The sequence below is a fragment of the Dama dama genome, chromosome 12 (genome assembly GCF_033118175.1).
Source record: "Dama dama isolate Ldn47 chromosome 12, ASM3311817v1, whole genome shotgun sequence".
NCBI lineage: Eukaryota > Metazoa > Chordata > Mammalia > Artiodactyla > Cervidae > Dama > Dama dama.
The window spans coordinates 10,643,075-10,715,163 of NC_083692.1; the positions used below are offsets into that span (position 1 = coordinate 10,643,075).

The 72,089-nt window shown below is 40.1% G+C and overlaps 1 pseudogene; it reads right to left on the reverse strand.

Moving 5' to 3' along the window:
- Window positions 1-11,165: 11,165 nt before the first annotated feature.
- On the reverse strand, window positions 11,166-36,421 carry LOC133065898 (zinc finger protein 639-like; annotated as a pseudogene).
- Window positions 36,422-72,089: the final 35,668 nt, after the last annotated feature.

Sequence of the window (72,089 nt, forward strand, 5' to 3'; positions counted from 1 at the left end):
AGCCTCATAGACACATGGCACTACAGGCTTGACAATCATGGCACATGATGAACTTTAAACACCTAGTCTTCACTGACGTATTTCTCAAAGGCGAAATACCTAAACAGTGACCACCAGTGAGAAAGTGGATGGATATACATGCTTCCTTTTCTGAATGGCATATTTAAAGGACTCATTCATGGTGACAATGTTTCTTACTCACTGAGAATTTTATTCTCTCACCAACCTGCTTTAAATATAGGAACATGGCTCTTTTAGTCCAACTTAAAATAAAAATATGCTGGGAACTTGTATTCATGGTTGGCCTCCATCTGTAGTTATCTGCATGATCACAGTCAAGTTATAACATTCCAGTTTTGTCTACCATAAAATTAAAGTTCCCAACAAGCTAATCTCTGGGTTGCTTCCATTTGCAAAATTAAATGTAAAAGAAATCCACAATTCTCCCAGCACCAGGCACCCTTAACAGTGCCTCATAAATAATAATAACAATGTTTCACAGAGTGTATGGTACAAAGTCAGGATTGTTTGCAAAATGCAATTTAAACAGATCTCTCTTTATGGCTTGCCATTTACCGTAGTAGTAAATAGCAAATAGGCAGTTGTGCCTATGTGTATTTGCTGATCTGTCATACACTGGAAATAAGGCCAATGCATTATCCCTTTATAAATCAGGGCACACGCTCATTCTCTGGGAGAGGCATTAAGTTTTTATTGAAAATGAGAAGCCACTGCAGCTGGGGTGAACCCCAGAGAGGGCTTCTTCCATTACCATTTAACATATGCATACCCAAGTTTCAGAGCAAGTGCCAGGGTTTCCTTTGCCTTGATCTGCCATGTGATACAGTCAGCATCCCCATCTATTTCAATGGTCTTAAAGACTACCATTTGCTCATCAACTTTTATCTACCCATGTCGGGCTCAGCTTCATTCACCAGCTCTAATTATGTGACTTCCTTCCTCCTGACTCTTTACCTCAATGTCTCCAACATGATTTGGTTCTACAGTGTTCTCAACATTCTTTTCAGGCCCCGGTGGCTATTTCTGCACAGCTGAAATCTGCTAATGCTCTTAAGATAATGTCCTTCACCCTTGGAAACAGAAAGAGAATAGCAATAATCACTGATTCTCAGTATGAGACCTCTAAACACTGTATGCCTTCCTTCTTTTAAATGTCTTTTTTTTTTTAATGAAGTAAAAAGAACCTGGGCCTCATAGCATTAGCTCTCTCATATATGCATAAAATAATCAACGTGTATGTGATTTATGTAGTTAAATATTTATAGTTTGGGAATGCATCTACTGTAGCCTCATCTCTTTTATTCCTATAAAGAATTAACAATTGGTACACTACACTGTAAGCCAACTGCTGCGTTACACACTGCCTGCATTTGGAAACACTGCTCTGAGCTACATTATAAAAATCAGAGGAAATTTCATTCAGGTCTTATACAGGTCAGAGATAAATAGGATTTACGGAGTAAGTCTGATTTGGTACAGGGTCTTCACAATTTATGGGAAACTAAGCTGATAACTGAATTTTGTATTGAAATTTTAATCTGCACCTTAAAAGCACCATTTAGAGTTAAAAGGATACAACTGGCTAATTCTGCTCAATCAATTTCCACAACAGTGTAGGACTTAATGCAGAATTCAACTGTATTTTCATATATCTTGTAGGATGGAGCATGTGATATTTAGGCCCAGGGAAATTGAGCAAGAATTCTGATTGGTAAATGGTCTGTTTGTGTTTGATTAAAAATTATAATGTACCTTCTCTACATATATGCATATATTTGTATATTAGTATAGGTGCAAAACTCTCCCAAGGTCACCTTGAAGTTTAATCTGCAGTCTAACACATTTAACAAGATTATGTTACATAACTTCAGTTCAGTTCAGTTCAGTCGCTCAGTCGTATCTGACTCTTTGCGACCCCATGAATCGCAGCACACCAGGCCTCCCTATCCATCACCAACTCCCGGAGTTCACTCAAACTCATGTCCATCGAGTTGGTGATGCCATCCAGCCATCTCATCCTCTGTCGTCCCCTTCTCCTCCTGCCCTCAATCCCTCCCAGCATCAGGGTCTTTTCCAATGGGTCAACTCTTCGCATGAGGTGGCCAAAGTACTGGAGTTTCAGCTTCAGCATCAGTCCTTCCAATGAACACCCAGGACTTATCTCCTTAAGCACAAGGTTACACTTCCATTGTGACTTTCCCAAATAATAGGAAATGAGGTATTAATTGGTTGTCTTCATTAATAGCCCCAACATCAATGCTCACATGGATAAAGTCCTATATTTTAATATACAGTGCATTCTTGAGATGGTACTTAATAACTAAATGTTTACAGTCACTAACTTCACAGATTTTAAATTAAGGTTTCAATTAAAAAAAAAAGAATTTTTATAAATTCCTTATTGAAAATATACAAGCATAGGGAGGAGCTGAGATGGCGGAGGAATAGGACAGGGAGACCACTTTCTCCCCCACAAATTCATCAAAAGAACATGTGAATGCTGAGCAAACCACACAAAACAACTTCTGATTGCTAGCAGAGGACATCAGGTGCCCAGAAAAGCAGCCCATTGTCTTCGAAAGGAGGTAGGACAAAATATAAAAGATAAAATATAATAAATAAATATATAAAATATAAAAGAGACAAAAGAGTTAGGGATGGAGACCCGTCCTGGGAAGGGAGTCGTAATAGAGGAAGTTTCCAAACACCAGGAAACCCTCTCACTGGCGGGTCTGGGGGAAGTTTTTGAATCTCGGAGGGCAACCTAACTGGGAGGAAAAATAAATAAAACCCACAGATTACATGCCTAAATGCAACTCCCAGCAGAAAAGTACCCCAGACTCTCGCATCTGCCACCAGCAAGTGGGGGCGGAACAGAGAGGAGCGGGAGGCATTGCTTAGGGAAAGGACTGGACCTGAATGCTCTGAGGGCAATAGGAGGGAGCTAACATGAGACAGCAACTTAAACTGTGGGATAGCAAGAGAGAGAGAAAATTAACCATAGAAACGCACTAACTGAACACACTGCGGGCCATTCACAGAACAAAGGAAGGACTGAGCAATTCCAGAGAAGAGCTAGCTGGCGGCGGACCGGCCCATCCCCCGCCAGAGGCAGGAGGCAGAGGGGAGGGGAAAGGGGCAAACTCGGCCCCAGAGACAGCTTCCCCTACCAAACTGCAAACAGGCTTCCGGCTTCTAACCAAAGACTTCCTGAGATTCTGGATAGTCGACATCCGCCGGGAGGGTCGCAGCCAGAAATCAGCTTCCCAGAAGGGACACAAGGCGCACCCAACCAGCACGCCTGGAAACTGAGGCTGGGACGGCGGAGGGGAGAAGGCGCACCGCACCAGGGAGAGTGCACCCGTCAAGCTCCTGGCTGCCTAAGCTGCTCCGACTGGGGAAGGCACAAAACGCAGGCCCAACTGAGTCTGCGTCTTTGTGGAGGACCCGAAAACTGGAACCACACGCAACTCAGGGCCCGCTCCCTATAGAGCAGCCAGAAGCCTGAGCAGTGTAGACAGGGGAAGCACACACGCCGCGAGTGGGGGCAAACCCAGTGTGGCCGGAACACTGCGGGTCCTCCCCACACAGGCCAGTGACATTTGTCTGCAGCGCCCCTCCCTCCCCCGCAGCGCGACTGAACAAGGGAACCTGAACAAGAGACCACCTCCGCCTGCCTGTGTCAGGGCGGAAATTAGACACTGAAGAGACCGGCAAACAGAAGCCAAATAAACAAAGGGAACCACTTCAGAAGTGACCAGTGCAACAGATTAAAATCCCTGTAGGTAACACCGACTACCCTGGAAGGGGCCTATAAATGTTGAAGAGTGTAAGCTGGAACAAGGAGCTATCTGAAACTGAACTGAACCCACACTGCCCGCAACAGCTCCAGAGAATTTCCTAGATATACTTTTACTATTTTTTTAATTAATTATTTTTCTTTTTTTAAAGTCTTCTATTACTCCTTAATTTTCATTTTTATAACCCACTATAACCTTACAAAAAAAAAAAAAAAAAAGACCCTATTTTTAAAGCAAACTTCACATATATTTTGTAAATTTTTTGTTTTTGTTTTTGTTTTTTTAATATCGTATTTTTAAGAGTCTAACCTCTACTCTAGATTTTTAATCTTTGTTTTTCAGTATTTGATATCAATTTTGGACATTTAAGAATTCAACCTTCAGTACCCATTTTTACTCAAGAGTGTGATTACTGGTTTGATCACTCTCTCCCCCTTTTGACTTTCCTTTTTCTCCCCCAGATCACCTCTATTTCCTCCCTCCCCCTTCTCTTCTTATTCTAATTCTGTGAATCTCTGTGGGTATTCTGGGCTGTGGAGAACAATTAGGGAACAGAGTACGACCTAGATCTGTCTCTCCTCTCTTGAATCCCCCCTTTTCTCCTCCTGCTCACCTCCATCTCCTTCCTCCCTCTCTTCTTCTTCCTCCCTCTCCTCTTCTTCATGTAACTCTGTGAACCTCTCTGGGTGTCCCTCACTGTGCAGAATCCTTTCACCATTAACCTAGAAGTTTTATTATTAGTGCTGTATGGATGGAGAAGTCTTGAGGCTAATGGAAGAAAAATACTGAAATCCAGAGGCAGAAGGCTTAAGCCCAAAACCTGAGAACACCAGAGAACTCCTGACTACAGGGAACATTAATTAATAAGAGATCATCCAAAAGCCTCCATACCTACACTGAAAAAAACCACCACCCAAGAACTAGTAAATTCCAGAGCAAGATATACCATACAAATTCTGTAGCAATGCAGGAACATAGCCCTGAGCATCAATACACAGGCTGCCCAAAGTCACACCAAACCCATAGACCCATCTCAAAACTCACTATCAGACACTCCATTGCACTCCAGAGAGAAGAAATCCAGCTCCACCCACCAGAACACCAACGCAAGCTTCCCTACCAGGAAAACTTGACAAACCAAACATCCAGCCCCACCCACTGGGAGAAACCTCCACAATAAAAAGGAACCACAGAATACAGAATACAGAATAGGCCACCCCAAAGAGAATAAAAAGGATACAGAAAAAATACAGAATAAAATAAAATACAGAATAAAATACAGAATAAAAAGGAGCCACCAGAATACAGAAAGGCCACCCCAAACACAGCAATCTAAATAAGATGAAAAGACAGAGAAATACCCAACAGGTAAAGGAACATGAAAAATGCCAACAAGCCAAACAAAAGAAGAGGAAATAGGGAATCTACCTGAAAAAGAATTTAGAATAATGATAATAAAAATGATCCAAAATCTTGAAAACAAAAGGGAGTTACAGATAAATAGCCTTGAGGCAAGGATTGAGAAGATGCAAGAAATGTTTAACAAGGACCTAGTGAAAGGTTGTTGCTGAACGATAAGACACGGGATTCTCGGCCTCCGGAGGAGACAAATTCAATCCGGGGCCACAGACAAGGCTGGATTGCTCAGAGCTTTTGTGTAATAAAGTTTTATTAAAGTATAAAGGAGATAGAGAAAGCTTCTGACATAGGCATCAGAAAGGGGCAAAAGAGTACCCCCCTCCTAGTCTTTAGCTGTATGTTATATAGTCACTCACAGTCTGTTAATGAAATGAAAGGAATGTCATAAAATTTAGAATGGCACCAGATAATTCATCCCAGGCCATAAAACCATTGACGTGAATCTTGTAGAAGGGCAGAATACCAACAAATAGTTCCGTTTACATAGATTAGGGAAACAATACCTGAGTAAGTTAGGCCATTTGGCGGAACCAACTTGAAGATGGAGTCTAGGGTTCATTAACATAGCTTAAGACAACATTTCCATACGAAAAAGAAATGTATTGGTTAACTCAAGGTTTGAGAGTAGTTAGCTTTAGGTGAGACCAGGTGTCATGGCAACACAGAATGTTAAAAGAAACCTCCTTTTAAATTTGTATAGAGAAGGAAAAACAGATCGCTGGTTTGTTTCTTCCTGCCGCTTAAGAGAGATAAAAATGTCTGGCACTTACAGCCTCTTTCCTCCATTTGGAGACCCCTGGCCTTCCTGCCTGTTACCCTCTCACTAGAAGAAATAAAAGAGTCAATTAAAAATGAATAATGCAATAAATGAGATCAAAAACACTCTGGAGGGAACCAACAGTAGAATAACAGAGGCAGAAGATAGGATAAGTGAGGTAGAAGATAAAATGGTGGAAATAAATGAAGCAGAGAGGAAAAAAGAAAAAAGGATCAAAAGAAATGAGGACAACCTCAGGGACCTCTGGAACAATGTGAAATTCCCCAACATTCGAACCATAGGAATCCCAGAAGAAGAAGACAAAAAGAAAGGACATGAGAAAATACTTGAGGAGATAATAGCTGAAAACTTCCCCCAAATGGGGAAGGAAATAGTCACACAGGTCCAAGAAACCCAGAGAGTCCCAAACAGGATAAACCCAAGGCGAAACACCCCAAGACACATATTAATCAAATTAACAAAGATCAAACACAAAGAACACATATTAAAAGCAGTGAGGGAGAAACAACAAATAACACACAAGGGGATTCCCATAAGGATAACAGCTGATCTATCAATAGAAACCCTCCAGGCCAGAAGGGAATGGCAGGACATATTTCAAGTAATGAAAGAGAATAACCTACAACCCAGATTACTGTACCCAGCAAGGATCTCATTCAGATATGAAGGAGAATTCAAAAGCTTTACAGACAAGCAAAAGCTGAGAGAATTCAGCACCACCAAACCAGCTCTTCAACAAATGCTAAAGGATCTTCTCTAGACAGGAAACACAGAAAGGTTGTATAAACGCAAACCCAAAACAACAAGTAAATGGCAACGGGACCATACCTATCAATAATTACCTTAAATGTAAATGGGTCGAATGCCCCAACCAAAAGACAAAGACTGGCTGAATGGATACAAAAGCAAGACCCCTATATATGCTGTCTACAAGAGACCCACCTCAAAACAAGGGACACATACTGACTGAAAGTGAAGGACTGGAAAAAAATATTTCATGCAAATGGAGACCAAAAGAAAGCAGGAGTCGCAGTAATCATATCAGATAAAATAGACTTTAAAATAAAGGCTGTGAAGAGAGACAAAGAAGGGCACCACATAATGATCAAAGGATCAATCCAAGAAGAAGATATAACAATTATAAATATATATGCACCCAATATAGGAGCACCGCAATATGTATGACAAACGCTAACTAGTATGAAAGAGGAAATTAATAGTAACACAATAATAGTGGGAGACTTTAATACCCCACTCACACCTATGGATAGATCAACTGAACAGAAAATTAACAAGGTAACACAAACTTTAAATGACACAATGGACCAGCTAGACCTAATTGATAAATATAGGACATTTCACCCCAAAACAATCAATTTCACCTTTTTCTCAAGTGCACATGGAACCTTCTCCAGAATAGATCACATCCAGGGCCATAAATCTAGCCTTGGTAAATTAAAAAAAACTGAAATCATTCCAGTCATCTTTTCTGAACACAATGCAGTAAGACTAGATCTCAATTACAGGAAAAAAACTATTAAAAATCCCAACATATGGAGGCTAAACAACACGCTTCTGAATAACCAACAAATCATAGAAGAAATCAAAAAAGAAATAAAAATGTGCATAGAAACGAATGAAAATGAAAACACAACAACCCAAAACCTATGGGACACTGTAAAAGCAGTGCTAAGGAGAAGGTTCATAGCAATACAGGCTTACCTCAAGAAACAAGAAAAAAGTCAAATAAATAACCTAATTCTACACCTAAAGCAACTAGAGAAGGAAGAAATGAAGAACCCCAGGGTTAGTAGAAGGAAAGAAATCTTAAAAACTAGGGCAGAAATACATGCAAAAGAAACAAAAGAGACCGCAGCAAAAATCAACAAAGCTAAAAGCTATTTTTAAAAAAAAAAAATAAATAAATAAAATTGACAAACCGTTAGTCAGACTCATCAAGAAACAAAGGGAGAAGAACCAAATCAACAAAATTAGAAATGAAAATGGAGAGATCACAACAGACAACACTGAAATACAAAGGATCATAAGAGACTACTACCAGCAGCTCTATGCCAATAAAATGGACAACTTGGAAGAAATGGATAAATTCCTAGAAAAGTATAACTTTCTAAAACTGAACCATGAAGAAATAGAAGATCTTAACAAACCCATCACAAGGAAGGAAGGAAATTGAAACTGTATTCAGAAATCTTACAGCAAACAAAAACCCAGGACCAGATGGCTGGTGCACTGGGTGACCCAGAGGGATGGGATGGGGAAGGAGGTGGGAGGGGGTTTCAGTACGGGGAACACACGTAAATCCATGGCTGATTCATGTCAATGTATGGCAAAAACCACTACAATATTGCAAAGTAATTAGCCTCCAACTAATAAAAATAAAGACAGATTATGAGGAAAAAAGAAAATATACAAGCATAAATATATACAATGTAATATTACTCAGCTATAAAAAAGAATGAATGGCAGTCTTCTCTAAACCAAGGATTCTCTGGTGAATTCTCACCCTGTCATTAGCTACATAGAATTACGAGCTTCCCTTTGCATTTAGACCACTAGAATGATGTTCTGAAATCTGTGTGACTTTAATATGTCACCTGAAGTCTCAAAACTTCACTTTCTTAAACTGTGAATAACAAAATTTATAAAGTTGGGAGACAATTTCCCATGTTGTTTTCGTTTTTGTTTAACTGTTAAGTCATGTCCGACTCTTTTGTGACCCTATGGACTGTAGCCCACCAGGCTCCTCTGTAAATGGAATTATCTAGGCAAGAATACTGGAGTGGGATGCCATATCCTACTCCAGGGGATCTTTCCAAGCCAGGGAACTAACCTGCATCTCCAGCATTGGCAGGCAAGTTCTCTACCACTGAGCCACCAGGAAAGCCCAATTTTCCATGGGTCTTCCATGTTTCGGCTTGTCTTGTGAATCAAGATCCTCCTAACGCTTTGTTCTAGACGACCTTTTCAAAAATATCTGCACAGCAAACAATCTTGAAAAGATATATGCCAGGCTAGAAGCACTACCTTTTGCTGTCCAGAATAATAATAATCATAATGGCTCCTTCCTGAGCAAAAATTGGGCCAGTTTGTTTATAGTCCCTTTAAAAGATTGAAGTTTCCTAAATTTGGGCTTCCTTTCCTATGATTCAGCCCAAGAGTCACCTAGCTCTCACTGCATTGCCCTGCAGGAATCTGGATGTGGAGACTGGTAGAAATGCTGATAGTCTGGTTTCTGCAGTTTCTGTAACAAACAGTTCTTCATCTCTGTTCCACTAGTCTGTATCTTCTACCTGCGTCTGTGAATCTATGTCAACTAGCAAGCATGTAGAATAAAATCTCAGCCCCTTCACAGTTCCTGACATACATTTCATATTGTTGTTGTGGAAATCAAATTATACAATGCTTTTACAAACCTTAGTTCTCTGCTAGGGCAAAGAAGCATTCAAAATTTTTAGCTGTAACATTACTAATCATCACTCAATCCAATGTTTAATACCCTCCATAAATTTATCATTAAGCCTCACCTTTCAAGAGCTGTACTTAATTATAGATTTTTAGGATTTTATACCATTTTACTTTTCTATTTTCTTTCATAATTGAATTTCATGAACATTCAAATGAATTCAAAGTTGTACTTTTAATATGCTTAATATTGCCACCATTTTAGCATTTTCAATTTTCTACTCATTTCAAAACACATTATGACATAAAATAGTCTAATAATTGAACAAACACTGTTATACAAAGATATTGGTATTTCCAAAATCAAACAGTTGGCAGACAGAATATTCCAAGTATGAGATAGTGGCACATATTTGCCAACTGGTGAATGAAAGCAGATTCAGCATGCATAAGGAGAAAAGTTGAGGGGTGGGATTAATTATTTTAAGGGTATGTACCACCTGTGGACATTATATAAATTTAAAAACTTAAAATTTCATAAAATTTTACTTATTTTAAAACTATGACTCTATGTCTCTCATTTTATAAGCTTTTCCATTACTATGCCTATCTGTGGTCAAACTACCAAGAAGGAAAGTGAAAGAACTTAGTCAAGCTTTCAATAACAAAAAACAAATAATCAATCAAACAAGTAAATTCCAGGAGTGGTAATGGACAGGGAGGCCTGGTGTGCTGCAGTCCATGGGGTCACAAAGAGTTGGACATGACTGAGTGACTGAACTGAACTGAACTGGCGGCTTGGATGGTAAAGAATTCGCCTGCAAAGCAAGAGCCTTTGGTTCAGTCCCTGGGTTGGGAAGATCCTCTGGAGAAGGGAATGGCTACCCACTCCAGTATTCTTGCCTGAAGAACTCCACAGACAGAGGAGACTGGCAGGCTACAGTCCATGGTGTTGTGAAGGACTGGACTGAGCGACTACATTTTCACTTTTTCTTTTAACTTTCTTTTCTTTCTTTGACCCTCTGTATTCATGGAGTTTGTGTTTCAATGAAAGATATCATTTTGTTAATTACAAAGAAATGTATCATTACACTTAAATGTAATTAATATAGTTATTTTTCAGTATAATATAAAAGTAAAAGCATCATAAAACAAATAAAATGAATTATGAAACCAAAGTCTTATTGGAGATGCTGTTGTTGTTAAGTGGCCCAAGCCAGGCCTCCCTGTCCTTCATTATCTCCCTGAGCTTTCTCAAACTCATGTCCATTGAATTGATGATGCCATGCAACCATCTCATCCTCTGTCGTCCCCTTCTCCTCCTGCCTTCAATCTTTCCCAGCATCAGGGTCTTTCCAATGAGTCAGTTCTTCACATCAGGTGGCCAAAGAATTGGAGCCTCAACTTCAGCATCAGTCCTTCCAATGAATATTTAAGGGTGCTTTCCTTTAGGATTGACTGGTGTGTTCTCCTTGCTGTCCAAGGGACTCTCAAGAGTCTTCTCCAGTACCACAATTTGAAAGCATCAATTCTTTGGCACTAAGCCTTCTTTATGGTCCAACTGTCTCTTCTGTATATCCTGGAAAAACCATAGCTTTGACTATATAGACTTTTGTCAGCAAAGTGATGTCTCTGTTTTTTTTTTTTTTTTTCTTTTTTTTAACATTGCCAAAGTAGTTGAATTTATTATTTCACATAAACTTTATGGAATTTAAAGAGAACAATCAAGGTGTCTCATGGACTGGAAATTGACTTATTAATTCCCTTTCACTTCCAAACTTCATCAAGCATTCACTACAGTTATGAGGTAAATCAGCCAAATGTTTGTGATCTAGATGAATTTTAAAATCTTCAGTCTCTCCTGTTGAATATTCAGCGTATTGACATAAGCAAATCCCTTCAGATAAATGCGATTTAAATCTTTGCAATATTCTAGCATACTTGAGAAGCCTTTCCCACAGTTATGTTTCTCATAAACATGAGAAAAAAATTTAATATGTTCAATAGCAACGTATCTGTTAACATTTGTATGAAGTCTACTCTGAAACCCACATACTGGACTAACAAAGAAGTTTTTACATTTGTCAAGTGTGATTTTGCTTAAGAGGCTCTACTGTCCATGTTCCCCAGTGTTACTTACTTTATTTATTACTTATTTGTTATCCTTTATTAATTAACTGCATGCTCATTTACCACATGGCTATGCAAGCCTTCTGGATCATTCACTTCATGTTCACAGAACAGACACAAGTGCCATTCATCAGAGCTGTGCTCCTGGAAATGTAGGTAGAGCTCCCTGCCCGAGGAGAACTGTATGTCACACTTCTCACATACATAAAGGTGATCATTAAAATGGGGGTCTGCAATGTGCTGGGCTCAAAAATTGCTCTTTTTTTAATTAATTAATTTATTTTAATCAGAGGCTAATTACTTTACAATATTGTAGTGGTTTCTGCCATACATTGACATGAATCTGCCATGGGTGTACATGTGTTCCCCATCCTGAATCCCCCTCCCACCTCCTTCCCCATCCCATCCCTCTGGGTCATCCCAGTGCACCAGCCTGAGCACCCTGTCTCATACATCGAACCTGGACTGGCGATCTGTTTCACATATTATAATATACATGCTTCAGTGCTATTCTCTCAAACTGTCCCACCCTCGCCTTCTCCCACAGAGTCCAAAAGTCTGTTCTTTACATCTGTGTCTCTTTTGCTGTCTTGCATATAGGGTCATCATTACCATCTTTTTAAATTTCATATATATGCATTAATATTCTGTATTGATGTTTTTCTTTCTTACTTCACTCTGTACAATAGTCTCCAGTTTCATCCACCTCATTAGAACTGACTCAAATGCACTCTTTTTAATGCTGAGTAAGAGCCCATTGTGTGTATGTACCACAGCTTTCTGTCTTATAATCACAGTACTTACAAACGTAGGGATCCTCTTCATGCAGTTTGGATGTTTGATAAGAAGCTGGTAGAGAAACTTTCTCTGCATACTCAGCACACATTTGAATCAGTACACTTTAAGCTTCAAGATCATATGCTGCTTTAAATCAGAAAAATATTTTCTGTTGAACTCACAAAGTTCACATTTATAGGGGTCACTGCTATTAGTTCTCAATAAGGCCATTTCTGCTGGGCAGTCACATTCAAAGCTTGGCTCTTGCCAACAACTCTGCAAGGTTGAGCTGGTGACTCTTCATCAGTTTGGTCTCGGAGAATCTCAGAGGATTTGTTTTCTGTCTCGATATCATAATCTTCAGAAATCTGGTGCACTTCTGCGGCAACTGGAACATCTTCAGTAGTGTGAACTTCAGTGGGGCTCTCTTCTTGAGTCTGCTGGTGGGCTGATTCAGGAGAGTCAAACTCTTCATCACAGATATCAATATCAGCAGATTTTTCTGTAGGAAAGGCAGTGTGGTCTAGAATTCTAAGTACAGGACTGGGAATCAGGTTGTATTGATTTCTATTTCTGGCCTTGATTCCATCTGTAAATTCTGGCGAGACATTTGATGTCTCTGTATCTGAATCATCATCTTCGTTGTCAAAATATCTTGTCTGGTTGTCTCATAGAACAAACATGGTAACAATGATCAGAAAAAAACTCCACTGAACCCATCTGCAATTCTGCTTATTCCAGAGGAATCTGAATAAGGAGAAAGATGTAAAGTCTTCCTTTTTCTTTTTGTAGGATATTCATTCACATCTTTTTAATTTGCTGTAATGTTTAATACTATAGTGAGGGGGAAAAAAGTACAGAGAAGTTTTTACAGATAGTAAAATATGCACTCCACATCTGTGCCATAAGCCTTAGGGGCCCACTAAGAGGGTGGAGAGGTGAGGAGGTGAGAATTGGGGCCGAGGAGGGACCACAGGCCTCCAGCCCCGGGGGTGGTCTGGTGGCCCATGACCCCTACAGACACCTCCATACCAACACGGGTTCCTTCAGGGCATGTCTCTGCTTTTTAATACGCTGTCTATGTTAGTTGTCATAGTCTTTCTTTCAAGGAGCGAGCATCTTTTAATATCATGGCTGCAGTCACCATCACAGTGATTTTGGAGCCCAAGAAAATAAAGTCTGTCACTGTTTCCATTTTTCCCCATCTATTTGCCATGAAGTGATGGGACCCAAATCCATGATCTTAATTTTTGGAGTGTTGAGTTTTAAGCCAGCTTTTTCACCCTCCTGTTTCACTTTCATCAAGAGGCTCTTTAGTTTCTCTTGCTTTCTGCCACTAGAGTGGTATCATCTGCACATCTGAGGTTGTTGAAATTTCTTCTGGCAATCTTGATTTCAGCTTGTGATTCATCCAGCCCAGCATTTCACATGATGCAACCTGCATATAAGTTAAATAAGCAGGGTGACAACATACAGCCTTGATGTACTCCTTTCCCAATTTGGAACCAGTCCATTTTTCCATGTCCAGTTCTAATTGTTGACTCTTGACCTGAATGTAGGTTTCTTAGGAGACAGGAAAGGTGGTCTGGTATTCCCATTCATTTAAGATATCCACAGTTTGTTGTGCTCCACACAGTTAAAGGCTTACCAGAAGGAGATGCTTCTTCTGGAATCCCCTTGCTTTTTCTATGATCCAGGATTATTTATCTCTATTGGAGATAAAACTCATTATCAGATTGAAAGTTTGTTTCATATCAACAAAATATTTCCTAATAAATGATACAAACATATTCAATGATTTTAGAATGAAGGAAATAAGGAATTTCACATTCCTAACTTTAATAATCTCCTTGAGGCTACTTTAGCTTTCACAATAAGGGAATGTATAGACTAAGAAGGGGAAGTATAATTAAAATATATAATAAAAGGTAATAATAGTAAAGATAATTTTTAAACTTCAAATAAAGGTTACCAAAATGTTACATTAAATTTTATTTCAAATAATTATGTACATCCTTCTAGGTTAGATTATAATAATGACCCAACAGTACAATTACAATGTATCCACATTTATGTCGTTCTTTTAAAAAAAAAATTACAATTCAAAGGTCAATAGCAGTTTTAAGACCAGAAGGGAAATAAACAGTTGGAAATTTCAGTCTGTTAGGATTAAGGAAGACTGACCAGTTCCATAAGTGTACATGAACTCATGCTTAATGACTCCAATAACAACACTAGTCTTTATATAACGCTTCATCTTTGAGTGTTTTCCCAACCTTCTCTAGTTAATCAGTCAGTCAATTCAGTTGCTCAGTTGTGTCCTACTCCTTGCGACCCCATGGACTGCAGCACGCCAGGCCTCCCTGTCCATCACCAACTCCCAGAGTTTACTCAAACTCAAGTCCATCGAGTCAGTGATGGCATCCAACCATCTCATCCTCTGTTTTCCCCTTCTCTTCCTACTTCAGTCTTTCCCAGCATCAGGGTCTTTTCCAATGAGTCAGTTCTTCACATCAGGTGGCCAAAGTATTGGAATTCCAGCTTCAGCATCAGTCCTTCCAATGAATATTCAGAACTGATTTCCTTTAGAATGGACTGGTTGGATCTCCTTGCAGTCCAAGGGACTCTCAAGAGTCTCCTCCAACACCACAGTTCAAAAGCATCAATTCTTCGGTGCTCAGCTTTTTTATACTCCAACTCTCACATCCATACCTGACTGCTGGAAAAACCATAGTCTTGACTAGACAGACCTTTGTTGGCAAAGTAATGTCTCTGCTTTTTAATATACTGTCTAGTTTGGTCATAACTTTTCTTCCAAGGTCATAACTTTTCTTCTCTAGATAATGAGGATAGAAAATTCCTGCTGAGCCCTTCAAGGATTTCCAATAACCTTTCTGTCATTTGGAGCCTCCTTAAAATCCAAAATGCATTTGCTTCTTTAAGAACTTAGCAACGATTAATTAAACCATGTAAAACTTTAAGGGGCATATCATCTGAACAACTTTCATTCCCACGAAATTCTCTGTATTTAAGACTTATTTCCAAAGACTACCCTTTGTTACTTCTCATAAGTTTTAGTAACCAACTGGTTTTGCCTTGATAGTTTATAGTCTAAGCTTATTTGACCTGTGTAAAAGGAAGGATACACAGTTTATAGCTATAACTCACACACAGATTTCAATAATAAAAAATAAAAAATGTAACCAGATTTTAAAAAATTTTAGTACAAGATATTCAATGGCTATTATATCTCCCAAATAATGATCTGATTCAAACAGTCAAGTAAAGACATTCTTGAGGGAAAAAATAGTTTACTTAGTTTATGTGCATTCTTTTTTTTTTTTTTCCTTCTGGGAGAGTGCTCATGTTTTCCTAGGCTTCTTTATTTGTTTGCTTGTTTTGAATGTTATTCAGTCTCTCTCTAAGCTCTTGTTTTCTCAGTCAACAATCTGATTAGAGCCAGACAATGTCTGTCCCAGAAAGATAAGAAATCTGCCTAACAGAAAATTAAGGAATCTTAGTTCCAAGTGAGGCTGTCTTACTCACTGATGTAGTGAATTAGAGGAAACAAATTGGAAGTGAGAGGACAAATGGAGATTTCTAAATGTGTTTTCCCATCACTATGGCTATTAATAGAATCCTTGCTTTTTCAAAAAAATTATTGGGTAATATTTGTGCTGTGATATATATCCATAATGACCAAAGGCATTGTAGAGGTAGAAAAACAGAAGCTTATAATAATCAGAAAAAATAATAAAAAACATTTATCAAAGAAGTCATTCAAAGATGTCTTTCTTCAAAGTTCTAAACAAAGAAAAACATTTTGCAGATAAAGGAGCTTACAAAAGGCTTACCCTTTCCTTAGAAAGTTTACCAATGACTAGGCAGTACAAGCTGTGTTCTCTCTATAGGCTTTCATTCCCAAAGAAATTAGGGAGAGATGATAGAACAATTCTGCTATTTATTCCACCAAAATAGTGTAACTTCTGGTCTCACTAGTCTTTTTAGCTAGGAGAAGCAGTAGAGGATAAGTAGCATTCTCATTCTAGCTTCAGCAAGGAAAACTCTATAGCCCAGGCTTTGGCAGAGTTTTCTCCAAGTGAAATGGAGCAGGATGGTGTAGAGAAGCCTCTCTGTGTTCCCTGTTTCTGGTTTGTAGGAAACAGGCTTCAGCCTCCTTGACCTTCTGGGAGTTTAAGGGAGGGGATACAGAGACAAGGGAGCAGCCATCAAGAAACAACAGTGCAGGTGTGGGCTGAGTCCTGTTCTGCTTCAAGAGGTCCACATGACAATATCTTTGAGCTCTTCTGCAGAACTAACATCCCCAACAAATGCAAGATATTAGATACTTGATGAAGCATTCTTAATTCCAGAGAATTAATTCTTGATTCCAGCGAAAGTCACAGTTTACTAACCTTGAGAACCAGGGAAGCTCAGCCGGAGACCACCTGAGGTCAGATTAAAGGAGTGGAGGCCTTGCACACAGCCTAACCTTATCAGAAACCCACGCCTGAAACATCACGTCAGGGGCAGGAGCCCAGTGAGCCCACTTTAGCCTGCCAAAGCAATAAAGCTACTCTTCTCTTCTTCTTGTTCAGCCGCTCAGTCCTGTCTGACTCCTGGTGACCCCACAACTGCAGCACACCAGGCTTCCCTGTCCTTCACTATCTCCTGGAGCTTGCTCAAACTCATGTCCATTGAGTCGGTGATGCCATCCAACCATCTCATCCTCTGTTGTCCCCTTCTCCTCCTGCCCTCAATCTTTCCCAGCATCAGGGTCTTTTCAAATGAGTTATCTCTTTGCATCAGGTGGCCAAAGTATTGGAGCTTCAGCTTCAGCATCAGTCCTTCCAATGAACACCCAGGACTGAGCTCCTTTAGGATGGACTGGTTGGATCTCATTGCAGTCCAAGGGACTCACAAGAGCCTTCTCCAACACCACAGTTCAAAAGCATCAATCCTTCGGCGCTCAGCCTTCTTTATGGTCCAACTCTCACATCCATACATGACTACTGGAAAAACCATAGCTTTGACTATTTGGATCTTTGTTGACAAAGTAATTCTTCTCTTCTTCACCCAAAACTCTGTTGCAGATGCTGAGTTTTCAGCTTCACAAGGACCACCCTACCCTTTTCTATCTTTGGTCACAGAGCTTTGTAATATTTGCTTGATTCGGGAAAATTTCATGTCATGGCACAACTAGTAAGGGTCTCTAACGTTAACTGCAATACCAGTTCCTTACCTGACAGGAATTAACTTTTTTTATTTTTTTTTTGGTGTGTGTGCATTTTTGCCTTCTTTTTTTTTGAAAGGAATTAATTTTTTTTTCATTTGTTTTTATTAGTTGGAGGCTGATTACTTTACAATATTGTAGTGGTTTTTGTCATACATTGACATGAATCAGCCATGGATCCACATGTATTCCCCATCCCGATCCCCCCTCCCACCTCCCTCTCTACCCGATCCCTCTGGGTCTTCCCAGTGCACCAGCCCCGAGCACTTGTCTCATGCATCCAAAGGAAGCTTTGGAAATATTTTAATCTGTTTCCTTATCAAGACTAGTGTTTCCTTCTGTAAGGCTGGATTTCAAAAACTCATTTCAAATTATCCTTTTTGGTAGAGTTGTATTGTCTGCTGAAATAGATACCAAACAAACCAAATACTGTACAATATATAAACTGAAAAGGGTTTTCTGTTTGTTAGTTTTCCAACAGAATTAGGTTTTAAGTCCAGCTCTACCAAATATTATTTGTGGTATCTTAGTAAAGCTATTTAACACCTATCTATGAGCCTTTATTTTCTCATGTGTCAAATGAAATAACAAAGACTAGCTTGCAGTGACTTTGAAGATTAAAAAATAAAAGACATGGTGCTTATCACATATCGTGGTCACAATAAGTACTCATAAGAAATCATAGTGGCTTTTATTGTTGTCTGTGGTTGTGGTTCTGTGGTACAACCTGATTCTTGTTTTCCAATAGATAGCAATCTACTTATAAATACAACAGAAATAATTAAATGGTAGTATTAATTTAACCAAAATAAATTTCTCAGAATATATATTTAGAGCAATTTAAATATAGTGATCCAAAGATGGTTATAGTTGGAGTGATGGACCAGACTGAACTTTGAAAGGAGAACAGTCCATTTATTTTGACTACCAGATGAGCTTGTAGAAATAAAACATGAGAAAAGCCTTAAAAAATAAGATTGGGAAATACTAAAAAAAATCTGAATCTTTTTAAACATAAATGAGGCTTATGGAAAACTTGAATGCCATGGTGTTTAGTAAGAACTTGATTCTGACATAAGGAATATTCATTTGAGTTTTTTTTTTTCTTAGCCATAAAGCAACAGTATAGGATTAGCATTTTAAAAAGTTAATTTTCAAGGCCATGTGTAGAATGAATTAAAGGTGAGACGGAATGAACACAGGGAGAATTATGTGAACTGAAAAATATTTGGAGAGGAGGGAAGTTGTGGGAATAGAAATAGAGGATCAGATACAGAAGATATTTCAAAGGGTGGATCAGTAGAAATTAATGGAATAAACATCTAAAATTTCCACTGAGGTGTCCTTTTTATTTCCATTCATACAGTTCTTGCTTCTAACTCTTGCTTGATCTGTCTCTTTGGAGAAGGAAGAGAATAATAAACAACCTCATCATTTATATCTCAGGTCTTACATCCACATCCTTGGCTCTCAAAATATAAAGGCCAGGTTTATAAATCAAGTGAGAGAAAACATATTAGAGTGTGGGAATAAGTGCTTTTCAAATTGAGTTGAACTAGTGACAAGATATAGTGGCTCTGTCATAGGCAGTTATAAAAACAGAAGACTTTAAAGGAAGAATAGTTCACTGTTCAAACACCATATCTTGGATAACACTCCCAATGGCATTCTAGTCATATAAAACAACTAATACATTTAATGTAAGTCTTCCAATAAACAGACTTGATATATATTCTCTAGTTTGTAAGACACAGTACCGGTGAACTCATTAGAATCTTGAACTTCAGTTTATAATTCTGATTTATAGAAAAAATTTGTTAGCAGGAAAAAACATTTCTTCAAGCACAATTTCAAGGAGAACTTAATTAAAACAAGCAAAACTGTTCTCATGAAGTCAGGAGGGTGGTCTCAGAGTCCTGATGGCACCGCTCCCCGCCCCGAACAACTGCAGGATACACATGTTATCAGACTCAACATCCCCACAGAGCACAGTGTGAAAACCACTGCCTCAGTGGATCTGAGGTGTTGTTGAGCCAATATTTATGACAAGGTTGGGTATGAGGGCCCACAATGGAATTGTTCTCTCTGTCAAATTAACTTTAGGGTTAAAATAAGACCTTGGATTAATTTTAATGTTAAAATGTGATCTTGGACTACTCTGAGCTCACTAGGCCTAGAGTACGAAAAGACCCAGTGCAAGATGAAAAAGCACAGACACACACAAATCACTCACCCTCTCATTTCAACTGACTTAACGATGCTAACGATCAGCTTAGATCATTTTTAAAACTTCTTTTGGCTGGGTTCATATACATGCAACTTGCTATTAACTACCAATTCAGGGAAAGAATTATTTATTCATGTACATGATGAGTGGCAAATACGTCTCCTATATTCAAGGCTAGGTAACAGAAAATGGTAAGAAAGACAAATGAGGAAGATAAAGAAAAATAAAACAAAATAACACAGAAATTTACAGTTTAAATGGTGATTTTCAATGCATAGTCTTACAGAACCCTTTCAACACACTCAAAAAGAACACAACATTATATTTCCGTGTTATAGACAAAGAACTTGGAAACTGAAATTTAGAGAGGAAATGAAATTTGTTCAATATCACGTGACTAGAAAGTGGCAAGGCCACAACTCACTCAGAACTGCATTTTGAGTTCTCAGAAATGGAGAAAAAGAGAAAATAAGATGCAAAAAGACACCTAAAGCACAACTTTTGAAATGAAAAATAATTATAAATAGGACTTCATTAAAATTATTCTGTAATGTAGAAGACTATTAAGAGAATATAAAGAAAATCCAGTGATTTGGAGAATATGTTTGCAAAATATATCCAAAATATTTAAAGAGCTTTTTAAAAGTCAACAGTAGAAAATAAAACAACCCGATTTAAAAATATAAGAAAAATATCTGAACAGATACCTCACCAAAGAAGATATATGATGGTAAATAAGCATATGACAACATCCTCAACAACATCTTACATTGTTAGAGAATTGCAAATTAAAACAAGGAAATGCCACTGCATAGCTGGTAGATAGGTTAAAACCCGAAACACTGAAACACCAAGTGCTGGTGCGAATACGGAGCAACAAGAACGCTGATTCTTTGCTGGCAGGAATGCAAAATGGTAGCTTCACTTTGAAAGAGTTTGACAGTTTCTTGCAAAGTTAAAACATTGTCTTACCATAAAATCCAGCAATCACACTCCTTGGTATTTACCCACTTTATGTTGGAAACCTATGTCCATATAAAATTCTGCACTTGGACAATTATAAAAGATTTATTCAAATCTGCCAAATAGACCAAGATATTCTTCACTAGGTAATAGATAAAACAAATTGTATACATCCATACAAAGGGATAGTATTCAACGATAGAAAGAAATGAGCTATCAAACCACAAAAAAGATATAAGGGAACAACAAATGCCTATCGCCAAGTGAAAAAAGCCAGTCTGAAAAGGCCTTTACACTGTATTCTTCCAGCTACATGACATCCTGGAAAAGGCAAAACTATAGGGACTGTAAAATAATTAGTGGTAGCAAGAAGTTCTGGGGGCAGGGGTTTGGGAGGAAAAATGGATGGAGCAACAGGGGATTTTTAGGGCAATGAAATTATGCTGTATGATACTGTGATGCTGCTGCTGCTGCTAAGTTGCTCAGTCGTGTCTGACTCTGTGCGACCCCATAGACGGCAGCCCACCAGACTCTGCCGTCCCTGGGATTCTCCAGGCAAGAATATTGGAGTGGGTTACCATTTCCTTCTCCAATGCATGAAAGTGAGAAGTGAAAGTGAAGTCGCTCAGTTGTGTCTGACTCTTAGCGACCCCATGGACTGCCACCCACCAGGCTCCTCCATCCATGGGATCTTCCAGGCAAGAGTACTGGGGTGGGGTGCCATTGCCTTCTCCTGTGATGATGAGTATATGGATATATTCTACAATGAAATGGCAACCCACTCCAGTATTCTTGCCTGGGAAATCCCATGGACAGAGGAGTCTGGTGGGCCACCAGTCCATGGCGTTGCAGAGTCAGACATGACTGAGCACACACACACACACACACACACACACACACACACACATTTGCCATAACCCACCACATGTACAACATCAAGGGTGAACACTAGTATAAACTATATACTTTAGTTAATAAAAGAAAAAAGAAAGAGAGAAAGAAGAATGCAGAGAGAATAAGTAGAAAAACGCAAGTCAGAACAAAGTCAAGAAGGCAATGGCTAGAAGCATCAACACTGATCACATAAATGTCTTGGTATAAACATGTGACTGTCATTATATTTGTTCATTTAATTATTGTCATGTCATACTTTTCTTTCCTTTACATTTTCCCTTTCCTGTTTATGAATCTTCATATTGAGTCTTCAGCAAACTAATCATAACTCACCTCTGAATCAATCCTTGTCTCCACATATCAGATAATGAGGCAGACTATTCTTTGTTACGAGGACTTAATGACCTCCCATTTCATTAACTTATACTTTTCGTAAGTAATGATTTATCCATTGGCTCCCTTAGAAAGAAAAATGCACAGACAGACTTAAGAGGCACATACACATACACACAGGTAAACTCAAATGCACCGACACGTACATTTGACAAGAGCAAGTCTTCTGCTTTTTACTATAACACCCTGACTAAACCTGACAGCAACATCCATAGAGAACTGTGCCTAAGGAACAGGAAAAGTACAAAACTTCAAAAATTTTAAAATATAAAAACAAAAAAAAGGGGACAGGTGACAATTCACTCATCATGACATAATTAGCACAACCATGCTAAAAAAGAAATGAATTGAAAGTCTGAGTAGGGAAATACTGCATTCTGCAGAGTTTTCAAGTAGGCAACTAGCCCTTGAACTTAATTCTCAGTTTAATGAACCTCCAAATAATTGAATAAACAATAAACAGCCCAGGAGTATAGCGGATGGGAGAATTAAGGGAGAGCCATGATTTTCCACAATCTATCTAGGGAACAGAGGAGGGGGAAGAAGAGTTAAGAATGAAGGTGAAAGGATTAATATTCAGTGTTATTTTTATTGCAAAAATCGACACGAAGATAATGAATTCTGGGCCCGACTCCTGAGATGCAGGTTACCTCCGTCCAGGCGAAGGAGGCATGAATAATTAATAATCCACTTCAAAGTTCACAACCCCCATCTCCTCCCCAAGGTAGTCATCAAGAGAGGCAACAACCAGCTAATGGGAAGCGTGCTTCGTTCATCTCATGCAAATTGAAGCACCTCTGCCTCAAGGATTTCTCTTCTTTGCCGGCTTAGGAAGCAGCGGGTTCCCTGAACTCCTGGAGAGAATGTTTAGCCCCCTTCAACCACAAATCAGTCACCCAGTCTTAGCTTCTTTAAAAGTTCAAAACATCATAGGGGTCTGGCCATCAATCAGTGGTTGTATTTTTCATTCAGCTCCACAGTAGCTGGAAAGTTACTTCTGCTGGAGATCCAAGTTTGTTATCAAAAATCCAGTTCACAATATATACACAGACCTAACTTACCTGTTCACCTAAATCCAAGAAAGACAGTCACTGCATTTGGGGAAAACATTTTAAAAGCCAGCTTTCATCAATAATGACCAAACAAATATCAGGCTGAATGCACTTAGCAATTCTGATGTATATTCTTCTTCCTAGTATCACAATTTCAAACCTGTGTGTACCTAAAAGTTGTTTCAGAAAATGTATTAAAAATAAGGAATCCTGGACCCCACTCCTAGAAGCTCTGATTAAGTAGGTCTTAGGTGAGACTGAAGAATCTGTGTTATTGCTAAAAAGAATCCAAGTGACTGTGATACAGGAATTCCTTGGACTAGATTGTGAGGAACAACCAACAGGTACTGACACTTAGCATCCATGGACTAAATACTCTCAGTTTTGACTCTTTTTATCAAACCTTAATTTCAGTGTCATATGGAACATACCTGAGGCACCAAACTGAAACCCATGCACACTATAAACAGAGTTGATTTGAGGGGCAAGTCAGTAAACTAACATGTTGCACATCTCAATAGAGCCTTTTTTTTATCTGCTGATTTTTTGCAATGATCCTCACAAAATGGCTTCCCCTTCCTTCTCCACCAAAAGGAAAAAAAAAAAAAAAACCTTCCCTGGAAAACAGTCATCAAATAAGTCAGAAAGCTTTGCAAGACATTGAAAAAGGTAGAGATACATAACAATTTGCTGGGAAAACAATACAGAGTAACTGAGATGAACTCATGAAGTTACTTCTATGAGATTGTCAACTACTGATCAGAGATAAATAAGAAAATAGAATTTTCAGGCATACACACACACACACATATATATAAACACATTCATACACACTCATTCATATTCTGCCACTAAAAAACAGGGTTACTGAGAAAATCAGTTTCTTCCTGGAAGGTCTAAGCTTTTCATCGACAAAATAAGGTTATCAAACTAATTCTCTGTAACACCAACAGCTATGATTTTATTTGCCAAAACTTTGCTGAACTCATTTGTAGTGCCTGCTGCTGCTGCTGCTGCTAAGTCGCTCCAGCCGTGTCCGACTCTGTGCGACCCCACAGACGGCAGCCCACCAGGCTCTGCTGTCTCTGGGATTCTCCAGGCAAGAACATGGAGTGGGTTGCCATTGCCTTCTCCAATGCGTGAAAGTGGAAAGTGAAAGTGAAGTTGCTCAGTCGTATCTGACTCTTCGCAACCCCATGGACTGCAGCCTACCAGGCTCCTCTGCCCGTGGGATTTTCCAGGCAAGGGTACTGGAGTGGGTTGCCATTGCCTTCTCCGCCTATAATAGTGTTATTCACTTTACCATCATACTGAGTACCAATAATTATTTTTTTTTAGTTATTTATCCTTCATACATTTCTATTTGTGTTTCCAAACTGCCCCTCACTATATACTTAAAGTATATGTAAGGATACTCACGTATTTAAGGTCTTTAATACTAGGCTTCCAAAAGCAAACAATTGGCGCACTTAAAGTGGTGTCTTGAGGAGAGTTAGTAAACTGTTTTATAAGTGAGGGCGTTTGTAAGGAGATCTCGACGGGCCGTGCAGTAACCCAGGGTTGGCAACTGCAGGAGAGCTGCCGCCACCGTTGGGACGCAGGGCCCCTGGGACAGTGGACGACACCTCCTGCCAGGACCTGTGCTCCGTGGTAGGGGAGGCAGAAAACCCATGGAACTCTGCAGAAAGGAGATCAAGGAATTAAACCCCCGCCTCCTTCTTCTCCCTCCTCCTACCTGCCTGCTAGTGCTTCCCATTGTTCAAACCAAGTCAGAGGTCAGAGGGCAAGAGAGCCCTTGGATAGAATCCAGGAAGGCTGACTTCTTGGGGCACAGAGCATGGTGAAAATGTGTGAAGAGTGATGCTTGAGAGAAGAAAAATGGAAAATTATTCTTATTTCTTCTGTAGAAGCCAACCTGAAGTTTCTGCAAATTCCTACCTGCTTAATGGTTCACTGAGTCACCATTGGATTCAGTATCCTGTTAAGTGGATGGTTCATGTTGCCTTATGAAGGTTATTCTATCTCTATTTCCTATCACCTCAGACTTGGAACTTGGCTGCTTTCCCTTGATTCCTACAGAGCAACCATTTGCACGAGGCCTGTGTGCGCGGAGCAGATTTTACCTGGTTAGGGAAGTAGGGAGATTCAGACACAACCATGCAGTAAAAGTTCCATGTTCCTATTTTCCAAGACACAATCATTCCCTTCAGTTCCAGTCTGGGTTCCAGTTTCTGGCCATGGTTTGGACCCCTGTCCTACCCACCATCAAATCCTAAAAAAAGGATTCATCTTAAAAAGCAGTTGAGGGAAGCTTCATACGCATGTGGTCCTCAAGCTCTCCTTCTCACAGAATTCAGTACATTTCACTTGCTTCTGTACCCTCCCCTTATCATAGCTACCATCCTGATGCACCACTAGACTTCAGATGCATTTTTTTAAAGGTTTTTAATTTTACTTTTTATGCTGATGTCAGGACTTGCCAGCCCAACGCATGTGGGATCTTAGTTCCCCAACCAGGGGTCAAACCCATATTCCTTTCACAGGAAGGCAAATTCTTAGCCACTGGACTATGAGGCCAGTCCCAGGGCTGTCATCATCACATCCACACATCCAGGGTCTACTGTCATACTTTAATTAAGCAGACATCCGACTAATGCCTTTTTAATAAATGTGTGATCTTCCAGAACAGGACAAACCTCTGTGCATGCACACACACATGTACATACGCCTCTTTCACCACGCACAGCTTTACAAAAACTGAGGCCGTGAGAAGAGAAATAACACAGCTCAGAACCCAGGGATCCTGCCTCTTCAAATCGATATTCTCCGTAATACTCTGACACTCCAGCTGTTTACATATAAGGGTGTTCAATGAATTTCCTTACTCTAATTCTGCTACAAAGTATCTTTATAGCTTTTTCTCAACAAGTTATATTTAAGAGAAACAAGTTACAGAAAGAAATTTTCTTCTGAAGAAATAATTTCCTGCATCAATCTTGTTGGTCCAGCTCTCATATCTGTATATGACTTCTGGAAAAACCATAGCTTGGACCATATGGACCTTTGTGCAAAGCATTATTTCTGCTTTTCTAATGCACTGTCTAGGCTTGTCATAGCAAATGTGCAACAATGTCCCAGCATTTAAATTAACATGTACACATTTGTTGTGTTTACAATATTAATATTGAAAATATCATTAAACTGATAAAAAAAAAAGAGGGCATGAATTAACACTTGATGATGGAGATTTTGGCCTCAAAAAACATTTTTATTTTTAGCATTCAGCCTAATACTCTGTATCCAAAGCTTTTCTCTCAGTGAGACACCAAAGAAACAGTTCTTGCAAATGGTATATTTTGTTTTCCTAATGAAAATCCATGAAGGAAATGTTAAAAATATTTCAAAACATCTCACTGCAAATCTGCTAACTTCCTTTTAAGAGATTTTTTTCTTGTTCCATCAGAGAATGTTGCTTATAATTTCATTATCACTCATCATCCTTTCATGACTCATTAATTAGTTTTACATTCAAAATGAACTGAATAATTTTATTCAACTGTCCGTACTGTCTAAAACCTGACAAAGTGAAAACACAGTATCATCTTCTAGAAGTCTCTGTGCCTCCAGAGTGATCAATTTCCCAGGTTATTTCCTAGACGGTATCAATAGTGGAAATGTCAACTTCCGCTCCATGCTACATTCTGCAAATCTTTCCTCTCTGTACCATATTCTCAAATCCTTCCTCTGCCCAAGGCCTTCCGTTATCTATTTTCATGAATACTATCAACAAAATGAAAGTAATGTTTTTGTTAATATGATAAAGCCACTCTAGATATGTGTTTTTCAGATACTCACCTAATTTATTTGTATTATAAGTTCTCCAGTGATTTATGTTCAACAGTGTAAAACAGCCTTTAATTTCTTTTCTTGTCATTGTCCGTAGACTTTTTCTCTCTTTGATCTCATCTCATAAATGATTCCAGTGTATGAGACTTCTTCCCAAACTTACTAATCAGAATCTGCTAGAGTAGAGGCAGGCGATCCATGCATTTTAAAGGACCTTCAGTAACTGCGATGAATAGCTAGAATCGAGAAAACCACACCAAATACAATAATGGATCCAATACTGAAATTAATGGTGGAATACTTAGGTACATATGTCAGTATATATTTTTTTTCCACTGAGAAGAGGATGCCTTTTTGAAATTTTCAAAGGTATCTTTAAGAATGGGACAGACACACTATGAAAATAACTCACATACTGAAAGAATAAAAGGAAAGGTATTCCCATTTGAATGCAGAGTTCTAAAGAATAGCCAGGAGAGATAAGAAAGCCTTCCTCAGTGATCAATGCAAAGAAATAGAGGAAAACAACAGAATGGGAACGACTAGAGATCTCTTCAAGAAAATTAGAGATACCAAGGGAATATTTCACTCAAAGATGGGTTCAATAAAGGACAGAAATGGTATGGACCTAACAGAAGCAGAAGATGTTAAGAAGAGGTGGCAAGAATACACAGAAGAACTGTACAAAAAAGATCTTCAATGACCCAGATAATCACAATGGTGTGATCACTCACCTAGAACCAGACATCCTGGAATGTGAAGTCAGGTAGGCCTTAGAGCATCACTATGAACAAAGCTAGTGGATGTGATGGAATTCCAGTTGAGCTATTTCAAATCCTGACAGATGATGCTGTGAAAGTGCTGCATTCAATATGCCAGCAAATTTGGAAAACTCAGCAGTGGCCACAGGACTGGAAAAGGTCAGTTTTCATTCCAATCCCTAAGAAAGGCAACCCCAGAGAATGCTCAAACTACTGCACAATTGCACTCATCTCACACACTAGTAAAGTTATGCTCAAACTTCTCCAAGCCAGGCTTCAGCAGTATGTGAACTGTGAACTTCCAGATATTCAAGCTGGTTTTAGAAAAGGCAGAGGAACCAGAGATCAAATTGCCAATATCCACTGGATCTTTGAAAAAGCAAGAGAGTTCCAGAAAAACATCTATTTCTGCTTTATTGACTATGCCAAAGCCTTTGACTGTGTAGATCACAATAAACTGTGGAAAATTCTGAAAGAGATGGGAATACCAGACCACCTGACCTGCCTCTTGAGAAACCTGTATGCAGGCCAGGAAGCAACAGTTAGAACTGGACATGGAACTACAGACTGGTTCCAAATAGGAAAAAGAGTATGTCAAGGCTGTATATTGTCACCCTGCTTATTTAACTTCTATGCAGAGTACATCATGAGAAACGCTGGGCTGGAAGAAGCACAAGCTGGAATCAAGATTGCCGGGAGAAATATCAATAACTTCAGATATGCAGATGTCACCACCCTTATGGCAAAAAGTGAAGAGGAGCTAAAAAGCCTCTTGATGAAAGTGAAAGAGGAGAGTGAAAAAGTTGGCTTAAAGCTCAACATTCAGAAAACTAAGATCATGACATCTGGTCCCATCACTTCATGGGAAATAGATGGGGAGACAGTGGAAACAGTGTCAGACTTTATTTTTCTGGGCTCCCAAATCACTGCAGATGGTGATTGCAGCCATGAAATTAAAAGATGCTTACCCCTTGGAAGGAAAGTTATGACCAACCTAGATAGCATATTAGAGAGCAGAGACATTACTTTGCCAACAAAGGCCCATCTAGTCAAGGCTATAGTTTTTCCAGTGGTCATGTATGGATGTGACATTTGGACTGTGAGGAAAGCTGAGTGCAGAAAAATTGATGCTTTTGAACTATGGTATTGGAGAAGACTCTTGAGAGTCCCTTGTACTGCAAGGAGATCCAACCAGTCCACCCTAAAGGAGATCAGTCCTGGGTGTTCATTGGAAGGACTGATGCTGAAGCTGAAACTCCAATACTTTGGCCACCTCATGCGAAGAGCTGACTCACTGGAAAAGACCCTGATGCTGGGAGGGATTGGGGGCAGGAGGAGAAGGGGACGACAGAGGATGAGATGGCTGGATGGCATCACCAACTCGATGGAAATGAATTTGAGTAAACTCCGGGAGTTGGTGATCGACAGGGAGGCCTGGCGTGCTGTGATTCATGGGGTTGCAAAGAGTCGGACACGAACTGAACTGAACTGAAAGAATGGTAGTATTTTTAAGATATCAAGTCTTTTGACTTGAGGTCAAAATAGAATCATCTTTCCTAAATTCTGTTCTCTGCTTATTAAAAAGACTTAAAGTCCCAGGGTACATGTGTCTAAAGAGACATAACAGGATTATTCATGCTTCTGTGCCAAAAAAAGTCCTTCTAAATATTCCTGTTGGCTTATGTACCTTCCTCTACTGAACCTCCCAACAAACATCTCCAGTATCACTTACTGATTCTCTATCAATGTCTGCTCTGGACCCTTGCACAGCCACGCTGCTCTCATCATTTATCCTGGGTTACGATGCACAAACAGGCTGCTCGCGTGCAAGCGCGCTGAGCAAATGGAGCAGATGGCTTCATGCATTAACAAGTGCTGTATGTGCCTGTGCGGGAGGAAGCTCCGGAGGTGGGCTTTTTTTCTATCTCATTTATGCGCTAGCAGTGGCCCTTCTTTTCACCGCACACTTTTTTTCTTCCTATTGGAAGGAGTCACACATGCATATCCAAAGGCAAGAATTTATGCATAATCTGCCCCTTTCATCCCATAGTTTTGATCCCTCTTGGGCCTTCTATAGAATAGAAATCCTTATGTATTAACCACAATAAAGGAAAGTCAGAGTTACCCAACGACAGTAAAAACACAACAATATACAATAACAACATTCTACGATCATACATTCTATGGTATGTCAAGACTTATAATAAGCAACTTAAATTTTCATTTGATTACATTTCCTTATCTATAAAATTAAATACTTCACTCACTGGGCAGTTGAAAGCTATGAGGGTCTAAAATGATAATGCTCATGTAAAGATTTTGTAAAATCTTACAAATAACAAAAGTATAAAATGGCATTAATATTATTGATAAAGTTACAATTTACTGTTGACAAAGAGAAAAATGTTTATCACTATAAGAATACCAGAGAATAAGTCTTGTCTCTGATTTCAAAGAGCTGACACCTCAGTGAAGGACCTTAGACAAGCTATACAAATAATCTGTCATAGACTAGAGTGGAATACTAAATTCGAATTGAGTCAAGTGATCAATATGAGCAAAAATATAATCATCAAAATGGTATAGTCCAACAAAACTTGTGGAGGGTACAGAACTTAATTTATACTTTAAAAGATAATTAGGATTTTAATAGAAGCAATGGTTAGTTAGGAAAGCCTGAGAAATGCTACCTTTAATTAATACTATTTTTTTCCAACTTCTTCCTCTAAGGAGTATTCCAAATATTAAATAAATTTTGATCCTCCCAGGCAAAGTCATTAGAAGCATGGCATAATGGTACAATCAATAATAGATCGGGATTAATAAGGGAAAAGCAATTAAGAGAGATGAAAGGTCACGTTGCTTGGCACTCAGCCATGTATGAGTGTTGGTTGCTTTGTCAGTTCCACCTTGCTCATGGTAAAGGGTTCATTTAAAAGTCTGGCACAAAAATAATCAAGTTGATAAAGCAGGTATTTTCTAAGTACAACATGTTCCTTTGGGCATGAGATAAAAAGATCTGTCTCCAAACAGTACTTCACCTTTTTGCAGTCTCAGAACAACCTAGAGGGACTCTCCTTAGGGAACTACTCGGTGGGAAACAGTCTCCTCTCCCAGTTTTACACCCCATTCCCTGATAGCTCAGTAGGTAAAAATCTGCCTGCAATGCAGGAGACCCTGGTTCAGTTCCTGGGTTGAGAAGATCCCCTGGAGAAGGGAAAGGCTACCTACTCCAGTATTCTGGCCTGGAGAAATCCAAGGGTCACAGAGTCGGACACGACTGAGCGACATCCACTTTGGGGCATGCTTTTGCGATCCAACTCTAAAGCCGGCTCTTTAAAAACAAACTCAGGCTTTCATAAAAATGATTTGGGCCAAAATAAAATGAAACAGCTTTCTACTCATGTAGACACAGAGAATCACAAAGAATTAGAAAAATTCTTAATAATCCCCAAAATTCAAATAACACAAGTTATACTGTTAATGTTTCCATCTGCTTTATATCTTTGGGGGCAAGTAATGGATTGTGGCAGGTGAATTTTTGACCAAACAGTGATTACTCATCAAAGAAAAGCAGAAAGGGAGCTCAACAACACCCTTAGTCCTTTTCACCTTAGCCTTTCTTGTTCTCCTTCTGATGATTCTTTTTCAATTGATCACATGGGACCTCAAGAGCGAGCAAATACTAAAAATATTTGTTGAATGAATGAATGAATGAATTGACCAAGCAGAGGAAAAAAAAAAAAAAAAACCTCATTAGCTTTGAAAACAATGGCAGTGGACTCATCTTTTATTAAGTGCTTACTGTATGTCAGGCATGGTGCTTAGATTTTTACACTCAGTGATGAATATTCATCACAAAAGCCCCTTAACGTGTGTTCTATTATTAGGTCAGTTTTATAGATGAGAAATTGAGGCTCAAAGTTCAGCTCAGAAATAAAGTAGAATTCAGAAATAGACTAGAATTCAGAACCAAACTTATTGAATTCCAAAGCTAAGCTCTTAACCTCTGTAGGTTTTCTATCCCTATTATAATCTATTCAGGTTTGATAACTAGAAGAGACCTAGAGATGGAGATCAGTCCTGGGTGTTCATTGGATGGACTGATGTTGAAGCTGAAACTCCAATACTTTGGCCACCTGATGCGAAGAGCTGACTCATTGGAAAAGACCCTGATGCTGGGAGGGATTGAGGGGAGGAGGAGATGGGGACGACAGAGGATGAGATGGTTGGATGGCATCACCAACTCGATGGAAATGAATTTGGGTGGACTCTGGGAGTTGGTGATGGACAGGGAGGCCTGGCATGCTGCGGTTCATGGGGTCGCAAAGAGTCGGACACGACTGAGCAACTGAACTGAAGAGATGGAGAAAAAAGGACAGTAGAGGAGAACTTGGACTGTTTGGTGGATGGGATGAAGGTTATAAAAAATCTTTGTGTAGGAATTTACCTTAAATGTGAACTTAGACAAGCAGATTATATTTGGGGGCACATTTTCTCTTTTTGTGCTGCACATTTTCTATGCAAGATGCTACCCGATTAATCTCAATCCAATTTTGAATGATGTTTCTGTGCTACATACATATTCCTTAGTTATGGCTGCCCTTAGCAGTAGTAACAGCCACAAATTTTAATAAATTCACAGACTCCACAGGGGGGTCTTTAATACTGTAAATTAAGGGGGATTGTAATAAGACAATTAATACACACTTCAACACTGTTCAGTGAGAAGGATTGGTATCTGGAGCTCATGACACACTATCCCCGGGTCCCATGGTGATACTGCTTGGTAGCCTGGGTTAAGCCTGCTCTGCACAGTGGTGACATTTTTTGTGACATAAACTAACTATTTCTGGTACTAACTTAACCATGCATCTTGGCACTATCCTACAGGTCTGTGTCCTAGAAGCTTCAGTCTAATTCCTTCACCCATCACCTACTTCCTTGATCCACTTACTTTATCTACAAATAATTGAGCCAGGTATTTTTCCAGTGAAAGGAAACTCCTATCTAAAGTTCAATTAAGTTGACTTGGAAAGTGAAAGTGAAGCTGCTCAGTCCTGTCAGACTCTTTGTGACCCCATGGACTGTAGCCTACAAGCCTCCTCCATCCATGGGGTTTTCCAGGCAAGAGTACTGGAGGGGGTTGCCATTGCCTTCTCCAGGGGATCTTCCCAACCCAGGGATCGAACCCGGGTCTCCTGCACTTCAGGAAGATGCTTTACCATCTGAGCCACCAGGGAAGCCTTGTGGACTTGGAAACAATCTAACAAAATGAGCTTCTGCTGCCTCAGCTATAAAACAAAACAAAGTATAACAACTTAGAAAGGGAAAGGGGTATAATAATAATATCTGTACAATTGTCTTTACTCTGTATTGAAACAATTACATCAAATACTATAGGAAGCAATATGAAAATGTTAGCTATTGTGATTAGGAGACATACTCAGGTGAAAGAAGACTTTCATTAATTAAATCTTTTCTAGGAACTCTAGAAGATTAGGTAACAAAACTCTCCTGCTTTCTCCCAAAATCATTGTCCTTCATTCCCTATATCCAAGCAACATCTAATACTGACTTAGCTCACTACCAGATGATTTAATATACGCCCTTGGAATAATGCCTGCAGTTTTCCATTATACTAAAATCCATCTTCTCCCCTGATTCTTAAATTGTAAAAAAAAAACAAAAAAAAAGTGCTTCTTTATTGTAGGCATCAGGTACAATACAGTATATCTGTTATGGCTGAATTCACAACCTTTAATAAAGATGTCTACAGTGACCAGGTTAGAGAATAAGATAGGCATAGGGGAAAAGACTATTTAAAGCTGATAAACTTCAAAACTGGGGGCGGAGGGAATCGTTACGTATTTTTCTACAAAAGTGTTTTTTCTCTTCCCATAAATCATGGTCAATTTTCTAGTCCTAGGCTTCCCTGGGGGCTCGATGGTAAAGAATGCGCCTGCCAATGCAGGAGATGCAGGTTCGATGCAATAAGAGAAAGCACTGCAGTGAGGAACCCACACGCGGCAACTAGAGAGCAGCCCCTGCTCGCCACAGCCGGAGAAGGCCCGCACACGGCAGCAAAGACCCAGCGCAGCCTTAAATAAATCAATCTGAAAAACTGCTTTTTGTCCCGTACCTTACATTTTGTATCATCATCAAGAAAATGCAGTTGTTATTCTCATTATTATTAACCTACACTTACATATGAACCAGATTATCTGCCTACATACTTTTATTTATCAACTTCATTTTAGCAATTAAGATTTTATGCCAAGCCAGTACTTAAAACCATATCCGTTTCGTTGAAATCTGAGATCATTTCTTTCTGCTACATTGTATTCTAAGCATAGTATTGTATGTGACAATTTATCAGACTGTTTTACTATGAAATTACTAGTATCTGATTAATTATATAATGCTAAGCTTGCTACATTCTTGAGGATGAATATTTTCATTCTCTAGCACTGAATTTTGATGGGAATATATTTCAGGAATTGTAATATATATAGGGAAAAGATGGCTATTATATAAAATCAGGTGTATAAGCCTTTGAATGAAATACATGTATCATTTAATTTTATTTTTCTACACTACATCAATATGCAAAATGAAAACATTGTCTTTTCAAGATGTGTTTGCCTACTGAGAATTTCATAAGTCTCTGTAATAATGAAATCTTGTCCCAGCCTGAAAGTATCTCTATAGTTAGATCAGAGTGAAATTAAAAAAAAAAAAAAGATTTCTTTCATGAACAATATATGTTTCATCAAAAGAACAAAGAAACAGAGCTCTAAATACTGGGTTTTCTGCTTCCCTGAGATGTTTAAGACTGTCAGAGGATGACAGGTTCTGATGTTCTCATTCTGAATTTTAACCTCCCAACATACCCTTACACCATACTACACTCTAGACATTCAGGGAATACGACATGAGGAATGACGTTTATTGATTGCCTTCTCTACAGAGCAGAGCTGAGCCCTCTTTATACATTACCTTGTACAATCCCCATAAGATCTGTTATCAGTTTATGGAAAAATGCTGAAGCAAATCTCTCCACCACAATATGAAAGAAAATAAGATTGTCCATTTTATTATCAAACCAACACATAATGAGATATGCAACTTTACTTTAAAGAAACTATATGGGTTCTATGCCAGCAAAACTCAACACTGGCTAGAATGAAGTTCCACACATCCCCCCAAATAGGTGGAAGGATGGATATCCTCATGAGAAAAAATCACAGGGGCTATTAATTTTTTATTGACCATCCAGATAAGGCCTAGGAGAGACGGAATCTTACCAAACAAGCACACCTATCCTGGTTCTGCAGCAAGGTGTGCCCTACAAGGGAGACAGATAGTAAGATTCCAGCCAAAGGAGTCCAAGTGCTTCATTCTCCAAGTCTGTTGCCATTCAGCAAGTAATTAATCTAACTGCCCTTGTTCAGAGTTAATGTTCCACTAACAACATTCAGCTATGATTTGTCTTTCCAGATTTGCCTGCTGGAGAGTGGTAAATGGATGAGATGCTTGTGAAAATGTTGTGAAACACTGTGAAAATGTTGAAGATTCCCATCTAGGTGGCAATTTTTTTTTTCAATTATAAATCACTATCCTACCATACTGATTGCAGACTGATTTCCCAAGCCTGACTGTTTACAGTGAGAAAATAGACTGGTCAGTTTGGCATGTCTTTCCGTCAACAGGAGAGTGAGATCTCTCATGGGAAAGGGACAAGTTGTCACTGTGATTTTACGCATCAGTCTCATATCTTGGTTCACATGAATGCATCGTGAAAAATGATATGGTGGCTGAAGATTACATTCTGAGACCGCAATCTACAAGCTAGGTCCTGTACCTTGGGATATCACTGAGGGTTTTCTATGGCTGCAGTAACAATTTACCACAAACTCAGTGGATTAAACAGACACAGATTTATTCTACAGCTCTAGAGATCAGAAGTCCAAAAATCAGTTTCATTGGGCCAACTTCAAGGTGTTGTCAGAGTCATGCTCTCGCCAGAGGCTGGAGGGAAGACCATTTCCTCACGCTTTCCAGCTCCTAGAGCTGCATTCTAGGCATGGTTGATTCTTGGTCCCTTCCTCCATTTTCAAAGCTAGCAGTGAGCATCCTGATTCAGTGGTCACCTTGTCTTATTTTTCTGGGTCAAATTTCTCTCTGGCTCTCTCTTATAAGGACACTTGTGATGGCATTTAGATCCTAATCAGATGGTTTAACATTAATCTCTTCATCTGAAGATCTTTAATTCAATAACATCTGTCAATCTCTTTTGTCATATAGGGTAAGATACACAGGTTCCTGGTATTAGGACCTGGACATCTTTGGGAACCATTATTCAACCTACCACACCATCTTTGGAGGATGTGTCAAGAAGTGAATACATACCCATTTCTGTATTTGTTGGGAGGATACTTCAACATTTTCTTTGAACTTCAACAACCATTATGTATAAGTGAGGAATGCATCAGAACACAGGATTCACCACAGATGGTTCAAGTCAGCGGGGGTGGGCACGATTAAGAGAACAAAGAATGAATGTGAGACACTGAGGGATTAGCAGCAAGGGGAGACTTTTACCTGGTTTCTCCAGGTCGACAGGCACAGAGAAAAAACATTCCTGGAGCCCAGGGAGAATAGGAACCATGAGGAGGGCCCACTTGGTAAGAGGCCTGGTCATGATGAGACAAAAGACAAAACTGCTCCCAGAGGCCTGGTGCAAAGGCAGGGAGAGCGTGAGAAACACCTGGACGCAGCTTTCAACCTGCTAGTAGCTCCCGTTGGCCAGTCCCAACCCGAACTCCCTGACAGGGGAGCCCAGAGGGGGAGCAAACACAGAGGTGCGTGTCTGCGGCACAGAACACGTCAGGAAAAGGTAGAAAACTAATAAATGCCTGGGAGGTATGGAGGAAGCATACCAGCACACATATTAGCCCCACATTACCTACAAAACAATGAGTTTCAGAAAAACGTAGAATTCAGCTAAAGTAACATGACAAGTGGTTGACCTAAAATTTCAACCTATGTCTGTCTGAGACTTGAAAATCCTTTTTTTATTTCCCTCACAGCTTGCTGCTTTATGGCCTTTGGAGTTTAAGTTTGCCTCATTTTATATTTCTGCCTCTGAATTGCTTAACAGCAGTCAAGCACTAAATAATATTTCTGATTTTCATAACCATTCAATATACAAAATTATATTATCTTCTCATTTATAATCTCAAATTGGTTTGAATCTACCCCCCACTGTGTCTCGCCCCCAGCATTATTTCTCTAGCTCGGAGGGGAAAAAAAATTTTTTTTTATTGTGTTCAATTATTCATCTTTATAGCAAACTCTGAATCAAGAATAATTAAATTCTGCATTTCCCACCCACAATCCTATGTTCCAAATAATTTTATTCCATGATAGACCTCGGTTTCTAAGGGTATCTCTGCTTGCTCACCAATGTCTACAGAGAGGTAATTAATTTTGAAGCAGAGTTTACTAATAGGCCCATTATACTCTTAGCCCCTGCCTGATTTCCAGATTCTACGTTTGTCCAGAGAGATGATTTTAACCAGCAACTCTCTCCCATTTCTTCCAGACAAAGCTAATGCACTCAGAATGACCTCCTCCCCAGCCCGACCATCTTCATGTCTGAACTGAATCCAGTTCTTATCCACTCACTGACTCACTCTCCCTACCCTACATGGGCATCCCTGGCTCTCCCCTCCTTTCCCATATACCCCAACTCATCACCATTCTAAAAAATCTGCATTGAGTGGCACTGTGTCCGCTGCTCTGGAAATTGGAGCTGGGCTCAAAATCCTATGCGCTGCTCACAAACCACCTTTCCCGTTGCTCCTCTCTGGACACCACCCTATGGCCGGAAACTCTCCCAGAAAAGAAGGGGAGAGGAACAACCAATAGTGTCCTGAAAGGAGATGCCACTGGCAGCCCAACACAGGGAGGTGCTGGCCATTGAGTAAGACGCCGCCCTGAGCCTGACTGATCTGCCTGTCCGTGCTGCACGCAGACCAGCCGCCTACTTCCCCTCTACCGGCTGTCTCACTCCGCTCACAAGAACCAGGAGCGCCTGGAGAGAAAATGGTGCTGGGGTCTGCAGAGGGCTTAAAGGGAATTCCTGACAGGTGGCTGTTCTCTCTCCTCGAATTGCGCCGTACTTGGTCGCTCAGCCCGTCGCAGCCAGCGCACTTCCACGTGGTCCATCGCAGATGCGCGCCGGCTGCAACGGACTGCGCAGAAGTGTGGCCTGAGGACCTTCCCCTCGCCCAAGGTCAGGGGTGGCGACCAAGAGTGCCAGGCTGCGACGGTGCAGGAGTGGCTGAGATGAGCTACCCCATGCCCGAGGTCATGGGCAGCGGCCAAGAGGAGCTACCCCACGCCCGAGGTCAGGGGTGGAGGACCAGAGGAGCTACCCCACGCCCGAGGTCAGGGACAGCGGCCCAGAGGAGCTACCCCGTATCCAAGGAGAGGCAGCTGCACGGGCACAGGAGGGCCGAGAGGAGCGACTCCAAGTTCAAGGTCAGGAGGGGCAGCCGTAAGGAGATGCTCCTCCTCCAAGGTAAGGAGCAGTGGCTGTGCTTTGCTGGAGCAGCCGTGAAGAGATACCCCCACATCCAAGGTAAGAGAAACCCAAGTAAGACAGTAGGTGTTGTAAGAGGGCATCACAGGGCAGACACACTAAAACCATCATCACAGAAAACTAGCCAATCTGATTACATGGACCACAGCCTTGTCTAAGTCAATGAAACGAAGCCATGCTGTGTGGGGCCACCCAAGATGGTCAGGTCATGGTGGAGAGGTCTGACAGAATGTGGTCCACTGGAGAAGGGAATGGCAAACCACTTCAGTATTCTTGCCTTGAGAACCCCATGAACCCCAGGTCGGTAGGTGCCCAATATACCACTGGAGATCAGTGGAGAAATAACCCCAAAAAGAATGAAGGGATGGAGCCAAGGCAAAAACAATACCCAGTTGTGGATGGGACTGGTGATAGAAGCAAGGTCCGATGTTGTAAAGAGCCAATATCGCATAGGAACCTGGAATGTTAGGTCCATGAATCAAGGCAAACTGGAAGTGGTCAAACAGGAGATGGCAAGAGTGAATGTCAACATTCTAGGAATCAGCTAACTAAAATGGACTGGAATGGGTGTATTTAACTCAGATGACCATTATATCTACTACTGTGGGCAGAAATCCCTTAGAAGAAATGGAGTAGTCATCATGGTCAACAAAAGAGTCCGAAATGCAGTACCTGGATGCAATCTCGAAAATGACAGAAAGATCTCTGATCGTTTCCAAGGCAAAACATTCAAGATCACAGTAATCCAAGCCTATGCCCCAACCAGTAACACTGAAGAAAATGAAGTTGAACGGTTATATAAAGACCTACAAAACCTTTCAGAACTAACACCCAAAAAAGACGACCTTTTCATTATAGGGGACTGGAATGTAAAAGTAGGAAGTCAAGAAACACCTGGAGTAACAGGCAAATTTGGCCTTGGAGTACGGAATGAAGCAGGGCAAAGGCTAATACAGTTTTGCCAAGAGAACTCACTATCATAGCAAACACCCTCTTCCAACAACACGAGAGAAGACTCTACACATGGACATCACCAGATGGTCAACACCGAAATCAGACTGAGTATATGCTTTGCAGCCAAAGATGGAGAAGCTCTACACAGTCAGCAAAAACTAGACCGGGAGCTGACTGTGGCTCAGATCATGAACTCCTTATTGCCAAATTCAGACTTAAATTGAAGAAAGTATGGAAAACCACTACACCATTCAGGTATGACCTAAATCAAATCCGTTATGATTATACAGTGGAAGTGAGAAATAGATTTAAGGGATGAGATCTGATAGACACAGAGCCTGATGAACTATGGATGGAGGTTCGTGACATTGTACAGGAGACAGGGATCAAGACCATCCCCTTGGAAAATAAATGCAAAAACCCAAAATGGTTCTCTGAGGAGGCCTTACAAATAGCTGTGAAAAGAAGAGAAGTGAAAAACAATGGAGAAAAAGAAAGATATTCCCATTTGAATGCAGAGTTCCAAAGAATAGCAAGGAAAGATAAGAAAGCCTTCCTCAGCGATCAATGCAAAGAAATAGAGGAAAACAACAAAATGGGAAAGACTAGAGATCTCTTCAAGAAAATTAGAGACACCAAGGGAACATTTCATGCAAAGATGGGTTTGATAAAGGACAGAAATGGTATCAACCTAACAGAAGCAAGATGTTAAGAGGTGGCAAGAATACACAGAAAAACTGTACAAAAAAGATCCTCACGACCCAGATAAACACAATGGTGTGATCACTCACCTAGAGCCAGACATCCTGGAATGTGAAGTCAGGTAGGGCTTAGAAAGCATCACTACGAACAAAGCTAGTGGATGTGATGGAATTCCAGTTGAGCTATTTCAAATCCTGAAAGATGATGCTGTGAAAGTGCTGCATTCAATATGCCAGCAAATTTGGAAAACTCAGTAGTTCCCACAGGACTGGAAAAGGTCTGTTTTCATTCCAATCCCTAAGAAAGGCAATCCCAAGGAATGCTCAAACTACTGCACAATTGCATTCATCTCACACGCTAGTAAAGTAATGCTCAAAATTCTCCAAGCCAGGCTTCAGCAATACATGAACCATGAACTTCCAGATATTCAAGCTGGTTTTAGAAAAGGTAGAGGAACCAGAGATCAAATTGCTAATATCCGCTGGATCATTGAAAAAGCATGAGAGTTGCAGAAAAACATCTATTTCTGCTTTATTGACTATGCCAAAGCCTTTCACTGTGTGGATCCCAATAAACTGTGGAAAATTCTGAAAGAGATGGGCATACCAGACCACCTGACCCACCTCTTGAGAAACCACATGCAGCTCAAGAACCAACAGTTAGAACTGGACATAGGCCAACAGACTGGTTCCAAATAGGAAAAGGAGTACGTCAAGGCTGTATGTTGTCACCCTGCTTATTTAACTTCTATGCAGAGTACATCATGAGAAATGCTGAGCTGGAAGAAGCACAAGCTGGAATCAAGATTGCCAGGAGAAATATCAATAACCTCAGATATGCAGATGACACCACCCTTATGGCAGAAAGTGAAGAGGAACTAAAAGCCTTTTGATGAAAGTGAAAGAGGAGAGTGAAAAAGTTGGCTTAAAGCTCAACATTCAGAAAACTAAGATCATGGCATCTGGTCCAATCACTTCATGGGAAACAGATGGGGAAACAGTGGAAGGAGTGTCAGACTTTATTTTGGGGGGCTCCAAAATCACTGCAGATGGTGAATGCAACCATGAGATTAAAAGACGCTTACTCCTTGGAAGGAGAGTTATGACCAACCTAGATAGTATATTAAAAAGCAGAGACATTACTTTGCCAACAAAGGTCTGTCTAGTCAAGGCTATGGTTTTTCCAGTGGTCATGTACGGATGTGAGAGTTGGACTGTGAAGAAAGCTGAGCACCGAAAAACTGATGCTTTTGAACTGTGGTGTTAGAGAAGACTCTTGAGAGTCCCTTGTACTGCAAGGAGATCCAACCAGTCCACCCTAAAGGAGATCAGTCCTGGTTGTTCACTGGAAGGCCTGATGCTGAAGCTGAAACTCCAATACTTTGGCCACCTCACGCAAAGAGTTGACACATTGGAAAAGGCCCTAATGCTGGGAGGGATTGGGGGCAGGAGGAGAAGGGGACAACAGAGGATGAGATGGCTGGGTGGCATCACCGACTCGATGGACACAGTCGCTCCATTCAGTTCAGTCCCTCAGTCGTGTCCGACTCTTTGCGACCCCATGAATCGCAGCACGCCAGGCCTCCCTGTCCATCACCAACTCTGGGAGTCTACCCAAACTCATGTCTGTCGAGTCAGTGATGCCATCCAGCCATCTCATCCTCCACCGTCCCCTTCTCCTCCTGCCCTCAATCTTTCCCAGTATCAGTTGTGTCCAACTCTTTGTGACCCCGTGGACTGTAGTTCACCAGGCTCCTCTGTCCATGGGATTCTCCAGGCAAGAATACTGGAGTGGGTAGCCTTTCCCTCTTCCAGGAGATCTTCCCAACCCAGGAATCGAACCCAGGTCTCCCACACTGCAAGTGGACTCTTTACTGTCTCAGCCACCAGGGAAGCCCTCTCCTTGAATTAGGATTCTGTCATCAATCCTAATTGATCCTAATCTCTCCTAAGAGATTTCATAGAAATGGCAATTGAAAATGAAAGATCCCCGTTAGGTCACACCAACTGAGATCCACTGTGACTTTCCCCATTATAGAGAGGTAGCTCCCAATGGTCTGTTTGTGCAACTTGACCCAGTTCAGCTTCCAACCATCCTGATGCTCTCTTGACACCTTGGACTTGTAAGTGAAGTGAAAGTATTACTGACTCACTTGTGTTCGACTCTTAACGACACCATGGACTATATCCCACCAGGCTCCTTTGTCCATGGGTTTCTCCAGGCAAGAATACTGGAGTGGGTTGCCATTTCCTTGTCCAGGGGATCTTCTCAACACGGGGATCTTCTCAACATAGGGATTGAATCCAGGTCTGCCTCCAAGAAGTTGCAGGCAGATTCTTTACTGCCTGAGCCACCAGGAACACCCCTCTGGACTTGTGGGTCACAGTTAAATGAGGTTCACACTACATTTATACAACCAAATCCTGGAACCCAAGGCTGATTGTAGGTCTGCTGAATTTACTCAAGACCTCTCTAAAATTGGAAACTTCCAAAATAATCCCATTTTCTGAGGCTCTTGGTGTATATTAAATATATACATAGGCATGTAATACCTAATACATACATGATGGGTACATGCATAAGTAGCAAAACAAAGTTTACAAAGTTGTACCAAGTTGTAAAAGCTTACAATATTCAAATAGGTTATATATTTTTACTTTAGCTATACACTGTAAATCCACATATATAGAATACTTATACTATAATTTATATACCATACAATACTATATATTATACCAATCTGTACTACAACAGGGCAATATTATACTTATTATATGTCAGGCAATGAGATCAGCCACTGTAAGAGGGAAAGCTAATAGTTGTCATTTGCATCTTACATAGCATACCCAAGAATTTTACATACCATTAAACTTCCCTAAAATTCTAATGAATATCATTAGCCTCATTTTGCATGAGCTAAATTCAAGCTTAGTCAAGGAACTTGCCCTCCTTCGCACCATTAGTGAATAGCAGAGCTGGGATTGGAACCATTTGCTTTGTTCTCTGACAGAAACACAAAGTAGGATAGCTGTGGTCCCTGCCATCCAGTAATTTATGATTATATTGTGGAAATAAGACATCCACAGGTAAGAGGTCACGAGATAATACAAAACTACATAGGAAATATCCTGAATGACAAAAATGACTAATTCCAAGAATAACTGCATAAACAATAAGTACTTGGAATTCAGCAGAGAGCTTGCTTGTTTTCTATTGCTTGTAGCCATTTTCTCTGCAATCCTCCTGCATATTTCCTCTTCTTCCTAGGTATTCACGGCCATCACAATCCTTTGGGCAATTAGTCTCCTTCATCATCTTGTCAGTTATTGAAGTTTATCATATACTCGACCTCTGACAGTTCCTAAAAACTCAATACTTCCAACCAGCCATGACTATATTTTCTTTTGATTCACTGAACTCTTTCCAATAGTCTTTTATCTTTCTGGAACTGTGCTACTTTACCAAGCAAAGGAAGTATACCAGTTCAAATGAAACCAGGAGTCATCTGAAATAACCCCAACCCCACTGGCCAAGTTCTACTTCTCCTTTTTCTGCATCACGAGTTGGGTATCTCATCACAGATATTTAGATATTTCTCAGGGACAGCAGAGCTCAGACAGTGCAAGCTACTTGCCCATCAGTGCCAGAGATCCATGTCATGGTGGGAAGGTGATAGCTTTAGTGGAGGAGTTGCTGAAATTTGGCAAGAAACTACATTTTAAAAATTTAGGGAACTCTTCAGTTATTTAAATTATGAGCATTTTCAAAAATATTTCAGTTAGCAGCTTGCATCCTTCTAGAAGAATGTCCAGCTCCTACACAGGTTAGCCCTGCAACACAGGAGATACAGAGTAGCTGTGCTGGGTGCTCAATAGTGCCTGACTCTGTAATCCCACGGATTGTAGCCCTGCCAGGCTCCTCTACCCATGGAATTTTCCAGGCAAGAATACTGGAACGAGCTGCCATTTCCTTCTCCAGGAATTAAACCAGCATCTCCTGCACCGCCCGTGGCATCTTTACCACTAGCGCCACCTGGGAAGGCCTGGTCGCAGCAGCCGTCCTACCAGTCTTAAAAAGAAAGAAGGAAAAGAAGGAAAGAGTCATGGAAGGAAGGGAGAAAAAAATGTATAATAACAAAAATTGACCTATTTTAATCTACTATTAAAAATTATTATTACCCTTCTGTCTTTCAAAAGAGAGTTTCAGCATTTTATATTACATATATATGTAAACTATAAATTTACATTGTATTTACATTGCTCTCCAATGTAAACATGAACAGGTGGCTCAGTGGTAAAGGTTCTCTCTGCAATGCAGGAGCCCCAGGAGACGTAGGTTTGATTCAGGAAGATCCCCTGGAGGAGGAAATGGAAACCCACTCTAGTATTCTTGCCTGGAGAATCCCATGCAATCCCATGGGTCGCTAAGAGTCGGACGCGAGTGAAGCGACTGAGGATGCATGCAGCTCTGAGTTTCCTAGTAGTCAAAGGAAAGGGAAGAAACAGCACAAAGTTGTACAGTTCCATTATTTCATGATAAAAGAGTCAACATCTTCATCAATGGCTAACATTTTGCTGCTTCTATATTATAAGGCACTTACCATGTAAAAGATTCTCTACAAACATCATCTAATTTCATCATCATAATAGCCATCACTAACTAATATAGTATTTAGTCTGTGTCAGTCACTGTTTCAAAGGCTTCACATATATTAACCAATTTAATTTTCACAGTAAATTTGGATATAGATACTATTATTATCCCTCTTTTATAGATGAGGAAATCAAAGTACAGAGGGTTAGTGACTTGCCCAAGGCCACATGACTAGTAAGTACTAGTGCTTCTGTGCATGCTAAGTCACTCTGGTCCTGTCCGACTCTTTGCAACCCCACGGACTTGAGTCAGCCAGGCTCCTCTGTCCATGGGATTCTCCAGGCAAGAATACTGGAGTGGGTTGCCATACCCTCCTCCAGGGATCTTCCCGACCCAGGGATCCAACCTGCGGCTCTTACATGTCCTGCATTGTAGGTGGGTTCTTTACCATGATCGCCACCTGGAAAGCCCAGTTTAAGTACTAGTACTGGGACTCAAACTTCAGCCTGGCTTCAGGATTCAAACTCTTAACCACGAGACTCTACTGGACCTCAATTAATCCTCTATAGTGGCATACTAAGAAAGAATGGGATAACGTTATTGAGCCACAGTCACTAAGATAAGAATTGCTAGACTCGGGCATTCAGTTCCAAAGCCTACATCTATTCCATGTGTGTGAGTGAAAGCCGCTCAGTTGTGTCCAACTCTTGTGACCACAGGGACTATACAGTCCATGGAATTCTCCAGGCTAGAATACTGGAGTGGGTAGTCTTTCCTTTCTCCAGGAGATCTTAACAACCCAGGGACTGAACTCAGGTCTCCTGCATTGCAGGCGGATTCTTTACCAGCTGAGCCACAAGAGAAGCCCACATCTATTCCATAGTGATCCATATAAAATGGTATCCCATGGGTCTTTATACAAAGGACATTCAAGAATTTAGAGCTGTAAATTTAGAAATACAGGAGTTCTTATATTGACTCGTGATAAACATTCAATCTAGGTCTGAACTTCCTAGTAGCCAAAGCAATGGGGAAAAGAGTACAAAGGTTTATACTGTCATTACTTAATGATAAAAGAGCCAAAACCTTCATGAATCACCAACTTTTTTGCCGCTTATATATTATATTAAAATCTAACTCACTAAAGATATTTCTATACAAGGTTAAACTAAAGGGGCCCAGGAATGGTACTAATACTTTCTGATGGTCTAGTTCAATTCTAAGAATTTACTTAGTCCTGAAGAAATAATTGAAAAGAAAATCTCTTATAAGCACTTGAGGAAACATTTTTTCTCTTAATGTTTTGTTAAAAGCTGGGTATCAGTTGTAGAATGAAGACTCACATGCTGAAGCTATCCAAGAAGACAGAGACGGTATTCCACGAGAGCCTACTAGGAGAGCTGAGGATTCTGAACTAAAGTCCCAACCGGCTCTCAGAATACAGATTTGAGGTGATGCAGGAGGAAATCAAATTAATTAGAACAAATAGGTGCTTTGGGCATAGATATTTGCTACTCACCAAAAATCCATGTATTATCCTCATAGATTCAAGTTTCTCACAGTTAAACGAGGCTATATGAAAAGTTCTGGCCAACAGGCCATGAGGGGTGACGTGTATCACATCTAGACCAGAACACAGAGCAACCAATGTATGTTTTCTTCCCTAACTTTGGTAATGCTGAGTTCTCATGTTCATATGATAAAACTACAAACTGTCAGAACATCTCTTCAGCCTGAGGTTTGAACAGCTAAAAACCTATGGCTAATAGCATATTTAATGATGAAAGATGGAATGCTTTCCCCCTAAGATTGGGGTCAGAAAGATCCCATGGAAGAGGGAATGGCAACCCACTCCGGTATTCTTGCCTAGAGAATTTCATGGATAGAGGAGCCTGTCTGGCTATAGTCCTTGGGGTTGCAAACAGTTGGGTATGACTGAGCGACTAACATAACAGCACCAAACTGCACTGGACATGAAGAACAAGACAGAAATTAACCTTTTCAAAAAAATATTTACTTATTTTTTGGTTGTGCTGGGTCTTAGTTATGGGATGCAGGTTCTTTAGTGGCATGTGGGATATAGTCCCCTGATGAGGGATCAAACTCAGGCCCCCTGCATTGGGATCACAGTGTCTCAGTCACTGAACCACCAAGGAAGTCCCCAAAATTAACATCTGTGGTTGTCACTGCTAGGTCATTGATGTTTCAAGGTTAATTTGTTTTTGCGGCAAAGTCTATTCTATCCCAACTAACATAGCATTTCAGTACTTCCCAGTAGAGACTGCATCTAAAAGACTCAAATTGTCCTGGAATTTCCAACAAATATATACTTTACAAAGTTTAGTGTAAAGAGATATTTAACTTTCTCAATTTTATTTCTACATATGATATTACATTCATAAAATGGAACATTGTTTTCAAAATGAATCAATGTACCAATTTTTTTTTAACTCTGGGCTTTTACTTATTGCTGTTTGCTACTTGTCCTTCAGTCATGTTTTATTCTGTGTATTGAACACCTGCACCTGTGATAAATTTTTCTTTAAAATCAAGTGGCTGGGCTTTTCTCCCCCTGAATCTAGTCATTTGTTTTTCTGCCATTTTAAAAGTGTTAAAAATCCCAGTTCCAATCTACAGCTTGTCATAACATTAACTAACTCCACAGGCATGCCTTTGGAGTAGGTACAGTTAAAATATTCAATAATAGCCTGCATAATTATACCCTTGGGGACTGTCCCATATCTCAACCACCAGGTGGCAATTTCATCACATTATATGTTCCATTAGGTAAGCAATGGCCTAAATGGTGTGAAAGATGATTTTTTCCTCTGCAAGCTTGTGCTGTAAGCAAAGGCAGAGAGACACCAGAACAGAGCTCACGAGTGCAGGTGAAGAGACTGAAGCCCTCCACTGTCTGGAAGGTGAGAAGTCCTTGCTTTCTACATGTTTGTGGTTGTAACAAGTATACTGCCATGGGTCCCAAATTCTATGCACCAAAGAAATAATTCAGCAGTCAGCTGAGATGACATAAGAAGAGTAAGTTTAGGGTACCTATAGGTGTTCTCTGTCACTCTAATACTAGAAGTCAGGTCATTTCTTAGGAAACCACAGACCTAGACTAAACCTTCTCCCTTAACTAAAACTTCCAATTTGAAGTTCGGTATTGTCACTGCTTTTCTACACTTAATGAATGCCCACTCATCGACCCTCAAATTTTAGTGGAACCTGAATCCCCTGGAGAGCTGGATTCTACCCAAGAGTTTCTGTTCTGTACATACAGAGTCAGGCCTGATAATTTACATTGCTAATGAGACCCCAGGTGATGCTAACGCTGCCTATTCAGGAAACTACTTTAAGAGCCATGGCCCTACTATGTGCCAAGTCCTGGGATAAGTCCTGGAGATACCACAGTGAAGACACCATAGTTGTTGCCTGACAGAATCCCCTTTTAATTGTAAGACAGTATTTCAACTTTCTGAGGTTCACTTTTCTTATCTGTAAATGAGGATAATACTGTCTATACCATAGGTTTTCTATAAGGTTAGATAAAATATAATATATGCAAAGGTTTGGTCCAGTAGCTAAAAAATAGAAAGCTCTCATTATATGGTAACTTGTAAGAACTGAGCATCCTTATGAGGAAGCAGGCAACTATAATCCACTATGAGAAGGGCTAGGGTCTACTCCAACTGGAGCTGAAGTAATCACTCATCAGGAAGCCCTTTCTAGCAATCCCTTTTCCCCTTCCTACCAAAGGCAGAAAAAGGAAAGGAATTAGCATCTGTTAGTAGTTGTGCTATTCAGAATTCTTTCAGATACAAATGATAAAACAAATCAACATACACAAGCTTACACAAAAACAAAATAAAAAATATTAGCTCATGGAACTAAGAAGTCCAGAGGTGAAAATGATTTAAGGCCCTTCTAGATCCATGTGTTCCCTTGAGATACTGAGACCGGTCTATCTCTCGCTGTCTCTTTCTTTCCGTCTTTTCTCCCCTATTGCTGCATCATTTGGTCCTGCTTTTTTTCCATACTGTCTTAATTTTTATAGAGGCTCTCTCTACAAAATGAGCTTGATGACCATGAATGAAGCCTGCCTGGATCAGGTGGCCATCTGCAACGGGTTGAATGGTGACTCCTAGAAGATACATATACTCAGAACCTGTGAGTGTGAACTTATTCGGAAAAGAATCTTTGCAGATATAATTAAGTTATCGATCTCTACCTGAGATCACCTTGGATCAACCAGGTGGGTTTCAATTCCAATGACATGTGTTCTTATGAGATACAAAAGGGAAGAAGACATGGAGGAGAAGTTGATGCGGAGATGGAAGCAGAAATTAGAGTGATATGTTTACAAGCTAAGGAGCACCATATTGTCAGAACCACCAGAAGCTAGGATAAAGGCATAGAACAGATTCTCCTTCAGATCCTCCAGAAAGAACTAACCTTGCTAACACCCTGATTTTGAATTTCCAGCCTTCAAAAACCTAGGTGTATCTGCCTGTCTTGACTCTTTGATAAGGCAATGGAATAGCTCCTGTAGGCTTCCAAGTCTGGCAGGGAGCAGTGTTCAGAATAATAAACCCACTTTTAATACAATTACTTGAATCCCACTTAGCATTATCTCCCTTAGTGATATCCCAAGCCCCAGGAAGGATGTTAAAATAACTGGCTTTTCTCAAGGACTTTTATTTTGATCAGGTCCTGGGTAAGTTGCCTGGGGTCCAGCACCCTTCCTGGAGCAGCCCTGGATTCTAAGTGCATGTTCTTTTTACAACTTCATAACACCACAAGTGAAACACAGGATCCTACTTTATTTCTTTTTCTTAAATTAAAAAATTTTTCTTTTTATTGAACATTTAGCCACACTGTGCAGCACATGGGCTCTTAGGTCCCCAGTCAGGGATTGAACTTGCACCTCCTGTTCTATTTTCTCTTTCTTTCAAGCCATTCTGATGCTGGTACTTGCTTTTATACATAAACAATAACATTTTATTTCAGTATCAAATCATTGGAAAATTCTGAAGAAGTTTTAATCACCAAAATGTCAATATGCCACTAATACCCATAACTAAAGTAGGAACACTATAGGTAGCTATGACCAATTTGGTGCATATAAAAGCAATGATGATTATGTTCATTTCTGCCACCAGAATGGATAACAACTGCAAGAATTCAGATGCTATAATGTGAAAAACTGTGCATCTGAGTCAACAAAACATAATATATACAAGTACATTTATAGTAGCACTGTCTATAGTAACAAAAACTTGAAAGGAAAAAGAATCCTAAACATCCTTCCACAATGGGCAAGTTAATAAATTAGTGAACCTTCACACAATGGAATACTATTCTTCCTTCAGAGGATAAGATGACATTATGTGAATTGATATGGAAGTGTGTCCACAGAATACTGTATAAAGCAAAAATTTAAAGAATAAAAAAGCCAGAAGAAAACTGGTAAAAAGACAGAAAGAAAGGCTATAGAATCGAGGAACCTGCCTAACTGCAGATGCAGACCACGTCTTAAATTTGCAATGCTGGGCAAGTTATTTAACCTCCTATGTTCAGTTTCTCATTTGCAAAATGAGGAAAACAACAGTAACAATGAGAAAGCTGTTATGAGAATTAAAGTATTAGCCTATTTAAAGTGCTTAGAACTGGTCCTGGTACATAATACTTATTATTACACATGGTTGTAAAATAAAATTAAATAGATGATACATACTCATTTCAAACTAGGGATGTGTCTTCCTATCACAATGGGAAACAGTAAAGGCAGCTTCAAAATGACTGAAGAGATTTAAGCCAAGATAATGTTTCAATGCTTCCAGTGAACTGGATTGAACAGGTTCACTTATGATCTTTCCTCTCTCATGAAATTCAGCAAAGAATGTGACTTGACCTCTTGGCACCTGTGCAGGATAGTTTCCATTCTTCCATCAGATAGACTCGCTACCCTAATAGGGATCTGAGTTGAGTTAACAGGCTCCCTTGAAACTCTGGCTTCCGATTTGGTTGAACCATCTTAAGGAGATTATAAAGCAGGAAGAATGTATGACCAGGTTTTCATCTCCTGGCTTGCATTTTCCCTTGTTGGACTGAATCCCAAAGGACACAGATATCAGATGCCCTCACCACAGCTACTCTTTTCAAATGTGATACTCTTTTCTTTTCAGACCATGAACACTAGTCCTGGGATACTTTACTATTTTTTATTGGCTTCCCTGCCCACACCTTATAAATGGTCTACTTATAAATCCTTCTTCACTCATCCAGTTTGAGTGTGCCATCTATTTTCTTCCAGGACCCAAAGTAAGACAGCACTCCAAGGGAAGTGCCCTCTCATTATCCACTCTTCCTAATTAAATTCTACAATGAAAAGATTACTCTTAAGTAGAGTTACTTAAATTCCAGCTCAACCAGCTCAAATGAAGCAACTACAAAGTCAAAATGGACTTTCTTAGATTCATCAATTAGAAAACAGGCAATGAAACAGCTACTCTCCTTTTCACAGCAGGATGTCCATGGTTTTATAATATTGCCAGAAATACCGAATTTTTGATGCTCCGTTTGCCAATCATGTACGCCAATCATGGTGTTTGCCAATCACATAAACAATAACAGAATGAAAATACCAGTGCCACATTATTTTTAGCTATCAATCCAGCATGCACTCCCAGTGTAGGACTTATTGGTAAAGGCTATATTATCCTTCATTTAAAAAATAAATAAAAATTTTAAAAGGCTATATTGAAGTTCAATACTATAAATTTTTGAACCACTTAAATAAAAAATGATTATTCTAAGGACAAAGAGAGCATGGACTAATGCCTTTATAATATGTAACATCCCCCACTAGTAAATAGTGGACCCATGCAAATCATATGATCAAATTAACTCCCTTTCCCTTGGAAAAAAAAAAGAGAAGAGAGCTTAAAACACTGATATTTGAAGTACAGGGAAGAATAGCATAGTTTGTTGTTGTTTAGTCACTAAATCATCTCTGACTCTTTGCAACCCCAGGGAATGTAGCCTTCCAGGCTCCTTTGTCTTTGGAATTTCCCAGGCAAGAATACTGTTGCCATTTCCTTCTCCAGGGGCATCCTCCTGACCCAGGGACTGAACACACATCTCCTGCACTGGTAGGATGATTATTTACCACTTAGTCACCTGGGAAGCTCCAGAACAGACTAGGAACACCACTATATCATACTGTGGAATAATTATCACTCACTGAACTCTGGTGTGAAGAGGGAATTGGATATCTTCTACTGCAGAATCCAACCCACTCTTTCATGTTCAGAAAACCAACATTTGGCAATATTTCAATTCATTATTTTCAGAAAAGAGTTGGAGCCAAACAAATCTGAGAAACAATGGACCTAGCAGAGGAACATCAGGTTATCTTTCCTATATATTTCCAGTTCTCACAGGCTCCAGAAATGCCACTTCCTGTCTCTTGGCTCCTCCAGAACTAAGGGATTGCAATGGCTCAATTACAAATTGGCACTTACCACAGCTGACTGTGGCTCAGATCATGAACTCCTTATTGCAAAATTCAGACTTAAACTAAAGAAAGGAGGGAAAACCACTACCATTCAGGTATGACCTAAATCAAATCCTTTACAATTATACAGTGGAAGGGACAAATAGATTCAAAAAATTAGATCTGATAGAGCACCTGAAGAACTGAGGATGGAGGTTCATAACACTGTATAGATGGCAGTGATCAAGATATCCCCATCAAAAAGAAATGCAAAAAAGCAAAATGGTTATCTGAGAATAAAAATAGCTGAGAAAAGAAGAGAAGTGAAAGGCAAAGGAGAAAAGGAAAGATAAGCCCATCTGAATGCAGAGTTCTAAAGAATAGTAAGGAAAGATAAGAAAGCCTTCCTCAGTGATCAGTGCAAAGAAATAGAGGAAAACAATAGAATGGGAAAGACTAGAGATCTCATCAAGAAAATTAGTGATACCAAGGGAACATTTCATGTAAAGATGGGCACAATAAAGGATAGAAATGGTATGGACCTAACAGAAGCAGAAGATATTAAGAAGAGGTGGCAAGAATACACAGAAGAAATATACAAAAAAGATCTTCATGACCCAGATAACCATGATGGTGTGATCACTCACCTAGAGCCAGACATCCTGGAATGTGAAGTCAAGTGGACCTTAAGAAGCATCACTACAACAAAGCTAGTGGAGGTGATGGAATTCCAGGTAAACAATGTCATTTCCTAAAAGATGATGCTATGAAAGTGATGCACTCAATATGCCAGCAAATTTGGAAAACTCAGCAGTGGCCACAGGACTGGAAAAGGTCAGTTTTCATTCCAATCCCAAAGAAAGGCAATGTCAAAGAATGTTCAAAGTCCCACAAAATTTGCACTCATCTCACACACTAGCAAAGTAATGCTCAAAATTCTCCAAGCTAGGCTTCAACAGTACATGAATGGAGAACTTCCAGATGTTCAAGCTGGATTTAGAAAAGGCAGAGGAACCAGAGATCAAATTGCCAGCATCTATTGGATCATATGAAAAGCAAGAGAATTCTAGAAAAACATCTATTTCTGCTTTATTGACTATGCTAAAGCCTTTGACTGTGTGAATCAAAACAAATTGTGGAAAACTCTTAAAGAAATGGGAATACCAGACCACCTTACCTGCCTCCTGAGAAATCTGTGTGCAGGTCAAGAAGCAACAGTTAGAACCAGACATGGAACAACGGACTGGTTCCAAACTGGGAAAGGAGTATCAAGGCTGTATATTGTCACCCTGCTTATTTAACTTATATGCAGAGTACATCATGCAAAATGCCGGACTGGATGAAGCTCAAGCTGGCATCAGGATTGCCTGGAGAAATATCAATAACCTCAGATATGCAGATGACACCACCCTTATCACAGAAACCAAAGAAGAACTAAAAAGCCTCCTGATGAAGGTGAAAGAGGAGAGTGAAAAAGTTGGCTTAAAACTCAGCATTCAAAAAACTAAGATCATGCATCCAATCCCATCAATTCATGGCAAACAGATGGGGAAACAATGGAAACAGTGACAGACTTTACTTTCTTGTGCTCCAAAATCACTGTAGCTGGTGGCTGCAGCCATGAAATTAAAAGACGCTTGCTCCTTGGAAGAAAAGCTATGACCAACCTAGACAACATATTAGAAAGAAGAGACATTACTTTACCAAGAAAGGTCCATCTAGTCAAAGCTATGGTTTTTCCAGTTGTCATATGGATGTAAGTGTTAGACCATAAAGAAAACTGAGCACTGAAGAATTGATGCTTTTGAGCTGTGGTGTTGGAGAAGACTCAAGAGTCCCTTGGACAGCAAGGAGATCCAACCAGTCCTTCCTAAAGGAAATCAGTTCTGAATATTCATTGGAAGGACTGATGCTGAAGCTGAACGTCCAATACTTTGGCCACCTGATAGGAAGAACTGACTCATTGGAAAAGACCCTGATGCTAGGAAAGAAAACTGAAGGCAGTGAGTGACAGAGGATGAGATGGTTGGATGACATCACTGACTCGAGAGACATGAATTTGAGCAAGCTCTGAGAGTTGGTGTTGGACAGTGAAGCCTGGCATGCTGTATTCCATGGGGTCACAAAGAGTCAGACACGACTGAGCAATTGAACTGCACTGATCTAGCACTTAGCAGGTACCTCTACAAGGATTAAGCCATGTGCTGCTGCAGCTGCTGAATTTCAACAGCCCCAGAAAGGAGTTCAGAGAGGAAAGCAAAAATGAGGCACTCTGTGCCCAAGGAAAAAACTGGCAGAACAGGTCTTCAGATGGTTAGATATTTTCAGGAACCAATTTTAAGAGCCCAAGTCTTGTATCTCCTCATATCTATAAAAGCACCAAAATCCTTCATGGTGATGACTGCTCATGACTAGCAGAATCATTCTCCAAAAAAAAATATGTGCCTGATTGCATGTATTCCCTCCTCACCAAAATCACATGTATACTGACCTTCTTCTCTACTTCTTTGGAGCAGTTTCTTGGAGCTATTTGAGGCACTGTCTCCCAGGCTATAGTCCACACTTTGCCCCAACTAAAACAACTCAAAACTCTCACATTGTGCATTTTTTTAAGGCAACAGCTTCCTTCAGCTGCTGTCTCTGAGTACCTTACCATCCCCGTTTCATGCCCTGTACCATACCCACACCTCTATATGCAGGTTGTCATTAAATTCTCATCTAACCATCTGGGAAGAAACATTTGAAACCTGTAGAGGAGTTACAGTAGGAATTGCTCTTTTGAATTCCATCCCAGACCAAAGAAGATCAAGTTTTGAGATTTAATCGATATTTAGTAAGACCCCACTATACATCCTAGACACTCCATTCTGCTGGCAAATACACACAGGGAGAAGACACAGTGTCACCTTTATTTTACAGATATGGAAACTGAGGCATGGAAAAGGCATATGGTTTACCCACAGTCACTTACTGATAAATGGTTTTATCAGAATTGGAACCTCAAGTCTCTTAGTAAAAAGAGCAGAGAAGAAGACTAAAGATTAGGGGTCAACTTGAAGAGAAAGATGTTGAAATGTAAAGGTTTTGATCAATAAATCTCTCGTGATATAAACCCCGACTCCTGCTTCCTTTTAAGCACATGTAAGTAAAATATGGGTCACAGTCTATTTGCAGGGTTTCATTCCAGAATGAACCCATGAATATATGGCTTATTTCCCAGGGCAATGCCACATAGGGACTCATATTCAGGATACCTTAAAGTTACCAACATTACAAATACCAGGGTGCAAGTGTCTCTGCCCAGACAACAAAAGAGTTTTATAGAAAGTGAAAAAACAATAGGGAGAGAAATCTCAGAGGTTCTTGACAGCCTAAAAAAAGAGAATTAGATCAAAAAGGGCAAAGGTCATTGCTCAGCACAAAGTAAAATAACAACAATGATGATGACAGCTAACATTTATCGAATGCTTATTATTTTCCAGGCATTGTCATAAGTGCTTTGTGTTTGCTTCCTCATTAAATTTCACAACCATCATATGAGGTATACATTATTATTATCCCCATTTTGGATGTAAGAAGTTGAGGCTCAGTGAGATTAATTAACTAGTTTAATTAGCACTTAGAAAAGAATATTTCATTTGATCTGCATTTTCAGCCACATTTCATGAGAAGGAGTCTGTGTTTCATGCTGCCAAGACAATTGGATAGGGCTGGCAGTTCTAAAAGACATTTTCTAAAAGACCTGCTGGGCTGGAAATAATTGAAGCCAGACCCTGCACCCTAGTTCTTTTTCTTAGCTGCATTTCATTTAGCTAGCTGGAGAACAATTATCTTAATCCCTGTCTTTTCTGCTCTAAAATGTCACATTAAAGAGTAACCATCCATCAGTTAGCCTTATGGCATTTAATTAGTAACTCTGTTTCATTCATGTGAAAGTCCTGAGAAAGTCTACTAACCTGGGGACAATTCTATGCTGAACTTGAAAGATGGTTGGGCTGTCTGTGCTAATGATCAAAGAACGAAGCCAGGTTAATAGGAGTTCATCCCCATTCTCCAATTCACATCGAAACTCAGCAACTCTGTGATAACCTTCCGACTGCTGAAAGCAGAACTGAGAGGGCCTCGTTCAGCAGCTATGTAGCCATGATAATAAAATCCGTGGTTGCTACTAAAATTCTCGGGTCTAAAATGAAAGTCAACATGATATGTAAGAAAGAACCAGGGCCTGGAAGACACAAGAACGTGGGCTCCAACATGGATGTGGCTACAAGTGCTAGTTAATTTTCAGTTACCCTGAACCCATTCTATTCTCCATTTTCCTCTGACCTGCTCTGTGTCCTGGAGGCTGGCACTGGCAGATCCCTTGACTGCCAGGATCCAGTCAGGTTCAACCAATGGGAGGCCCCTGCAGGAAATATGATGGCAGGAAGTGATAGGGACTGAGTATCTTGTCCTTCTTTTATATCACAGCTCTGATAACAGCTGCAAGACTCTACAACATTAGAGTACCCACCAGATTACGCCTCCTCTATAATTCCAGTTCTCACTGCACTCTAGAAATACAGTGTCCTCACTTGCTCCCTCTAGCATGCAGAGGGGTTGTAATGGCTTCCTTCAGTGTCTTACCAACCCCTTTTCACTCCACTTACCCATACCTCTGTATGTAGGTTATCATTAAATCCTCTTTATTTAGCCATCTGGAAATAACTCTTTCCTGCTAATATCCTAACCAACAGCCACGTAATCCCAATCCTTTACATTTCTTTAGTCTCTATTTGCTCAGCTGCAAAAAAGGAGATAGTAATATTTACTTCGCAGTGTTCCTGTAGATAACGTGTATGTTCTCTGAGGTCACGTATGTTGAGTTCTTGACTTACATTAGGCACTTGGTATAGGACAATGGAAGATCTAAAACTGCAAACTCTTAACATGTAACTACACGACATGCTACATTTAAATTCTCAATAGCCCATTATGCTAATTATTACAGATTCCTTATTTTGTCTTCCTGCTTATTTTCTAGAACTTTGATCATGATCTACTCATCTGCATTAGATCAGCACAAATGAAAAAGGAATACACAGAATTAAACTTAATTCAACAACAATTTACTGAGCATGTATCCTATGTCATGCATTGTATTCAGCACAATGGACTGTGTATTCAGCACAATGATGGGAAATGAAGTGAATCCTTTTCCTCAGAGTATTTAAAGTTTGTGAGAATAAACTGTAATTTTTAGCTTAGTTTTTTTTTCCTTTTAATATAAAATTTATATTTACATATAATAAGATTAGATACACTAATCTTAAGTGGATATATGCTATTATAATAAAGGTACACACCTATGTAACCCAAATCTCTATCATGATATCAACCCCCAGAAGTCTTCGCATTTCTATTTCCAGGTAGTTCCTGTCCCCTTTCCCCCACTGTTCTGATTTCTTTCATTATATGTCCATTTTCCTCGTACTTCTCACATAAAATATCATTATTCTCTAGTTGCTTCAAAATTTCCTCTTTATCCTTGGCTTTCAGCAGTCTGATTATGCTATCCTTTTGTTTTTGCTATTTTGTTATTGCCCACAAGTCCCCAAGGTTCTGTTCATTTTCAATCTTATTTTCTCTGTCTTCAGATTAGTCTTCTATTGAGTCATGCTTAAACTCACTGATGCCCTCTCATTTCTATTTTGTTGATAAGCCTATCTGGGGAATTTTAATTTTGGCTATTTTTTTCAGCTCTAGAATTTCCATTTAGTTCTATTTCGCTACCGAGATTTCATATGTTTCTGTGTATTATTAGCCTTAAAAAAAAAAACTTCTCTGAGAATCAATATAATAACTGCTTTAAAATTTGAGCTCCTTCCAACATCTGAATCATCTCATGATTGATCTCAGCTGAATTCCTTTTCTTTTGAGACTGGTTCACCATATGCTGAGTAATCTTTCATCCTGGACACTGTAAATACCATGCCATAGAGATGCTGCATCTTGTCATGCTCCTCAGAAGAGTACTGATGCTTTTGTCTTTATGAGCAACTAACTTGGCTCACCTGGTAGGCCAACTCTCCTTTGAGCAGCAGCTTAATTTCAGTTCAGCCTTTCAACATTAGCTGTGAAGACTCAAGACTTCTCCACCCTTGTATGGGTCAAGAAGTCAATCAGAGACTCAACCAGTATTTTCTTTTTTTTAAATAGAATCTGGGGCTCCCTCTCTCTGGTTTTCTCCATCCCATGAGTTGCCCTTTTCTTCACGGCTAGTGTCTTCCAAATATATACTCTGTTCTTCAGACCATAAAGACTTTCAATTTCTATTGGAGTTTTGACTACCCTGTACTGTGGTAACACTGGTCTATCCTTAGGATTAAAACCATAAAGACAAGAAACTCAACTGGCTTTAGTCCATTCTTACAAGTTTCAATTCTCCCACCAGAATATGCCTGTTATTTTTAACTTTCCAGTGCTTTCAGGTCATTGTTTTCTAATATCTTGTCTAAAGCTTAGGTTTCTACTTATAGGAGAGCTGGAATCAGAAGAAATCCTAGAGATAAAATGTAAACCTGAAAAACACGTGTACAATGGATACATGTTTTGTTGTGAAAAGGGAATGTGTAAGAAATAAAAGGAATACAAAGGAAGTTAATAGACATAACACAGATGAGAAGGTGCAAATGGGCCTCCTGTAAGAAGCATTAGTTAGACGGAATTAGAAAGAGATGCAGGATTTAGCTAAGCCAACAAAAGCTTGGAGTCAGAAAGAATATTTCAAAATTTAAAAATAATAATAAAATATCTCTGTGTTGGTCTCACTGGTGTGAGAGATAGTACTAAATCTTTGTAACAGAAGATTCACAGGTTACTGTAATATAAAGTTTGAGGTTTAGAGTATAAATTCAACTACCTTGGGTTTAAGAGACTTATATCTATGAAATTTTCAAACCTCATCTTATTTAGGAAAACACTGCAAAACAACAGTATCTTTATATATAGCTCATTCTCAGAGGAATGCTAATTAAAAGACAGTTTGATATGCAAATTAGGTTGACTTTTTGTGTGTTGTTAAAAATAGACTCATTCCTTTTTCTCACTTGTTGCATAAACACTTTAAAAAACAAAAAGTTATAAAAATCCAAGATCCTACCACCCGCTTATTTATATCTTTATAATTCATGTAAGGTAAACACAGACATCAAAGTTAATATCACAAAAGCTGTTGACACGATAGAAGATACTCAGGGTTAGGACAGGAAAACAGACCTGTCATTTTCTGACTAGACAAGAATGAAAGTGTCTCAGCTCTGTTGTGCTATCAACAAAAATAGTACAAAATCAGCCACAAGTGAATATTTATTACCTGCTAATTTATTACTGGTTTAGTGCTTTCAGATTTTCTCTGCTCTGCATGGCTTATTAACAACAAAATTCTTAACAAAGTAAATCTAATTCTAGCTGCAACAGGTTTGACCAAGCACAGAATACATCAGTGTTCACTTCTTTTTCTCCTTCAAATATTGAGCCTCCCAAAAGCTCATCAGTCAAAACTGTTTTTACAATAGATGCCAAAGTATTTACTAAAAAATTTCTTATACAAACACTTACAGCTATCAACTATTTGAGCCCTGAAAAGAGAATAAGAAGCTCAACTATGACTCAAAGGGGAATGAGTAGCATGATGTACTACTGTGTTGTTTACTAGTAAACTTAGAGAAAAAATGACCTTTGATCAATTATTACTGAAAAGAATTATACTTAAAAATGTCATTCTAAGTCATAGAAGCTAACATCTACCAGAACTGAAGGAGAGTCAAGTGATTATGCATACGTAAGTGGAATAAAATAACAGTGTCTTCTGGCAAACTTTATACTCTTTTTTCTATTTGCCAGTATAAATGTATTTTATGTTATGTCTAAGGTACAGGTCCAGTCAGATACTAAACACTGTGCAACAGGTGTCTGTATTTTTGTAGGAGAAATGGACAGGCTATCCAGGAAAACACTCATTTTAAAAAAAAGACAAAACTGGCAAGTAAGCTGAAGCAAAACTGAGGACAGAATGTTACCCTTCACGCAAATTTGTCTTATACAGCAGTCCCCATGGATGGATTCTTCCAGTTCTAAAAAGAGCAAGGTATGATCACTATAATCTGAAAGCTCTATGTCTACTTGCAAAATGCAAAGAGATGAAGCGACCAACATGCTGCCAGCACACCGGGACTCTGAAATGGAGTTCAGCCTTGTAGGAAGGACATGGTGTCACATCAGTAACGCAGTTCAGTTCAGCTCAGTCACTCAGTCGTGTCCGACTCTTTGCGACCCCATGGACTGCAGCACGCCAGGCCTCCCTGTCCATCACCAACTCCTGGAGTTTACTCAAACTCATGTCCATTGAGTTGGTGATGCCATCCAACCATCTCATCCTCTGTCATCCCCTTCTCTTCCCGCCTTCAATCTTCCCCAGCATCAGGGTCTTTACCAATGAGCCAGTTCTTCACATCAGGTGGCCAAAGCATTGGAGTTTCAGCTTCAGCATCAGTCCTTCCAATGAATATTAAGGACTGATTTCCTTTAGGATGGACTGGTTGGATCTCCTTGCAGTACAAGGGACTCTCAAGAGTCTTCTCCAACACCACAGTTCAAAAGCATCAATTCTTTGGCGCTCAGCTTTCTTTATAGTCCAACTCTCACATCCAATACATGACTACTGGAAAAACCGTAGCTTTGACTAGATGGACCTTTGTTAGCAAAGTAATGTCTCTGCTTTTTAATATGCTATCTAGGTTGGTCACAGCTTTCCTTCCAAGGAGGAAGCGTCTTTTAATTTCATGGCTGCAGTCACCAGCTGCAGTGATTTTGGAGCCCCCAAAATAAAGTCTGTCACTGTTTCCATTGTTTCCCCATGTATTGCCATGAAGTGATGGGACTGGATGCCATGCTCTTAGTTTCTTGAATGTTAAGTTTTAAGCCAACTTTTTCATTCTTCTCTTTCACTCTCATCAGGAGGCTCTGTAGTTCTTCACTTTCTGCCATAAGGGTGGTGACATCTGCATATCTGAGGTTATTGAAATTTCTCCTGGCAATCTTGATTCCAGCTTGTGCTTCATCCAGCCCAGCATTTCTCATGATGTACTCTGTATATAGTTTAAGTAAGATGGGTACACAATACTTAATACAGTCAGCCTCTGAACCCAGAGATTCAACCAGCCACAAATAAAAAATATTAGAAAATAATTCCATAAATTTCCAGAAAAGCAAAACCTGAACTTGCTTTGCACAGGCAACTATTTGCATAGTGTTTACATTGTATTTATATTTATTTACCTAGCATTTACATTGCGTTAACTATTATAAGTAATCTAGAGATGATTTATAAAGTATGCTGGAGGATATGTAAAGGTTATGAGCAAATACTATGCCACTTTAAGTAAGGTTCTTGAGCATCTGTATATATTGGTTATCTGTGGGGGTTCTGAAATCAACCCCTTGCAGATACTAAGGGATGGCTGTATATTCTTCTCCCTCTTTATTACTGAATGTATTCTCTGATTTAAGACAATTCTGTCATTAGATCAGGCGTTCTGTGTTCCTTCTGGAATGGTGCTTGAAGAGGGAGTAGGGTAATGAAAACAAACGCAAATATAGAATATTACACCTTTGTAGAGGAAGGACTTCTGCCATCTCCAACAAACATAAAAACACAGAAATATGGAAAATATATCCAGCTACGTCTCCCATCAGGTGTGTTAACTCCTCCATGCTTCTGAACTGGGCACTGAACAGCACACACACCTATACAGGAGAAGACCCCAGGGCAGGAGATGAGGGGTCTGCAGCACGCTCTGCCAGAAGCACGGCCCTGTGGGTTCTGCACATGCTGGTGAGGGCCCACATACTGTAGCTGCCTCCGCAGCAGCTGCAGTAAGACAGGGTGAGGGCACGATGACCTCAGGGGGCACGTAATATAAGGCTTTCTTTATAAACAGTGCTTTAATTTACAAAACTACAGTCAGTATTACACAGTGATGGGCTTCACTGGTGGCTCAGCGGTAAAAGAATCTGCCTGCCAATGCAGAGATGCAGGTTCGATCCCTGGGTGGAAAAGATTCCCTGGAGGAGGAAATGGCAACCCACTGGAGCATTCTTGCCTAGGAAATCCCATGGAGATAGGAGTCCCGCAGGCTACAGTCCTTGGGGCCACAAAGAGTCAGCCAACGACTTAGGGACTAACAGCATGGGGTTGATCCCCTGGAAGTGAGTACAACAATTGACCCATGTTGCTATTACTCTTCATGTGCTGGGGATCTGTTAAATCACCAGGTAAATGCCTCCCCAAAAAAATGAAAAGATCAACAATATAGCTTTGTGGCTTATACTCAAGTTGATGAAAATGTTAAATGTCACTAGGAAGTAAGTGAAAATAAAGATGTAATTTTTCAATTCAAATGAATCAGTCCTCCGAATCATTTGATAGGCACTTTGCAAAATCACGGAACCGCTGGAAAGGAGGAGGAAGAAGGAAACATGGAGTGGAGAACAAAGTGGGAGGGGGTTTGCTACTTAAGACACACCCACAGCAGCTCTATGATTCTTCATTAGCCTGTTGGATACCCTGCTCGGTAAACAGCGGTGAACAGACAGTGGTTCCTGCACTCATATAATTCCAATTAAGTGTCTCTGTGTATCTGCATGTGTCTGTGTGTTTGTGTGTGTTGAGTCAGAGAACAGACAGAGATTAGAAATAGATTAAGATTTCCCTGGTGGCTTGGACAGTAAAGAATCCACCTGCAATACAGGAGACTTGGGTCCTGCAATACAATCTCTGGGTCAGGAAGATCCCCTGGAGAAGCAAACAACAACCCACTCCAGTATTCTTGCCTGGAGAATTCCATGGACACAAGAGTCTGGCAGGCTACAGTCCATGGGGTCACAAAGAGTCAGACACAACTAAGCAACAAACACTTTCACTTTCACAAAACAGATATACATAAGTGTTATGTTGGACTTTGACATTCAGTAATTTCTTAGGACAAAGTATGCTTTACTAAGGAGCATCCCTTTGTTACTATATATGAAAGTGAAAGTGAAGTTGCTCAGTTGTGTCTGACTCTTTGTGACCCTATGGACTGTAGCCCACCAGGATCCTCTATCCATAGAATTTTTCCAGGCAAAAACACTGGAGTGTTAGTATACGATATTTATCCTTCTGTTTCTGACTTAACTTCACTCTGTACAATAGGCTCTAGGTTCATTCACCTCATTAGAACTGACTTGGACATATTCCTTTTTATGGCTGAGTAACATTCCATTGTGTATATGTACCACAACTTCTGGGAGGAGAGGGTGAGATGTACGGAGAAAGTAACATGGAAACTTACATTACAACATGGAAAATAGTTAGCCAATGGAAATACGTTGCATGTTTCAGGGAACTCGAACAGGGGCTCTGTGTCAACCTAGAGAGGTGGGATGGGGAGGGAGATGGGAGGGAGGTTCAAGTGGACGGGGACATTTGTTTACCTATGGCTGTTGAGGTTTGACAGAAAACAACAAAATTCTGTAAAGCACGTATCCTTCAACTAAAAAATAAATAAATTTTAAAAATAAAATAAATAATAAGTATTCCTATAAAAAAAAAGAATACTGGAGTGGGTTGCCATTTCCTTCTTCAGGGGATTACTGTATATACTATTATATAAATAATGCTGGTAGTTAGGTACTCCTTAAATTAGCTTAGCAGAAAATTTAATAAAAGGTTTCCTCAAAACCAGATCTGAAAGAGACATGTGCACCCCAATGTTCATCGCAGCACCGTTTATAATAGCCAGGACATGGAAGCAACCTAGATGCCCATCAGCAGACGAATGGATAAGGAAGCTGTGGTACATATACACAATGGAATATTACTCAGCCATTAAAAAGAATTCATTTGAATCAGTTCTAATGAGATGGATGAAACTGGAGCCCATTATACAGAGTGAAGTAAGCCAAAAAGATAAAGACCAATACAGTATACTAACGCATATATGTGGAATTTAGAAAGATGGTAACGATAACCCTATATGCAAAACAGAAAAAGAGACACAGATGTTCAGAACAGACTTTTGGACTCTGTGGGAGAAGGCGAGGGTGGGATGTTCTGAGAGAACAGCATTGAAACATGTATATTATCAAGGGTGAAACAGATCACCAGCCCAGGGTGGATGCATGAGACAAGTGCTCGGGGCTGGTGCACTGGGAAGACCCAGAGGAATCGGGTGGAGAGGGAGGTGGGAGGGGGGATTGGGATGGGGAATACATGTAAATCCATGGCTGATTCATGTCAATGTATGACAAAAACCACTACAATATTGTAAAGTAATTAGCCTCCAACTAATAAAAATAAATGGGAAAAAAAAGGGTTTTCTCAAATGAATTTTTCTTTTTGCTTTTAATCCTTTGTGCAACTTATAGCACAATAAGAGGAGTTAAAAAAAAAAAAAAACATTAAAGTACATTTCTTCCAAGAACCAAAAAGAGAGCAGAAAGGGTAGGTATGTTCAGAGAATGAGGTACTGTTAAATTAGTGCATTTCAGAGGTGGTTTTGAATTGTTAAAATAGACATACTCATATTCACTCATAAAAACAGAAACAGGATTCAGAGATGAATCTGAAATACATTTGTATTAGCTGCCACTTGAAGACTACCAAGCCATCCTCCCTTGGTGAGTAACTGAGAAAGGAGTTGACACAGAATACAGAGTGTGAATCAGAAATCTTGATCCTGAATGCTAAACACTTCATCTAAACAATAAGTAATTTATGGCAGTTGCACAAAACACTGATTTTATATTTGGTGCTTGAAACCTTGACATTGCTAACAATCGATAATGATTACCATAATTAGAAAGTAATAGATTAATTATCATTGTAATGGCTAGTATAAAATTAAGTTATAAAAGCCTTCAATAAATCAGCAAGAAATGAGCAAAGTCTTTAGACTTTGTATTATGAAATAATGTTTTCATTAAGTTACCTCAGGATTCAGCCTGCCAGTAAGGGATTACCACAGGACTATTATCCGAGGTCACTCCTATGCCAAGGAGACAGTAGAAAGTTTCTGTGACATTCAACCTTCCAAGAACTGTAGTTTATTCTCAGCAGCAGGATCCTGTATTGAAGAGTATTGACTGACACCATACTAGTCACTTCTGGCAAGACCCAGAGCTAAACAGCTAAGAGGTTCACAGGTATTCAAAGCTACCAAAATGCTGCCAGATTTATTTTTCTGATTGAAAGTCCACTATATGACAAGCACCATGCTAATTCTGGGGCTCAATGGTTCAGCAATTAGATGCTATTCCAGACTTCTTGGACATAAGGTATTGGACAAGAAATCACTAAAAACTGTGATGTGTTGGTTATGATGGAGAAAGTCCAATTAGCTGTGAAAACACAAATAAGAGGCAGTTAATCCAGTGTAGAGTGTTCAGGAGATAGAAGGGACAGGTGAGAGCTGGACGGAAGACCGTGGAGGCAGAGAGACTGTCCCAGGAAGAGGTAATGTGCTTGTTAAGCATGTGTAGGAGTCGAGAGGATGTGATGATTTCAGAAACATGAAAGAAGTCAGGAGTTGCTGGAGGGGAGAGGTGGGGAGAGGCAGATGACTAAGGTGAGATTAGAAAAGTGCACAGGGTCATATATAGTTTACCTCCTAGGCCACAGCTGTGCTGGATTGTGTCCCCTCCCCCTGAAAAAAGACTTGTTGGCATCCTCATCAACAGTACCTGTGAACAGGACCTCATTAGAAAATGGGATCTTGCAGTTGTAATCCATTTAAGACAAGGTGGCACTAGTGGTAAAGACCCCACCCACCAATGTAGGAGACATAAGAGATTCAGGTTCAGTTCCTGGGACGGGAAGATCCCCTGGAGGAGGGCACGGCAACCCACTCCAGTGTTCTTGCTTGGAGCATCCCATGGGCAGAGGAGCCTGGCAGGCTACATCCATAGCATCACGAAGAGTCAGACTTGACTGAAGCAACTTAGCATGCACCCATGCATAATGGGGCTTCCTTCAAAGCTCAGTCGGTAAAGAATCTGCCTGTAGGGCAGAAGACCCAGGTTCAATCCCTGGATTGGGAACACCCCCTGGAGAAGGAAATGGCAACCCGTTCCAGTATTCTTGCCTGGAGAATCCCATGGACAGAGGAGCTGGGCAGGCTCCTCTCACAAGAGTCAGACATGACTTAGTGACTAAACCATCAACCATGCATAGTGAATTGGGAAGGTCCTAATCTGATGTGGTTGATTCTCTTATAAAGAGAGGAGAGGGACTTCCATGGCAGTCTGATGGTTATGACTTCACCTTCCCGGGTTTCTCTGGTGGCTCAGTGGTAAAGAATCCGCTTGCCAATGCAGGAGACAGGAAGATCCCCAATCCAGGAAGATCCCATGTGCCACAGATCCCTAAGGCCACGAGCCACAACTACGGAAGCCCACACCCCCTAGAGCCTGTACTCTGCAACAAGCGTGCAGCCCCTGCTCACCACAATTAGAGAAAAGCCCACGCAGCAACAAAGACCCAGCATAGCCAAAAGTAAATAAATAAATTCAATTTAAGAGAAAAAAAACTTCGCCTTCCAATGCAGAAGGTGTGCGTTCAACCCCTGGTCAGTGAGTTAAGATCCCACATACCTTGAGTACAAAAAATCAAAATATAAAACAGAAACAATGTTGTAACAAATTCAACAAAGATTTTAAAAACATCAAAAATATCTTTAAAAAAAAAAGAAGAGAAAGTCATGCAAAGACAGAGGTACAGAGAGAGCCGTCATGCTGCCACAAACCAAGCGAAGCCTGGGGCTATCAGAGTCTAGTAGAAGCCAGGAAGGACCCTCCCCTAGAGACCTTGGAGAAAGCATTGGCCTAGCTTCCTTGACAACTTGACTTTAGGTCTTTTAGTGTCTGGAACCTTATGAGAATACTTTCACTTTGTTTTTAGCCAACCCAGTTTGTGGGAATTTGCTATGGAATCGCTGAAAAACTAATACCTTAGGAGTTTGACACTATTCCTCAGGCCAAGAAAATGCCCACTGGTGAGATTTGATTAGGGAAGCAATATTACCAGTTTTCAGTTTAAAAGGATGAATGGCTACACTGGAAAATACAGCCTGGCAGGAGAGGAAGACTAGTTGATGAGAAGCTGGAGGGGATAGCAGAAAAACTGGAAGTTCTGCAGCCAGGATTCAGACTCAACTTGTATCCCGTTAGAGCTCTTCCAGGACAACAATGCTGTGGCTTCCACTTTGAGAAGCAACACTGTGGCTCAAAGGAAGATGCTCCAAAGCAGAAGGCAAAATCTCTAGGACCTTCCACAAGGCTAACTTGAAGACTGAATTTATACATGCCGTTTCCTCATGCTGCTCCTTTTGGGGAAAAACAAGGATCTCCTGTTAGTGTTCCAATTAATGCAGAGTATCAATAAAAGGAGCTGTGAAAATAAAGTCCTGCTTCCAATGTGGTGTGACAATATTGTCACATAAAAATTTTTCAGGCCCAAGAAGGGAATTTAAAAGATGTTGAATGGCCAAAGATGACAAATGCCCACAATTTTCAATGAATGAAATTATCAAATCGCTAGCTTTTAAATCACAAATATGAGGTTCATATTTACTTTCTTCCTTCTCTTATCTCCATATACAATTAATCTTCAAATTATGTTGATTTTACAAAATATCTAAGATTTTTTCTTCTCCATCTGCCTTTTTTAAGATATCTGGGTATTTCTCTTTGCTGCATAACTTATGAAACTGAATATCTTGCAATTCTCACAGTCTGTGAGCTAACTATATCCCTTTAACTAATATCCCTTAAACCAGTCTGAGATGGTTCTGTTGTTTACAACCAGGAATCATGACCCCCATACGAAGATAAAAAGCTGAAAGGAAACCAGGTTTAGTGTAAAGAAACAGTTAAAGCAGTCACAATAGGTCATGTCCGTAGACAAAGAGAACTCATATTTCCCTATGTTACTTGTAATGGACCCAGGAAAGTGGAATATCCTGGTAGCATTTTAACATAACCAAACTAAAACTATCTAGCTCATTTTCTTATCCAAATCAGCCTTTGGTGGTAAGTTTATCACCAAAAATGAATGAAATGTATACTACTTTGTACGCTTATTTGTATGGATGAACTAGTAAGAGTGAAAGTTGGCAATTTATAGGTACAAGGTTAAAAAAATACTAATACCTTAACATATGCCATCAGAATTCCTCATAGGAAAGGACCTATCATTGTTTTATGAAGTTATTTTTCTAGTTAAGTCATTTGCGGTGGAAGATGAAACCCTGCGAATGTTAGTAGAAAGAACAGCTTATTCAACTGATCTGCATTCAAAATGAGCAGGAACTAGGTGTGCGCTAGTTAGAAGGCATAAGAGATAATGAATATTAAGAGAAGGGAGGAGAAGACTAAGGGAGGGGAGGAAAAACAGAGAGAAGCAGACTTTTGGGAGGCTGGAGTCCACAACGGCAGAGAGGACTGCAAGGTAGTTTTAAAAGACTGATGCTTAATATTTAATTTGTTTACATGGGTGCCCTATAACTTTGTTGGCATCGTCAGTAACAAAGTCTACTGCACACACAAAGCCTTGGGTGAGTTTTGTTTTCCAAGAAGCAGCGGAATGCCGCATCTGACTTGTTATGTTAGAGAACACAGACAGCATCCATGCGATGATCAACATAAATAATCAACTCTTAGAACCAGGTCAGAGAAGAAAAGACCTTTTCGTGATCTGACCCCTGCCTATGTATCTGCCATCACCCTCCTTGTCCCTGGCAAGCCCTCAGTTACACTAACCCACTCACTTCTTTTCAAGTAGCTTGAACCATTTGCTACCTCTGAGGTTTTGTATAATCTCAACATCTAACCACAGATATGCCGATGACACCACCCTTATGGCAGAAAGTGAAGAAGAACTAAAGAGCCTCTTGATGAAAGTGAAAGAGAAGACTGAAAAGTTGGCTTAAAGCTCAACATTCAGAAAACTAAAATCATGGCATCGGGTCCCATCACTTCATGGCAAATAGATGGGGAAACAGTGGAAACACTGGCTGACTTTATTTTTCTGGGCTTCAAAATCACTGGAGATGGTGATTGCCGCCATGAAATTAAAAGACACTTACTCCTTGGAAGGAAAGTTATGACCAACCTAGACAGCACATTAAAAAGCAGAGACATTACTTTGCCAACAAAGCTCCGTCTAGTCAAGGCTATGATTTTTCCAGTGGTCATGTATGGATGTGAGAGTTGGACTATAAAGAAAGCTGAGCGCCAAAGAATTGATGCTTTTGAACTGTGGTGTTGGAGAAGACTCTTGAGAGTCCCTTGGACTGCAAGGAGATCCAACCAGTCCATCCTAAAGGAGGTCAGTCCTGCGTGTTCACTGGAAGGACTGATGTTGAAGCTGAAGCTCCAATACTTTGGCCACCTGATGAGAAGAGCTCATTTGAAAAGACCCTGATGCTGGGAAAGAATGAGGACAGAAGAGGACGACAGAGGATGAGATGGTTGGATGGCATCACAGACTCAATGGACATAGGTTTGGGTAAACTCCAGGAGTTGGTGATAGACAAGGAGTCCTGGCGTGCTGCGGTTCATGGGGTTGCAAAGAGTCGGACACAACTGAGCGACTGAACTGAACTGAACATCTACCAGGAACATGCTTTTCTCTGTTCTTGTAGTAGACACTCGTCAGATTTTTGCTTCTAGGCTTATTCCTTAATAAAACGTTTAGAACAGTTTCTCCCCATTATAGTCACAGAAGTGAGAGTGGAAGTGTTAGTCGCTCAGTCGTGTGCGACTCTTTGCGCTTCCGTGGATTGCAGCTCAGCAGGCTTCTCTGTCCATGGGCTTCTCCAGGCAAGAATACTGCAGTGGGGTTGTCATTCCCTCCTCTGGGGGGCCTTGAACTTGGGTCTCTTGCATGCCCCGTGTCACAGGCAGATTCTTTACTGTCTGAGTCACCAGGGAAGCCCCAGTCACAAAGACAATGTATATTTTCCTTCACGTTAGTTTCCTTGTAGGGTCATTTTCAAGGTTTAAGGGAGATAGTTCTAGAAGGTTTCTACTACACAACAGACCCTCATAATTTGGTAACCATTACTATTAACATTATAACCAAAACTGGTCTCACTTTTTGCGGTTGGTTTCAACCCTTCTAAGCAGAAGCGATCCAGATGGCATGCAGATGTAGTTCAAAATGCCACCTCTTTAAATCCCCAAACCATTCCACCTCTCGCAAGCTGTGAGGGTCAACAACTGGGATAAGGGAGATGCAGTGTTGAAAGGATTTGGGCATTGAAAGGCTGTATTATTTCAGACAAAGAATCAAACGTATCCAAGATTGGTTAGTCTAACCAGGGTGTTTCTACAAAATTCTTTGATAATGGAAATTTGGAAACATACATCCTGTCTTTTAGAAATGGGGCCCAGCAGTCCTTGGGGATTTAAAAGAGACTAATCCGTAATGATATATGCTAAACTTAGCAAAGTGAGAAGAAAAGGGTACATTCACACTGACAGGGGCGTTCCTAACAAAAACTGAATGCTAACTATACATTTTCAGATTTAGTAAACTTTTTCTCTAAGTATTTAAGCTAACACTGCCTTAAAGAGGGAGTCCCACGGCCAGTTATTTTCTCCATTTCCAGTTATTCAGCATAAAGAGGACACATTTTAATATAGCGGTATATTCCCATTATTTTACAAGACAATAGGAAAGAAAAAAGAAGAGTCGCTCCATTTTGCTATGAGCAGTTTCAAATCGACAAAAGGTAAAATGTGACTATGCAACTGTTGTTCCCAATTAACATAGGAACGTAAACCTCTCGGAAACCCATTTGGGAGTTCTTCAAATGTACCTCTAAACGTTTCTTTTCTCTAAAAGAAAAAACAATGAAGAGAAGCTTAGCTGATGGTTGGGGTCTCTCCCATGGGAAAGCTCAAGAGAACAATAAAAGGTTTTTCTGACTGTTCACTCATCCACTCAGTCTCAGAGCAGAAACATTCCTCATGGGCCTGTCAACTGGACAGACTCTGAACATAAGGCCCAGAGAAAGGGTGTGGAGGGGAAAACGTATTCCAGATTGCCCACTTAGAATCTCAGGCAGCCATCACATCTGCTGCTCATACATGAGGAAAAGATGAAAGAACATGTACCTCTTTGAAGATTATATATCATAATCACTACTGTTGGACACAATCAGAGGTAAGAGCAATTTTTTAAGGAAAATATTTATCAGCATCAATCACTGTATGAAGCATTCCAAAACATTTCCCCCTCCTCACAACCTTTGGGAAAAGTGCCTTTACATAAAGGGGAAGAAAGAAAGCCTTGAAGTGTCTTCTGGCCTCATTCCAACCCACCATCTTTTCCTGCATTGATCTTCCAGTCTTCAGGGACAGACAACACAGTGACGCCCTACATTCCTGAATCTAGAGACATATGTGCTCTAGGAAGTGTCACTGACCTGAGGAACGGAGTTACTTACTCTGGGCACATTGCTAGAGCTTCCCATGCAACCACTGTTTGCCACAAACTGTCATCATTAGACAGGCATCCCAGGTGGCGTAGTGGTAAAGAATCCATCTGCCAATGCGGGAGATGCAGGTACCATCCATGGGTCAGGAAGGTCCCCTGGAGGAGGAAATGGCAACCGGCTCCAAGTACTCTTGCCTGGAGATCCCCACGGACAGAGGAGCCTGGTGGGCTGCAGTCCATGGAGCCATAAAGAGTGACAAGCGACTGAGCCGGCAGGCTTGTCATCATTATATAGCTTGCTTCTGAGATTCAGGGCTGATGATGATGTGATAGGATTACCTGTTTGTTTATTTATGGACGAGTCAGGCAGTCCTACAAAAAGGTTCGATTCTGCAAGGAAAACATCACACTGGTTGCTACAGCCTTTGTAGAGTTTTAATCATTGGCCCCTGCTGGTTCCAGCCTACCCACTAGATCACCGTGTCCAGCTCTCCTGTGCA